Here is a 72,089-nt window from a genome sequence, read left to right on the forward strand (position 1 = left end):
AATAATCACGTTTATGTTCACTGTCCCTCTCTCAGCATCTGTTTCTCTTCATTCTGTCTTCATGAATAAAAATAATTGCCTTTTGCACAAATTCTGCATGTAGAGAGACATGATGTCTGGTGATTTTAATAGAGTGAGCTCTAATACATCTTTTGGGCAAAAGGAGCCCTCCTATAAGATTTATTGGATCATTCATCTGACACCCAACTGCTGCATGAAGACAGAATGAGGAGAAAAAGATACTGAGAGAGGGATAGTGAATATAAACTTGATTATTTCAGAAACAGTACAGAACTTTTAATTGATTAAATTAAAATTTTCATTTTCGTGATAGTTCCTCTTTAGGAAAACCCTGCCATCTCCAGCACTTTTTTGCTAAGGTTTAGCTTCAGGAGCAGCTCATCGTTCTTCCCATGCTTACATCTGCCCCGTTACCCAACTTCTTCCATAAGCCATGTGTCTACCAACCTTTCCTGAAGGACAGGCTTCTGCCGTTACACACATAATATATGGGAAACGCTATTGGTTCCTCCAAACTCTGCAGTGATGGCGTATGGCCATGTCTCCTGTAGGAATTCCTCCTAAAACAAAAATATATTAAAATCAAGGAAACCATTATCATTTTCTATTATGGAGCTTTAGCTCTCTACAACATCCAACTAAAGGAAGGAATTACTGCAGACCAATAAGCTGCATTCATTACAGCTTATCTTCTTCTGTCTCTCCCACTCCTTTATCTAAACATTTACACACTTATGCTGCTGCTATTCCACACTCCTCTGTTGAGGGAACTGCTCTCATGGACATAAAGCAGAATAAGCACCCAGCTGCACCCTGCATGCAATGGATTTAGATTTAGAAATGTCAAATGAATAGCCTTCCAGCAGTGGTGAATGACCCAACAGAACTCTGAGAGCTAAAATTCTACATAATGTAGCAAGGGGCTAAGCATCCTTCGTTAAAGGGGGTCTATAGCGAAAATGAAAATGTAATATTAGCTTCATCATACTGAAATAAGAAACTTTCTAAATACAATCAATAAAAAATGTTGTACTGTTTCTTAAATAATCAAGTTTATGTTCGATATTCCTCTCTCAGCATCTTTTTCACTTCATTCTATCTTCATGCAGCAGTTGGGTGTCAGATATTCATTGACAGTTAGATCCAATATATATTATAGAGAGGCTCCTTTTGCCTAGAAGATGTATTTGAGCTCACTCTATTTAAATCACCAGACATCATGTCTCTCTACATGCAGAATTCGTGCAAAAGGCAGTTATTTTGTTGGATTTTGTTTGTACTGGAATCAGTTATTTAAATGCGCTCTAATAGATCTGCTAGGAAAGGAAGCCCCCCCCTATAAGATATATTGGATCTAACTGTCAATGAATATCTGACACCCAACTGCTGCATGAAGAGAGAATGAAGAGAAACAGATGCTGAGGGATAGTGAACATAAACCAGATTATTTCAGAAACGATGCAGAATATTTAATTTATAGTATTTAGAACGTTTCTTATTTCAGTATGATGAAGCATATATTACATTTTCCCGATAGTTCCCCTTTAAGCACATTTGCCTTAACAGTACATTTACTATATCAATTGTAAAAAAGCAGCATCATTTTTCATGTTGGCAATGTTTCTGTTTAGGGGCCCTTAAGAGTCCACAGTTTTGGAGCTATACACTGACTCTAGGAATAACTCATGGTAATGACAGATAGAGGTTAACAGAGAGAGAGAACAGATGCCACATCTTTAAAGTAATTAAAGATGCAATAAGATCATCTATAACTGATATGATCCATCTTTCTCCCAACAGATACAGATGAGCCGTCCCTGGAATATGTAGAAGCACCAAGGCTGAGGGTGAGGAGGAGGTTAACGCAGTATGGCCGCCCTCGAGGGGAAGATCGCGAGTGCCGTCTGAAGATGCTGTTGCTTACAGTTGGAGACCTCGGCCTTGGCTATGAGTCAGAGGAGACAGTTCGCTTTAAGTACTGCAGTGGCGGCTGCCCAAGATCTCGTACCAACCACGACCTGACGCTCTCACGTCTGCTGCAGAAGAGCGATATCCCATCCCTGCTGGAGGAAAAGATCTTTGGGGGCCCGTGTTGCCGCCCCACTCACTACGAAGATGTGGTCTTCTTGGACGATAAACACCAGTGGCACACGGTGGAGCAGCTCTCAGCAGCCGCCTGCGCTTGTGTTGGCTGAGTGAAGCCCCAAAACCAAGCCTAGTTATGAACGCTGCATATTTAATAAATGCCACCCATGCTAGTATAGCATCTGCCCTGTGACTGGGGAAGGTGAAAGGCACTTAGTGTTAGGTAAAAGCTGATTTTTGGAGATGGTTGAGAAAGTCCAGCAACAATGCACTCTACGTTTCTGGGAGATAGGGGGCATGATTAGATAAGTGATGGGAAAGTGAAGGCGTGTTCTGCAAATCTCAGATAAAAGGGACAAATAGAGCAATGCATGGTGGGAGGATAAATAAGACATCCACAGCAAGTCTCTGGAAGGGATCAGATTCGGGAAAATTAGTCGCCAGGCGACAAATTTCTTCTTCTTCGCGATGACTAATCTCCCCGATCTGCCTTCCGTTGGCTAAAATGAAAATCGTATGGGGGCAGGCACTCGGAGTGCTTCATTTTCTGAAGTCGCCCGTAATTGCCTCACGAGGAAACTTCGGAAAACAAAGTGCTCAGAGTGCCTGCCCCCATGCGATTTTCATTTTAGACGGCGGAAGGCAGGGGAAGGCAGATTGGGGAGATTAGTCGCCGCAAAGAAGAGGAGATTTGTCGTCTGGCGAAGAATCTCTCCTGAATCTGCCCATGTGGCCAGAACCTAAAGGTGTTTTTAACTGAAAGTCTCTGGAAGTGCAGGGGTTACTAAAGCAAAGCCCTGCAGAGGAGGGGTTAATGAATGAATGCTTTGTGAGAGTCTTAAAATAGTGCTCTCTTCCCGATATCTGGGACAGGTTAATTAAAGGGGAACTATCGTGAAAGTGAAAATTTTATATAAGCTTCCTCATACTGAAATAAGAAACTTTCTAAATACAATAATATCTAAAAACAATTCTGGACCATTTCTGAAATAATCAAGTTTATCTTCACTATTCATCTATCAGCATCTGTTTCTCTTCATTCTGTCTTTATTCAGGCGTTGGGCATCAGATATTCATTGACAGTTAAATCCAATATATCTTATAGGGGGGCTCATTTTGCCTAGAAGATGTATTAGAGCTCACTCCATTAAAATCACCAGACATCATGTCTCTCTACATGCAGAATTTGTGCAAAAGGCGAAGGAATAGTGAAGATAAACTTGATTATTTCAAAAACAATGCAGAATATTTAATTCAGTAGGAGTACGCTTATATTAAATTTTCATTTTTGTGATGGTTCCCCTTTAAGTTATGCAAGGCCCTGGGGTGAATTAATGCTCAGCTCTGGGAAGGAAATGATCAGGTTATAAAATGCAGGGCATGAGGAAGGATGGGGTTAAGGAACGCAGCGCTCAGGGAAGGGAAAAAAGGGGTTAAGTAAGGCAAGGGTTAACCAGCAGACAAGGCATGTTTTTCAGATGTTCCCCCCATCACTCAACAGCATTTCCTCTCCTGCTTTTACTATTGCTTTTCTATTCCAGAAAAAAAAACATGGAAAAAAATTATTTATAAACTGATAACTTATTTTATTTATTCGGACGCAAATAAACTGAAGCAAGTATTAACCCTATGTTATCTGGAGTCGCTTCATCAGGAAGAAAAAATATATTGAGTCAAGTTACTGGGTATTTTACACGTGCAGGATACTGTATTGCTATTACACATATATAAGATAAGACATTTTACTATTAGGGTTCAGGGTTGCTGTGATAACTGGTCATTCATCTGTTCATTTAGAGGAAACAATAACCAGGGTGGTCCTCCCCCACCTCTAAGTTCTGGATCATGCCAGAGGAACATGGAGGTTAAACTTCATTTAATAATTATAGGACAGCAATGCTGGTTTTTACTTGCTCTTTAAAAAGTATTCACTGTAGCACTAGGGGGTAGTGCTTATGCAGTATGCCTCCCTATCAAAAAAAGAAATTTAAATATAAGAACTATAGCTTTTCAAACTGGGCCCCTCAGCTCATAACAAGGTTACAGATATATAGAAACATTGGGGTGTCACCCTGCTATAGTTCCAGGGGTACCCAGGGTACAAATAAACACTCACCCTAAATCTCCCCCTAACTGGCCTTCAGACTGGGCCCCTTAGCTCATAACAAGGTTACATATATATATAGAAACATTGGGGTAACAGTCACCCTGCTATAGTTCCAGGGGTACCCAGGGTACAAATAAGCACTCACCCCAAATCTCCCCATAACTGGCCTTCAGACTGGGCCCCCTTAGCTCATAACAAGGTTACAGATATATAGAAACATTGGGGTGTCACCCTGCTATAGTTCCAGGGGTACCCAGGGTACAAATAAGCACTCACCCCAAATCTCCCCGTAACTGGCCTTCAGACTGGGCCCCTTAGCTCATAACAAGGTTACAGATATATAGAAACATTGGGGTAACAGTCACCCTGCTATAGTTCCAGGGGTACCCAGGGTACAAATAAGCACTCACCCCAAATCTCCCCGTAACTGGCCTTCAGACTGGGCCCCTTAGCTCATAACAAGGTTACAGATATATAGAAACATTGGGGTAACAGTCACCCTGCTATAGTTCCAGGGGTACCCAGGGCAGAAATAAGCACTCACCTCAAATCTCCCCCTAACTGTCCTTCAGACTGGGCCCCCTTAGCTCATAACAAGGTTACAGATATATAGAAACATTGGGGTGTCACCCTGCTATAGTTCCAGGGGTACCCAGGACACAAATAAGCACTCACCCCAAATCTCCCCCTAACTGACCTTCAGACTGGGCCCCCTTAGCTCATAACAAGGTTACAGATATATAGAAACATTGGGGTGTCACCCTGCTATAGTTCCAGGGGTACCCAGGGCACAAATAAACACTTACCCCAAATCTTCCCCCAACTTTTATGCCGTTACACCCCCTAAGAGTTTGCTACTTCAGAGAAATACATCTCTACAGAATAGGACACACTGGGGGTCTATTTATCATGCTGTGTAAAAAGTAGAGTGAAGAAATACTGGTGTTGCTGTTTATAACAACCGATCTGTTCTTTGCTGTTAAAATCGAATTGCTGATTGGTTGCTGTGGGCAACATCATCGGTAATGCTTCACACTACTTTTTACATAACATGATAAATAGGCCTCATTATGTGGATACTAGTGATGTGTGAAACGTATGGGTTCGGGCCGGCTGCCGCATTTCAGTTTTCAGGTTGCGGATGGGTTCTGGTTGAGTGGTTCCTTCCACTCTCCCCGCCCACGACCGAACACTTCCTGTACATGACTGCCCCACCCCTTTTGTGACATCACTGCGGGGCAGGGACGGGTTTTTAAATGGACGAGCCAAGCCGGGAGGGGTGCGGGTTGGGTGATGGTCCAAAAAATCTGGAGTCTGCACATCACTAGTGGACATCAACATTCTCTTATGAGGTGATGGCAGTTGTAGTCCTCAGTCAAAAAGCATTGCCTCCCATTGGGCACATTGATAATCGCATGAAAACTGCCCTATGCTGGGGTTTCAGGTGATTTACATCAATAGGAGTCTAAGACAGGCAGGCTGTGGCATTCACGCAACTCTTAACATTTTGAATAAGGGGAAAGAAAAACACTGCATCACCTCTCCTGGGGCTATTGACCTAAAGAGCAGATTTACCCAGAGAATATTATACTTGAAAATGACAAACACGCAAGACTTGGGCGCGATTGGCAAGTTTTTATGGGTAAAAAACTAGCAATTGCGTGAAAAACCAGACATTATTTGAAATAAATTAACTTGTTTATTGCTGTAAATTGGCCGGAATCAAAACAGCTGGGCCCGATCAATAGGCACATGTTGATATAAAAAAAAAAAAAAAACGAAAACAAACAGCACTGTAGTGAGAGAATATTACAAAGAGATGTTGTATAGATACAACTCCATGGCCTGTATCATTGGTATTTCTTAAAGGAGAACTAAAGCCTAAAAATGAATACATGGTTATAAATGGCATATTTTATATAGTGAACTTATTGCACGAGGCTAAAGTTTGAGCTTGTCAATAGCAGCAATGATCCAGGACTTCAAACTTGTCACAGGGGGTCACCATCTTGGAAAGTGTCTGTGACACTCACATGCTCAGTGGGCTCTGATTGGCTGTTGAGAAGCTAAGCTTAGGGCTCGTCACTAATTATCCAGCAGAAAATGAGCTTCCCTGGCTGTAATATAAGCTGATGTTACAGGTTTGCTGATTATTCAATTCTGATGCTAATTGCACTGGTTTCTGTGCTGCCATGTAGTAATTATCTGTATTAATTACTAATCAGCCTTATATTGTGACATTTCTATTCTATTTGTACTGTATATTGTGAGTGGCTCCCTAAGCTCAGTAAGTGACAGCAGCACAGAGCATGTGCAGTGAATCAGCAGAAAAGAAGATGGGGAGCTACTGGGGCATCTTTGGAGACCCAGATCTTTACTGCTAAAGACTGAGGTTGCCTTGGGCTGGTACAGAAGCACAAAACATAATGTACAGCACTTCTAGCTACTTCTTTAGTTCTCCTTTAAGTGCCACTATGCTGAAAATATACTTTGAATCAAAATTGAAAGGCATCTTATATCCATCAGTTGTGAATAAGAATTGTCCTTGGCTGGGGCCCAATGATGTTCTGGCAGGCCAGTCTGACCCTGGAAGCATTTTGCCTCTGGATTTCAGCAACTCTGGTGCAAAACAAAAGAAGCACAGAGGATGGTGCATTTCAACGTTCCTTAAGTGATACTTCGCTATATTCTCAGCCGGCTTCCAAACAGCCTCAAGTCTTAATCCCAGACAGGAATACCCCCACCGCAATTTTCTTAGTCTTAATAGACTTGTTGATTCTGTTTCACTCCAATCCCTTGTGTTAAGTCTGGCAGTGGGACAGCAAAGTGTGGTGTGTGGCACCGGGACGGCATCAGCTTGCAGGTAGATTCCGGCAGATGATAGAGATGCGACGCTCTCGCTGAATGTGTACCCCATTGAAGAAGGACTCCTCGTCCCGCAGGATTTCGTGGGTAAAGTTATAGCGAATATTTCCACTAATAAACGAGAGAGATTATAGGGTGTGAGAGCAGAGAAGGATTTCCAAGTAGATCCTACCTAAACGCAAGCATTGTCGTCTGTGGGTCTATCTAGCACTGAAACACGGTGCTCCCATTTGAAGGAAAGTGACTGAACGATGAGACAGCTTCCTTCCAGGTGTAATGTCCATTGCATTATAGAGCTCTCTATAGCCCGAGTACCTTACAGGCCCAACAATCTCAACTACAAGCATTATGGGCCAAGGAGCTGCTTTTCTGTGCCCAATAATTGGAAATTTATCTTGAATGTATTCGTATAGAATTACATTAAATATATATATATATATATATATATATATATATATATATATATACTGACCAGATATGGGATGACTTTGACGTAGTTGATCAGCTTAAATATATTGCAATATATGGACAAACAATCCCTGTTTTGTTTAAAGGGTAAGGCATTTTTCAGTAGCAGTATGGACAAAATGTCTCTGTCTTAAATATATTGATAATGGGTTGAGTGCAGAGGAATCTTGTATTTGTCTATATGTATTTTGTGGTCACAGCCTCATTGCACCCCCGCCTAATGATTTTAAAAACTAGTGGTGAGCACAACTTTCCCTTGTTTGTTATAGTTATACAGGAGCAGTGACCAGCTCCATGTTGTAGCTCCCACCCCCTCCAACTATAGTCAGGTGATCCCACTGGTGTCTAATAAAAGGGCAGCCAAGTTTGGGAGTTTTACTTTGAAAGCAGCTAGTAAGTTGCAGGTAAAACATATTCGTCCCTTTTATAAAATGTATAATTAAACCATAGAATTCTTAATGAATCAGATGAAAATTGAGCATAGGACTGGCCAGATATGGGATGACTTTGACGTAGTTGTTCAGCTTAAATATATTGCAATATATGGACAAACAATCCCTGTTTTGTTTAAAGGGTAAGGCATTTTTCAGTAGCAGTATGCACAAAATGTCGCTGTCTTAAATATATTGATAATGGGTTGAGTGCAGAGGAATCTTGTATTTGTCTATATATATATATATATATATATATATATATATATATATATATATATATATATATATATATATATATATATATATATATATATATATATATATATCTCTATATCTCTATATCTATTTTTTTTTTTTTTTACAGGTAAGGGATCTGTTATCTAGAAACCCGTTATCCAGAAAGCTCTGAATAACAAAAGCTGTCTCCCATAGACTCCATTTTATCCAAATAATCCACATTTTTAAAAATGATTTCCTTTTTCTGTGTAATAATAAAACAGTAGCTTGTACTTGATCCCAACTAAGATATAATTAATCCTTATTGGAAGTAAAACCAGCCTATTTGGTTTATTTAATGTTCACAAGATTTTCTAGTAGACTTAAGGTATGAAGATTCAAATTACAGAAAGATCCATTATCCAAAAAAACCCAGGTCCCAAGCATTCTGGATAACAGGTCCCATACCTGTATTGCTTTCCCTTTCTTTTCTAAATAGACAGCCCTGCATATAGACGTAGTGCTGCTGTATATACATTCCATCCCTTTTTTGCCAGTATAGTTGTTATTACATCAACAGCCTTCTATTATCCAACCCCAATGACCTGAATGTCTTGCATTATTAAGAAAACCCTTGATAATAATTATTCCTTACATAAACTACTGCCTCACACACTAACCGATCATGATATTAGTCTACAAATAACGAAGGCTATATATAACATGCATAGGTAGAACTGCTTGTGCTAATCTATTTCTGGACATGATTATAAAAAAAGATATGTGCCCTTTTTTTTCTAAAATGGTTCATTTAAAGGAGTCCTTATCATCCTAGTATTTGTCTGTATGCAATATGTGGTCACAGCCTCATTGCACCCCCAGTTAATGGTTTTAAAAATGACGTAGTTGTTCAGCTTAAATACATTGCAATATATGGACAAACAATCCCTGTTCTGTTTAAAGAGAAAGGCATTTTTTGTTAGCTTAAGGCACAAAATGTCTTAAAGGGGTGGTTCACCTTCAAACAACTAGTTGTTTTCCGATAGAATAGATCACCAGAAATAACGACTTTCTCCAATGTCTTTCTATTTTCTGTGTGTGACTGTTTTTCTAATATTGAAGTGTCATTTTTAAAGGGGATGTATTGTCTAAAATTAAAATCCCCCTTTGGTGAACGGATATAAGCCTTTTTCTAATTGCAATCCATTATTTTTATCAGCCGGTTTTCATTCAGTTTAAAGTTGAGCGCAATCCGTTCCCCCACATACCTGCTCTTTCAGCTGCGAGCAAAACCTTCACGGCCCGTGGCCATCTCTGCTGTTCAAAGAGCAGGTACCGTATATACTCGAGTATAAGCCGAGTTTTTCAGCCCCCAAAATATGCTGAAAAAGTCTACCTCGGCTTATACTCGGGTCAGCGGGAAGTAGCTGAGATTGCAGTCACTTTTAATCATTCCTATACCAACAGTTCACTTGGGGAGAGACTGCAATATCCCACAATGCCCTCTGTTGGTTATATGAAAGAATAACAGTGCGTCCTCTGTTGGTTATATAGTGAATAAAGTACCCCCTCTTGTAAAATATAAGGATATTATAAGTTACCGAGGAGTTTCATGACCATATAAAAACACGAGGCCGAAGGCCGAGTGTTTTTATACAGGTCATGGAACTCCGAGGTAACTTCTAATATCCTCATATTTTACAACAGGGGGTACTTTATTTATTATAATACACAGATTTTAGTGAGTCATGTGACAGAAATGACATCACTACTCACCGTTTATAACTGATGACATCACTACTCACCGTTTATAAGGATATAATTTACAAGATATTCATGGCTTTTGTGTATTATATACAGTATATACGGTATGTGGGGGAACGGATTGTGCTCAACTTTAAACTGAAGCGCAATTAATAAAAATAATGGATTGCAATTAGAAAAAGGATTATATCCGTTCACCAAAGGCAAAGGGGGATTTTAATTTTAGACAATATATACCCTTTAACCTTCTAAAGCAGCTCTGGGAGGGAGGGGTCGTCGACCCTGTAAACTGTTCTAAATGGATACATTCAGTTGATACATTTCTTATCTTTGTCCCTGCTGAGCACAATCCCTGAGTTTCATTGAGGCAGCTGTTAGAATTGATACAATAGTTGCTAATACTCCAGAGATGCTACTGAGAAATGTATCAACTCAATGTTGCAGAACTGTAACAGCTCAGAATCAGCACCTGAATTACTGAGCTGCCAGACTCAAACGCCAGAGACAGGGACATTCAACTTAAAACTTAGATTTTGGAAAAACAGTAAAAACGAAATAATGGAAAGTAATGGTAAAGTGTTTGGAAGGTGAACAACCCCTTTAAATATATTGATAATGGGTTAAGTACAGAGGACCTCTTGTATTTGTCCTTATCATCCTACACAGGAATCCTAAAGGCTTGGATAACGCCTGTGAAAGCTGGATGACGTAGCTGGAAGTTCTGTGATGTTCCTCACATCATGGCTAAAACTAAAACTGGAGAGATTTAACATTCCACACAATGTACAAGAGAGGGAGATGACATTCATTAGAAGGAATGTGTGTATGGTACGTACTCCTTCCAAGTATGTAAAAAATACATTGGATGGACATTGCACACTAAAGTTCCCATACACATGCAGATATGAGCTGCCAACAGATTAAGTTGGCAGCTAATTGGGCAGTGTATGGGGGCCTCCAACGGGCTCCCCCGATCAATATCTGGCAGAAAGTCGGGCAGATGTCAATCAGGTGGGTTTAAAAATCCCGTCAGATCAAGGTCCGCTTTGGTTTAATGATGCGGTCCTCAATCCGACCTACAGTTATGATCCGATCGTTGTGCCCTAGGGCCTACGATCAGATCAGCCCAATACTGCCCAACTCAGGGTGCACATTTTGGGAAAAATCTGCTTGTTTGAGGACGTCGCCAAACGAGCGGATCTCCCCATGTAATGCCACCTTAAGAAATATAAATTTTTAGGTCAAATATACTCCAACTTGTGTTTTCACATAATTTGGTTGTATTTAATAGTGTTTCATTAATATTTCACTTGTTTTTTTTTTCCCTTTCTCTCCATAATCTTTCAATTGTTTAAAAGGTCAATTCTGGGAGGTTTAATGAAGTGCATAACACTGAAAAAAGGAAACATATTAACCTATTTCAAAATATCTTATGCTATTCTGTGACAGGCCCCCACTGTAAACTGTATTTCTTGTTGTTAAATATGCCGCTCTCCCTTTAAAGTGGGCCTGTCATCTACGCAGAAAAAGTGGTATAATTAAAGTCCTTTGCAAATTAAACATGAAACACGAATTATTTTTTTCATGAAAGCATTCATACCTGTTATAAAGGTATTTAAATATCTGAGCTGTCAATCAAATATCATCTAGCACGCCTCTATGCCTGAGGCATAGAGGCGGGGAATTTGATTACTTTCACTTTCCATTCAGCACTTCCTACATATAATTGTGTAGGGCACGGAGCATAGGCTTTAGGTCCCCCATTATGGTGCACACATAAGATTTTGGGGGTAATACACAATTTGTCTTAATAACAGTGTCCACAAAATGGCTGTTGCCTGCTTGCTGTGGTTGTGTAATTCCAAGACTGAAGGAAACAAACTTGAAATAATAAATACAGTGTGAGTAAAGTTTTATTTTGCTCAACTAACATGATAGAAAAGAATTTGGAATTATTTAGTAGGGTGACAGGTCCCCTTTAATGTGGTATAAAGGGACCCACAACCTAACAAAGAAAGTCAACAAACATGAACAAGACACAAGTGTTTCTTCCTTTTTCTTTCTTCACTATTACTTTAAACACATTTCTGCTGCAGTTTTACACAGGTTATTTAATAAGATTTAAAAGCCACACAGAGATGCCCAGAGAGCCACAGAATTGAATTTAAATGCAAGCGGGGCATAGTTTAATGACTGGCAACATGATAAACAGAAAGCACTTGCACCACTCTTTAACCGTTTGAGGGTAAACAGAAAGCACTTGCACCATCTTTAACCCTTTAAGTTTAACCCTTTGAGTCAGGATTGCAAGTTACCTGGCAATTATTAAACCAGTAGGTGGAAACATAAAATCTACACCACAACAGTCTACAATCTGTGCCATGTAAAGCATAAAAAGAAAAAAAGAAAAATAAATGGTAAAACGGAGCAGTATTGTTTATTAATGAAATAAAAAGGCCACTGATGCCTCTGCATACCATAACGTGTACCCTCGAATACTGTCATATAAAAAGCAATGATGTTGCATAGAATGCCTTTGACAGAACACGGTCTGCATACTTGGTTTTCAAGTGACCCTTAAGCATGAGTAGAGACTGTAGAAAATGTATAAATTAACACTATACAAAGGATAAGGAAGAAAGGATACGTTTTGTTTGAAAAGGAAATCACTACTAGCGAACTACATTTTGGACAGCCATACTGTAAGAGCCTATGGGCATTGAACATCTACAGCAAAGTAGTTTGGGCAACTTTATGTTGCAAAATACAGTTTTATAAAGCTGCTCCCAGCTGGTGTAGTGACATTACAATGCCCTTAAAGTGATAAATAGACTCAAAATTGGTATTATGAACAGAAGAATCAATGCAAAGGAAGGTTCCTTTGTCTCCTCCGCCCTAAGGGCTGGCTCTGCTGCTCACAGCCAGCTATTTTTTCAGGCTGAGAGAAGCAGATCCACTCCCAGCACCATCCCCATTTATTATAATAAGAACCACTTATGTGCAGTCACAAACAGCGAAGAGAAAGACAGCCCAAATACATGAAAGCAGACATTTCAGACTAAAACCTCCGCTATGCTGCGTGTGATGATGCAAGTGGAATTGCTTAAAATTTATTTAAATGGGGCACATAATGAACCTGCTTCTCTCAGCCAGAAAAAAAATTCTACAGAATAAATATAGCATTCTACCTTGCACTATTGCAGCTAATCTATTGGCAATAAAATGCCTCCGTAGCTTTCCTTCTTCTTTAAGGAGAATAGCAGTAGCTTACTAGAAACAGTTCAACGCTAGAATAAAGAAAAAAATTCTGATAAGGGCTGAATACGTTTTTCTGAAGGTAGACAACAGCCTACTTCTTATTATTTATAGAGTTAATTATTATTATTTTGTCAACCCACCTCTTTCCCACTGCTCCATGTCTTCTGCTCACTACTTACCTGAGCACATAGAGACACCTCCTGGGAAGCAGTAGGTCTGCTCTTTCTTCTGAATTATTCACAGATACCAAGCGCATGATGCTGCTCGACAGCAGGCAAATCCCAGCAATGGTGCTGCCACAAAACTAAGAGAGAAGCAGGTAAAGTCAAAGTCTGTACAATAAATGTAGTGCTAAGATAATGCTAAAGAGCACATAGTAAACCAACATATGCAAAGCCAGAATTTTATAAAGGAGAAAATATATATATAGTTGAGCACTACACACTTTCTGCTCCTTAGCGAATTCCTGTTTTGCATCTTTTACTACAGAAGAAGTGTCAGATCCAGGCCCTGATGTCCAGAGAATAACACTATTGGTTTAGTTGAAATCACTGTATTTTCAGAGCAGCTAAAAAATGCAGCTGTATCCCTTTACTGAGTGCTGAAAATTGTGGCATTCCGATTAGAAATAACAGCCAGCAACCCAAATTTTGTGCTCTGTAACACATACAAAATGGAGGTATGCAAGGCTATAGGAGAAAAATACAAAGGCTACCCGAAACACACAAAGCACACACATTTATTATTTCTAGGGATGCACCGAATACACTATTTGGGATTCGGGCGAATCCCGGAATACTTCATGAAAGATTCGACCGAATACCAAACCGAATCCGAATTTGCTTATACAAAAATTGCAAAATTGTTTTTTTAATTCCTTTTAATGACAAAAGTCACGTGATTTCCCTTGACGACCCTAATTTGCAAATGCAATTTAGGATTTGTATTCAGTTTGGCTAGGCACAAGGATTTGGTCGAATCCTACTGAAAAAAGCCAAATTAATTATTGGATCTGTAACATTATGTAGAACCAATTGCAACCAAATGCAGAATAGAAAATTAAAGGAGAGTCGACCTAAAATATATCTACCGGTATATATGAATTTACTGCTACTAAATTGCTATTGTCTTGGCTGGAGAAGAGCAGAATATTGTTAAACTGTTTAAAATGTCAGAGCCCGGAGTAGAGAAAACAATATACACTGCTTTCAGCTGATTACATTTACAGAAAAAAACTTTAAAATCAACGATTATGCTTAATGTCAATTGTAAGTTGCTCAGAATTTTATTTCATAAGGAAAATTTTTATTTTTGGCTTAACATTCACTTGTAAGGAGTGGTTCGCCTTGAAGTTAACTTTTAGTAGGTTATAGAATGGCTAATTCTAAGCAACTTTTCAATTGGCCTTCATTTTTTATTTGTTATAGTTTTTGCATTATTTGCTTCTCTTTAATGCTTTCCAGCTTTCAAATGGGGGTCGCTGACCCCACCTAAAAAAAATAAATGCTCTGTAAGGCTAAAAATGTATCGTTATTGCTAATTTTTATTCCTCATCTTTCTATTCAGGCCTCTCCTATTCATATTCCCGTCTGTTATCCAAAGCAATACATGGTTGCTAGGGTAATTTGGACCCTAGCAACCAGATGGGTGAAATTGCAAACAGGAGAGCTGCTGAATAAAAATCTAAATAACTCAAAAACCACAAATAATAAAAAAAGAAAACCAGGTGCAAATGGATATCACTCTGTACATTAAATAAAGGTGAAAAGCCAATTTAAAGGATCTGCTCAGTGCACACTTACCTTTACACTATCAACATGTGCTTTGATATATCCTTCTTTCTTGAGATCCAAGACGTGAACGAGTGACAGCTGCTCCTCTCCAGGGGGAAACGCTTTTTCTCTCACCCTCTGCAGCACAGCGGAGTTTTCGGGGGACCAGCTTAATCGTTCCGTCTCACGGAACCCATGGATAGCCTAAAGGCAAAGACACAGAAAAGCCAGGTGAATGCTCATATACAGAGAGATGGGATAAGCTAAAGTTCAAAGTTAAAGGGGCCATTCACCTTTAAGTTAACTTTTAGCATGTTATAGAATGGCTTATTCTCAGCAACTTTTCAATTCGTCTTCATTATTTTTTTTTTTATTGTGTTTTAAATATTTGCCTTCTCCAGGCTCATTCCAACTTTTCAATTCGTCTTCATTATTTTTTTTTTTATTGTGTTTTAAATATTTGCCTTCTCCAGGCTCATTCCAGATTTTAAAAGGGCAGGGCCGAATTTACATAGTGGGCGCCCCTAGGCCGACTGCCGTTCGTCGTCCTTGTCCCCTCCCCTTTATTCGTGCAAATTTACATCATCTGACCTGGAGCAATGGGGATCATGGGAAATTTAAAAAAAATTATTGTATCTCCAGCGCATCCCCAGTGTTTTTGAACCAATGTGGGTGTGGTTGGGCAGCATGCAGCCCCCCTAAAATCCTAAGTGGCCGGTAAAAGGGGGTCACTGACCCCCATCTTTGTAAAGATACAAATGTATTGTTATTGCTACTTTAAAGGAAAACTATACGCCCAAAATGAACACTTAAGCAACAGATAGTTCATATCATATTAAGAATTTTACCAAACTAGAATATATATTTAAGTAAATATTGCTCTTTTACATCTCTTGCCTTGAACCACCATTTTGTGATGGTCTGTGTGCTGCCTCAGAGATCACCTGACCAGAAATACTTCAACTCTAACTGTAACAGGAAGAGATCACCTGACCAGAAATACTGCAGCTCTAACTGTAACAGGAAGAGATCACCTGACCAGAAATACTGCAGCTCTAACTGTAACAGGAAGAGATCACCTGACCAGAAATACTGCAGCTCTAACTGTAACAGGAAGAGATCACCTGACCAGAAATACTGCAACTCTAACTGTAACAGGAAGAAGTGTGGAAGCAAAAGACAGAACTCTGTCTGTTAATTGGCTCATGTGACCTAACGTGTATGGTTTGTTGGTATGCTTGCGAGTACAGTGAATCCTACGATCCCAGGGGGCGGCCCTTATTTTTTAAAATGGCAATTTTCTATTTATGATTACCCAATGGCACATACTACTAGAAAAGTATATTATTATGAAAATGGTTTATTTACATGAAGCAGGATTTTACATATGAGCTGTTTTATGCAATATCTTTTTATAGAGACCTACATTGTTTGGGGGGTATAGTTTTCCTTTAACTCATCGTTCTATTCAGGCCTCTCCTATTCCAGTCTCTTATTCCAATCAATGCATGGTTGCTAGGGGAATTTGGACCCAAGCAACCATGATTGCGAGCTAGAAAATAGATAAATAACTCAAAAACTAGAAATAATACAAAATGAAAATTAATTGCAACTTGTCTCAGAATATCACTCTCTACGTTATACTAAAAGTGAACTCTAGTGTGAACAACTCCTTTAAAGGAGGCCCGTCATCCTAAAAAAAAATTCCAAAACCGGTTTTATCCCATTGATTGAGCAAAACAAACTATTTACACCATATGAAATTATATGAATTTACTCTACACTATACTCATTTGTCATCTACAATTAGAGCGTATAGAAGGTACCATTTTCAGAGGGGGGGGGGGTAGAATAGATTTTCAGCATGTGTGGAGACTGGGGGGATAACAAAGTTTGGGACACCCTGAGGGAAATGACAGATGCCAGGCCTTGTTTACAATTTGTAATGTTCAGTCAAAGCCTAGGCCTAAATGTCACCTGACTTAAAGTTGAATGGCTGAAGTAAAAATGGTGTGACACTGGAGGCTGTATGTTTGTAGCTTGTAGAAGCCCACACTGGTGCTGGGAGTTGTGGCCCTGCAGAACATGGATGGACTAGGGTCACATGGGGCCCTAATTCATGTGTAGTTGGTAAAAACAGACGAATTCAAGTTTTGATGTCCCAGAAAATCGCTGTGGGTCTTTGTTAGGCCCCAAACTACTGTCTCTAGTATCTACTCCAGCTCTAACCTCATCCCAGTGACCATTCTCGTAGCGTTTTCTCTTCAGCACCGGCTCCAACTCCCCAAACAGAACAGACTCCTCCGCCTGTGACACAAAGTCATTCAGCACAGTAAGGCCGGGGGACAGCTGGCTGAGCAACGACGGACAGGAAGCGGAAATCAAGGTCTCCGGGGGCAATGACCCGAAACAACGATGATAACCCCATTGCAAGACCCTCGGCGGGAATAAGCCCCAGCAAAGCCGCCTATACCTAGGCCGGGCCAGGAGCCACATGTTTCCAAGGCAACCGGGAACAGCGCTCGCAGCCGCCATCTTGTGTCCTTGCGGTGCATGACGGGAAGCGGTATTAGAGGGCGGTGTTGTGATTGGCTGAGCCTTTTACTTCTGACTATACACGTAATAAAGGAGCATGAGGAAATTGCTCTACTGTACCTTCCCTACAAGTGTTCTATAAACTTGTCTCTCATTTCCGCACTGACATTACTGGGTTTCGACTCTGTACCAGAAAATGACCTTGTGCTTTGTGCAAGTTAAAGGGGAGGTTCACATTTTACGTTATGTTATAGAATGGCCTGTTCCAAGCAACTTTTCAATTCGTCTTCATTATTTATTTTTATAGTTTTTTTAATTACTTGTCTTTTACTTCTGACTCTTTTCAGCTTCCAAATGAGGGGGTCACTGACCCCATCTAAAAACAAATGCTCTGTAAGGCTACAAATGTATTGTTATTGCTGCTTTGTATTACTCATCTTTCTATTCAGTCCCTCTCCTATTCATATTCCAGTCTCTTATTCAAATCAGTGCATGGTTACTAGCGTTACTTGGACCCTAGCCACCAGACTGCCAAAATTGCAAACTGGAGAGCTGCTGAATAAAAAGCTAAATAACCAACGCAATATCACTCTCTACATCATACTAAAGGAATTCCCTGCTGTTATGTGAAACAAATACAGAAGGTATAGGATCAGGGTCGGACTGGGACCCCCTTGTGGGCCTCGACAGCCCAAATTAGAACCTTCAATCCATCCTGACCTCCCCTCCTACCCGGCATGAACAATTAGAGCCCTTACTCACGGGTGTTTGAAGCTGCACTCCCCTGCGTTCCAGTTTCATGCGTTCAACCGCAGGGGAGCGCAGGAGTAGAGGCGCTGAATCCTTTTCAATTTGGCTGTACTCACACAGACACAAGTGCTGAACGCAGGTAAAATGCAACATGCTGCGTCCCAACCTGCGTTCGGCACTGACAGGCGTCTGTGTGAGTTCAGCCAAATTGAAAAGGATTCAGCGCGTCTACTCCTGCGTTCCCCTGCGGCTGAACGCATGAAACCGAAACGCAGGGGAACGCAGGTAAAAATGCTCGTCTGTAAGAGCCCTTACAGAGCATTTGTTTTTTAGATGGGGTCAGTGAAAGAGTCAGAAGAGAAAGGGAAATAATTCAAAAACTATCAAAAATAAATGATGAAGACCAACAGAAAAGTTGCTTAGAATTTTCCATTCTATAACATACTAAAAGTTAACTTAAAGGTGAACCACCCCTTTAATTGTCCATAGGTATATTTAAAAATATATTCATAAATTGGTAATAAATACTCATTCATATATATATAGATATATATAGATATACATATATAGATATACATATATAGATATAGATAGATAGATAGATAGATAGATAGATAGATAGATAGATAGATAGATAGACAGATATACAAAATAATCTGCAAGATTTAAAGCAGATTATGCAGTTGCCCTAAATGAGTGGCAAAAAAACTCCCAGAAATAACGCTGAAACTAACTGCTATGCTTGCGTAATTAATGCCACGTATCTTGATAAACATGCGTGCGCCGTTAATTTTGTCGCAGGAATATTTGCAGCAATAATGGGCAATGGGTTGTAGACAAATTTTACAAAATTTATTAAACAGACCCCATAGACTCGCTGGAACCATCCTTAGGGCTCTTACTCATGAGCGTTTTTACCTGCGCTCCCCTGTGTTCCGTTTTTTGGCGTTCAGCTGCAGGGGAGTGCAGGAATAGACGCATTTCGTTTTTTCAAATGGGGCTGTACTCTCACAGGCGCATGTAGGCGCCGAACGCAGGAAAAATGCAGCATGTTGCGTCTCAACCTGCGTTCGGCGCCTACATGCGCCTGTGTGAGTATAGCCCCATTTGAAAAAATGAAATGCGTCTATTCCTGCGCTCCCCTGCGGCTGAACGCCGAAAAACAGAACGCAGGGGAGCGCAGGTAAAAACGCTCATGAGTAAGAGCCCTAAGAAAGTAGGCAAAGGAATCATCTTGTCGTGTTTTTGGTAGGGAAAGGGTTACTATGTCTCACCTGAGGCTAGGAAAGCAATTAATTAGTTTATATAGATTCCCAAAGGAAAAAGAGTTGCTTTCATTTAATTAAGGGCTTGGGATGTGAGGCTGGCTGCTTTTGGTGTCAGTGGTTTAGTGCATTTATATTAATAATAGACTGTTTGGAAGTGATTTCCATTGCTGCTGAATTAACAGAAAAGTAATTGGTAAGACACCAACAATTATCAGTTATGGAAACTATTATCCCATATATGTGGTACCTGGGGGTTTTCTAGATAAGGGGCCTTTCAGGAATTTGGAGTACTATGTTTAAACATTTAAATTCCAACTGGCACTACTGTTTTCAGAGCTTTCTGTATAATTGGTTCCAAAACTATATTTTTATTATGAGTTATTTTGCCAAGTTACACAGGTACTTTGCACCATGTACTGGTAGATCAGATGGGCGCGAGACATTTTTAATGCAAGTTACACAAATCATATGTTCTGGGGTAGGGCTTTTGTTATTTAGAAAGTAGAAGTGCAAAAAGGAACAGATACTGTGAAAAATACAATGGCTTTAGTTTTTATGCAGGAAGATAAATGGGATAAAATGCCTTTTGTGGCTTTCTACAGGAATTCTGAATTGTTGTATAAAATAACCTTTTAATGTATTGGTTGGTGCTGGATTAAAAAAAAAAGAAAACAAGTTTACATTATGATGTTACAAGTCCTTTAATGTTTTGTAACTGTTTAAATTTAATCGCTACTGATGCATTGCTGTATTAATCCCGTGCTTTTTTGTTCTTTCAATGCTGGCGCTGACTCTTGAAACAATGTAGTAAAATGCAGCTAATTAACAGAGCCATGAAGACCTGGGTCTCAGCTGGAGGAGAGCTGTTTTCTGCTACATTGTTTTAATGTTATATTCTGCAGGGCAGACATGGCGAGACAAATATAATTGCTTTATATTGCAATTAGTTTTACAAATAACTTTAAAACTGTTTGCACTTAAAGGGCATGTAAAGGCAAAAAAATAAAATCCAATTTTTACTTTCTTTAATGAAAATCTCCAATATACATAATTAAAAAATGTGTACAGTTTTTATAAGCAACCTGACTGTATGCAGTGAAATTCTCCCTTCATTTACTGCTGTGGATAGGACACATTAGATTACATGACCACACAGGAGCCAGTGCAGTCTGCATATTCTGGTTAATAATCAGTCTTGCTGTATCGGCTTCTGGCAGATATTTGACTTGTGCTGCTTTGATAATTTATGATGACCCTTAAGCAGCCCAGACCACACTGAGCATCTGCAGAGTCTTGGTCTTGCAAAGATGTTTTAACAAAGTTAAAAAGATGGTGACCCCCCTGTGGCCAACTTTGAAAGCATAAATAATTTTTGATTAGGCTTTAGGTGCAGTAAGTTTGTTTACAGCACTTCTAGCCTTATTCTATTTTAACTTTACTTCCCCTTTAATGCATTCAGAAATCAGGACTACACTGCCCCAGTGTGCTAAATGTAATAAGGTATTGTAGCTGGGAGTCTTAACTATAGGTCAGATCCTAATTTATGTCCCTATAATGAAGTGGCCCTTATGAATGTAATAATAGAAAATAGCCAATTTAAGCATCACAGTGAGATTCATGACTGAGTTGGATCCCCTGATAAAATGGTTAAGAAATACTTTGACAAAGCATGGGGGGATTCAGTTTGTACAGTATTTTTAAATCTTTTTTTGAATGGGACCCACATCAGGAATTTACCCTTGGGACCCCGATAGCTGTTTTAGAAAACGCAATATGCAAAATTTACTGTATTAAAAGCATCATGGGGTGGATCGGATGCTTTTATTCAAATAAGGCACTTTGGGTCGAGATTGTTTTGGTCACACAGTCCATGATAAAACTGGAATGGATCATGACGGCCTTGCTATAGTGCTACAACGGAAATTAAATGGTAATATTTGTTCATTTTTGTCCATCTAGGGGTGGTAAAAAAAAGTCATGCACCGATCTTCTGGGTATAATGACCGACATGTTCGGGAACTTGTGGCTGAGAATTCCGAATATAAGAAGTTCCATGAGCAGATAAAAAGGGAAGTGAAAAATATTCTGTCCCGGCATGAAGGATTACAGATACGGGGAGGTTTTGAGGTAACGTTGGTCATTTCAAGTAATAAAATAATATTCATGGAAAGTATTGTCCGTGCGTAATGATTCTTTTTGATCATGCTGGGTACCTAAACCAGGAGTTAACCATTATTGAGGGAAAACACTGAAAAATAAACTGTCCCTCTTTTTATCTTTGTTTTTGCCGAAGCTGCTCCATACTATACCGTTCATGCAGGTTGGCAATGAAAGGCATCAGCCTGTGTGGAGCTACATCAGGGGTGTCCAAAAGATAGATCGGGATCTACCAGTAGACCTTTAGTTGGTGATCAGTAGATCTCAAGACACTGTCAAAAAACTGCTTGTCTAAATCACCCTCCTGTTTTATTATTTTCAGATATTTATTTTAAGGTTACATAAGAAAGTTTTGTAAATACAGTAATATAAATTCTCTTATAAATCCATATAATTAAGTCATATTTTCCATGCAACTTTGATATTATGGATGTAGATCATAATGGGACAACGTCACTAAAAGTAGACCTTGCATTGGTAAAGTATGAGCACTCCTGAGCTACATGGAGGGGATATCAAAGTGTAAACGTGAAAATATGCATTTTAGTGGTAATATCTATTTAGTGTAGCTCCGCACAGGCTGACACCATGCCTTTCAATGGAGCTATAGAAAGGAGTGCATGTGAGTGGTTCTGCTTTCCTCCGCTTGCATGCAAATTGCAGGCAGAGGAAAGTGAAAGCATCTGCTTGGCCTTGATTGGAGATATAATAATGTATAATATAGTTTAATGCTTTACCAGTAGGCTCTTCCAGCAGACACGAGGGCATACATTACAATTAGAAGAATGGAGGTTCCAACTTAATATTCGGAAATGGATTTTTACAGTGAGGGTGGTTTAATTTGTGGAATGCCCCTGAATTGGTTGTACTGACTGATAACATTCGATAGCTTCAAGATGGGGTTGGATAGCTTTTTAGAGAAAATACAGGGTTATGGAAGATAGCTTATAGTACGAGTTGACCCAGGGACTGGTCCAATTGTCATCTTGGTGCCAGGAAGGAATTTCCCCCCCTCTGAGGCAAATTGGAGAGGTTTCAGATGGGTTTTTTTGTCTTCCTCTGGATCAACTAGCAGGCAGGTTATATATAGATTTACAGTTAAACTTGAGGTCTGTTTTTTTTTTCCAACCTAACTTACTATGTTACCATGTAAATACTGCTTTCAGGTGATATCACATTTACAAAAAACTTTAAAAACAAATATGCTTAATTTTTTTCCTCTTGATGCAAATTGGAGAGGCTTCAAATGGGTTTTTTGCCTTCCTCTGGATCAACTAGCAGTTAGGCAGGTTATATATAGACTTAAAAGGTTGAATGGGATGGATATATGCCCTTTTTATCCTAACTTACTATAATAGGGCCTAACAACCCCTGATAACAACCCCCAATGCATTTTTGAACCTGGAGTCCTGCTTCTACATTCTTCAGTCCATGCAAGTGGAGTTGTCTATTGTAAGGAGCTACTGTTCTTCTGTTCCAAATATGGTTCCTGTTTGAAGGCCTTTATCCTCAGTCATTGGGTAACACTTTGGACATCACAAAGCACTCCAATGACATATTAGGTGGCATTGTAATTGTGAGACTTTTGCTTGAATACATTTTGTTTGCTCTATGAAAATGGAACACTTTCTAATGAGGCTCCTAGAGTGGAACCATAGCTGAAGAGTCTCGTATGGCCCCCTGGCCAATCTGCTAGTCCTCACTGGGTAAGAAGGTGGCATGGGACGAAGAATTAAATAAATGTTATTTTTAATGGGGAATGGAGCATAGTGGTGCCGGGTATTCCAAAAACCTTCACAGTATGGGATGTAATTTCAAGCCACCTGCAAGCCAGAAAGCTCCAAATGCTGGCCATTCCCACAAGTGAATCTTCCACTTTTTTAATTGCCTAGTTAATAAGACCGACATTTAACTGTGTTGTGTTATTGGATTGTTATTCCTCAGGATTCCCTAGGGGCTAGCAAGCGCACTGGGATTGGTCGTGGAAAGTCTTCCCGTGTTGTGGATAGCGGAGTCACCAGCACACTTAAGAAGCAATGGAGCAGCCTGAAACAGCTTGTGGAATCTCTGGAGGTTCAAGGTGAGAGACAAGAAAGAAAGATGATTGCTGCTGATTAGTACTATATAGTTGAGAGCCAATTTTTACTAGGCATAGCAGTGTCATCATATGGTCTTTTCCAAGGACTATTCTTCCGCATAACATAGAAAAAAGAGTGGGAGGGAAACCTAAAACAGTTGTTTTATAAATGTGGGTCAGGTAGTTCAGTATTGATCATATAGCTTACCATAAATGGTCCGCTCATGTCTAGGAGGCTAATTGTTTCCTATTCTCTCTGCCTAACTGAAATTCAGTCTGGGCCACCCCCATCTGCAGATCTTCAGGCTGGGCCCCCATCAACTTCTAGTAATACGGGACCCTAAATTTGAGAACCAACAGTCATAAGAGTGGTTAAAATGTTGTTGTTAGGTGTTGCCAGAGGCACTGGTAAGCCAAGTTTGACTAACTGGGATGTTTCTACTGGGTCTCCTCAGCAGCGCAGGCGGATGCCTGTCATGTGATTAGCGTGACGGACCATGAAAAAGAGCTGACAAAGCTCAGAAAGGAAATGGGAGAACTTCAGGAAGAGCTAATGAAGAGCCGAGAGCTAATTGGCCAACAGCAGCAGCTGTTACAGGTATGGAGAGAGTGGTATATGGGAGTCCTGCAGACAGAATTTCTGTATAAAAGTCTAGTGAATGGGGGGGGGGAATATAGAGCCACATCTAAACAAATGCAAGTGTAGATGTTAACTGTTCATTGTGAAGGTCATATACATTAAATGGAACCTCTTTTTTGAAAGCCTTTATAAACGCCAGGCAAACTTGCACATGAGCAGTAACCCACATCAACCAATCAGTAACTAGCTTTTTTCCCGGACAGTTGCAGCTTATAAAATGAAAGCAAATATCTGGTTGGTTGCCATGGATTTTTGCTCGGTTGCAAATTTGCCCAACATTTATAAGTAAGGCCTGCTTTGTCAAAGTACACGGGAAGAGGTCTGTCACCACTTCCTATGGAAAAGCATGGGATGTTGACTATAGCAGTTACAGTGCAAAGAAGGTGAGCGTGTCCTATTGATTTCATATAGCATAGGGTGATTCTCAACAGGCTGCAGCTCATGTGTACAATGCCTACCGTTCCAAGTATAAAGAGAGTACCCAGAGAGCACAAAACGTCTTATGGTATCATCATGTTGTTTATTTCAGAAATGTCCAGAAATAGACTTTTTTCGGCCCAATATCACCAATATGACTAAGGCTATTAGGCTGAAACATGTACTGCTGGACATTTCTGAAATAAATCGCATGATGATACTGTAAGATGTGCTGTGCTCTTTTCTTTATACCTGGTATGGCAGTTAAGACAGACCTTGTTCTTAAAGGGGAACTATTGCGAAAATGAAAATGTAATATACACTTCATCATACTGAAAAGCTTTCTAAATACGGTCAATTAAAAACTGTACCGTTTCTGAAATAATCAAATTTATCTTCCCTACTCCTCTCTCTGCATCTGTTTCTCTTAATTCTCTCTTCATGCAGCAGTTGGGTGTCAGTTATTCACTGACAGTTAGATTCAATACATCTTATAGGCCGGGGCTCCTTTCCTAGCAGATGTATTGGAGTTCACTCAAATAACTGATTCCAGTAAAAACATAATCTAACAAAATAACTGTCTTTTGCACAAATTCTGCATGTAGAGAGACATGATGTCTGGTGATTTTAATAGTGTGAGCTCTTAATATATCTTCTAAGCCCCCCTATAAGATATATTGGATCTAATTGTCAATGAATATCTGACACCCAACTTCTGCATGAAGAGAGAATGAAGAGAAACAGGTGCTGAGAGAGGAATAGGGAAGATACATTTGATTTCAGAAACAGTACAGTTTTTAATTGACTGTATTTAGAACGTTTTTCAGTATGATTAAGCGTATATTACATTTTCATTTTCGAAATAGTTCCCCTTTAAATACAGGAGAAAGCATTTCTTGAATGGTCACAATTCCTACTGCTGTGACCCATGGGTCATGGCATAAATATATACTATTCTAGTTATTAAAATGTTCATAGGGCTAGATAACTTTCAGCCATTCAAAGAATTCGTAGAACACACGAGATACAGAAGAAAAGCAGTGAAGTATTAAAGTTCACTGTTCTCACTTATTTTGGAACCGATAGGAGCAGATGTTGCCCCTGCCTGGGGAGATGGAAGGCTCCCCTCTATGGGATGCCTATTTCTTGGAGGAGCAGCTGAGCTTACAGCAGGACAGGGTGGCATTCGAGGAGCAGAAACGCGCATTTCAAGATGAAAGAGATAAATTCACAGAGGCTGCAATCCGACTTGGGAGGGAGGTAATGACTAGGGGCATCCGTGTTACTGCCTGCTCCTATGTAATGCATATGTTGGGCACAGTGTATACTTGTACAATAAAGATACATGTCACTTTCCATGTAGCAAATCCGTAACTGACCACTAATCTTTGTTGTGCAGCGCCTCCAGTTTAAAGCAGATCAAGCGCTTTTTATGAAGCAGCAGTTCCTGAGTATGACCCCTGGTATAGGAACTCCTCCCTGGAAAAAGACTCCTCCTTGGTCTGCACTCAGTGAGTCTGTTTATGGTTTCCTTGTCAGCCTTTTAACTCATTTAGGGATGTACCAAAACACTATTTAGTTTGGCCAAATAACCAAATGAATCAGAGGCTTAATTTGCTCATGAAAATTTGAGAATTAAAAAAAAAAAAATTTCAAAAAACTGCTGCAATCAACTGTCCAAAGCTTTACATTCCCATGACTTTTGGAGTAACAACAGGAGGCAATTAAGCATTTCAGAAATGCCTTAAATGACCCATTGAACATCCATGCATGTATCTAATATTTTATTTACAGCATTTCTTTAAAATCCCCCTATTTTCAGCTAATGACACTCCTCGTGGCTCATCTCAGAAGCCCAGACTCAACTTGGCTCCTCATATGCATAGTCCAAGCAACTGGCAAAGCAAAAGGATTGTTCCTGATCCAATGACACCAAGTACAGCAGAATTGTACAGAGTCCTGAGATTAGCACCTCCCAACAGGTATGTCCAACTATTATAATCATTAATTAGTTCATACATACTGCTATGCACTAGTGATCCTAGAGTTCTCAGTAATCTGCATTTCTGTGGCTACTTTCTATCATCCTTTCTATTAGTTATGAATGGTGCAGCTCCTCTGGGGAGGGATCCCAGTAATATCTGTGTATTTATACAACTCCTTTCTATTACAGTTATACACAGTGCAGCTCCTCTGGGGAGGGATCCAGTAATATCTGTGTATTTATACAACTCCTTTCTATTACAGTTATACACAGTGCAGCTCCTCTGGGGAGGGATCCAGTAATATCTGTGTATTTATACAACTCCTTTCTATTACAGTTATACACAGTGCAGCTCCTCTGGGGAGGGATCCAGTAATATCTGTGTATTTATACAACTCCTTTCTATTACAGTTATACACAGTGCAGCTCCTCTGGGGAGGGATCCAGTAATATCTGTGTATTTATACAGCTCCTTTCTATTACAGTTATACACAGTGCAGCTCCTCTGGGGAGGGATCCAGTAATATCTGTGTATTTATACAGCTCCTTTCTATTAGTTATACACAGTGCAGCTCCTCTGGGGAGGGATCCAGTAATATCTGTGTATTTATACAGCTCCTTTCTATTACAGTTATACACAGTGCAGCTCCTCTGGGGAGGGATCCAGTAATATCTGTGTATTTATACAACTCCTTTCTATTACAGTTATACACAGTGCAGCTCCTCTGGGGAGGGATCCAGTAATATCTGTGTATTTATACAACTCCTTTCTATTACAGTTATACACAGTGCAGCTCCTCTGGGGAGGGATCCAGTAATATCTGTGTATTTATACATCTCCTTTCTATTAGTTATACACAGTGCAGCTCCTCTGGGGAGGGATCCAGTAATATCTGTGTATTTATACAACTCCTTTCTATTAGTTATACACAGTGCAGCTCCTCTGGGGAGGGATCCAGTAATATCTGTGTATTTATACGGCTCCTTTCTATTACAGTTATACACAGTGCAGCTCCTCTGGGGAGGGATCCAGTAATATCTGTGTATTTATACAACTCCTTTCTATTACAGTTATACACAGTGCAGCTCCTCTGGGGAGGGATCCAGTAATATCTGTGTATTTATACAACTCCTTTCTATTACAGTTATACACAGTGCAGCTCCTCTGGGGAGGGATCCAGTAATATCTGTGTATTTATACGGCTCCTTTCTATTACAGTTATACACAGTGCAGCTCCTCTGGGGAGGGATCCAGTAATATCTGTGTATTTATACAACTCCTTTCTATTACAGTTATACACAGTGCAGCTCCTCTGGGGAGGGATCCAGTAATATCTGTGTATTTATACAGCTCCTTTCTATTAGTTATACACAGTGCAGCTCCTCTGGGGAGGGATCCAGTAATATCTGTGTATTTATACAGCTCCTTTCTATTACAGTTATACACAGTGCAGCTCCTCTGGGGAGGGATCCAGTAATATCTGTGTATTTATACATCTCCTTTCTATTAGTTATACACAGTGCAGCTCCTCTGGGGAGGGATCCAGTAATATCTGTGTATTTATACAACTCCTTTCTATTAGTTATACACAGTGCAGCTCCTCTGGGGAGGGATCCAGTAATATCTGTGTATTTATACAACTCCTTTCTATTAGTTATACACAGTGCAGCTCCTCAGGGGAGGGATCCAGTAATATCTGTGTATTTATACAACTCCTTTCTATTACAGTTATACACAGTGCAGCTCCTCTGGGGAGGGATCCAGTAATATCTGTGTATTTATACAACTCCTTTCTATTACAGTTATACACAGTGCAGCACCTCTGGGGAGGGATCCAGTAATATCTGTGTATTTATACAGTTCCTTTCTATTAGTTATACACAGTGCAGCTCCTCTGGGGAGGGATCCAGTAATATCTGTGTATTTATACAACTCCTTTCTATTACAGTTATACACAGTGCAGCTCCTCTGGGGAGGGATCCAGTAATATCTGTGTATTTATACAACTCCTTTCTATTACAGTTATACACAGTGCAGCTCCTCTGGGGAGGGATCCAGTAATATCTGTATATTTATACAACTCCTTTCTATTACAGTTATACACAGTGCAGCTCCTCTGGGGAGGGATCCAGTAATATCTGTGTATTTATACAACTCCTTTCTATTACAGTTATACACAGTGCAGCTCCTCTGGGGAGGGATCCAGTAATATCTGTGTATTTATACAACTCCTTTCTATTACAGTTATACACAGTGCAGCTCCTCTGGGGAGGGATCCCATTATTATCTGTGTATTTATACAACTCCTTTCTATTACAGTTATACACAGTGCAGCTCCTCTGGGGAGGGATCCAGTAATATCTGTGTATTTATACAACTTCTTTCTATTACAGTTATACACAGTGCAGCTCCCCTGGGGAGGGATCCAGTAATATCTGTGTATTTATACAACTTCTTTCTATTACAGTTATACACAGTGCAGCTCCTCTGGGGAGGAAACCAAGCAATATCTGTTTATTTATAAGGCTGCTTTCTGTTAGTTATATACAATGCAGCCCCTCTGGGGCAGTAATATCTGAACATTTATAATGCTTTTCTTTTAGTTATACATGGTGCAGCTCCTTTCTAATAACTAAAGAGTGCAATCAGATTATATAATTTTCTCCTGTCTTAATCCCCCCCCCCCCCCAAGGCCTCCATAATTTGCAAATTCTAGAAGGTATAACTCATGCATTATATATCAATATGCGCTTTATGTGCGTTTTTTTTTTTTTTTTTACCTATAATTACGTCAGGTCTGCACTCGCCTCTCAAAGCAAGAAATGCCAAAAAGAGGACTCTGATTCAGAAGAGAGCAAGAGGTGGAATGATAGCTGCTCCCCCTGTAGTGAATGTAAGTGCAAATGATTCATCTACCTGAATGAGAACTACAGCCCCTATTAATAACACCCATCTACTACTCCTGCAGGAGCAACAGTAGGATACCTCCTATGAATACAGTGGATTCTTTAGGCATTGATGTCTGCCATTCTTATAGCTAAAATACCTATTCTTTATACATAACACTTTCTATAAATGTGCCGCCATTCTTGATTTGTAGATTTGTTTTTGAAATACCTTTTAAAATTACAATACTGATTCATAAAATTAATTTATACAACAATTACACCCTATACCCCTAATCATCCATAATAACTTCTCATGCAACTGCCTCTTCCATTCCTCTTTCTAGCGCCTGATCCAGAAGTTTCTATTCACAACGCCTTGCCCGTCAAACTGAGTATGACCCCATACCTGCACCCTAGACCCACCCCGCACTCACTGCCCCATAACCGATGTGGCCCAAAGACTCCTTGTACTGCAGAACTGTACAGAAAGCTGAGGCTGAGCTCAAATGACAGGTATGTCGTACTCTGATTGGGAAGATGTGTACTTCTAGGGATCAGAGCCAACAATGTAAAGCATATACAAGCAAAATTTCATTTTAGTTTGTCAATTTTAACTTCTGGAACCCCATTTTATTTAGTTGTGTACCTTTAGAGGATATGTATGTCTAAACTGGACCCAAAAGCCCCTTATATAATGTGTTGCATAGAACAATGACAGAACTTTATTTCTCAGTTGACCTTTAGCTGTAGAAAGTGCAAGTGAATGACTGTAACCTTGACTGTAACCTTTACCCATTACAGTGCAATGTCTGGGCAGATGAAACGGGACAGAAAAAAGTGGACGCCTAACCTGCTGAACTCTTGCAAGCAATATAGAAAGTATGAGGAAAGCAGCTTAGCATGTTGGCCAGAGAATACTAGTAAGATTGAGGGCACCCCACCATGTTCTCGAGGGAGACCCAGAGCCAGTTATGAGACAGATTCCTCACATTCAGGAGAGAGCAGAAATTCTTTTTTGGGAAACAGAGCGTCTCCAGTCAGTGAGAAGAACCCATGCCCTAGAAACTCCTCTGATAGTTTTGAGAGAGACTCTCTTTATAAAGTATCTTGTCTTTACGATTCTGAGACTCCACTATCTGAACGTTGTAACCAAGAACCTACGAGGGATTCCTTTTGCAGTAGTGATGGTGTTGGAGATACTCATCCATGTTTACCAGACAAAGACTGGTTTTGTGAAGAAGTCAAGCGTCTGCCTACATCCAAAAGGCTTTCTGAGGTCTTTCATATGCGGGACAACAGTCAGAACCCATGCAGAGAATCAGTGGGTCGTGCTGATGATTTACTCCTTTCCCAAAAGTTCGAGGACACTTGCACAGAAAAACACAACAAGAGCTGGTCAAAATCAGTCCATGGTGTTAAAGACAGGAACCAGTCAAGGAGGTCTCATCATGGAGACCACTGCATGAATCTTTCTAGAGAAGGTAGTCTTCACATTGACAGTTGCAGGAGGCAGTCACACGAAGGAATTAACTTATATGGCAGCTTGCGAAACCGATCAAGTGTGAACCTTTACCCGGGTGAGGACCGCAGAAGCCATTCCCTGCATAGGTCATCCTCAAAGCGTAGAGACTCCTTGTACACCTCTCGCCCAAAATGTTCTCCTCTGCACCACCTCCGCTCTTGTCCCTCAGAAGGGGGCGGTGAGGGTTGGAACTCTTCTACAGCTTCTCACATCTGTGCCGATCTACTAAACCAATTCCTTGACTGCTGCTCATGAGCACAGCTACTTGAAAATATGTTGGTGTTGGGTTCCCGAAAATGTTTTTTTAAGTGCTTTGTCCAATGTTTTATGAACTTAAATTGTGTCTAGACCCTTAAAGATGTTTTCCTGTGTTTCAGGTCAATAAATAGATAATTGTTCACTTGCTCGTTAAAACTTACTCTACACCAAACCCCATCAGAATTGTCATTGAATGGTTGAATGTAATGCACTTTTGGGTTTAAGAAATTGCTGCACTGTTGTCTTTCATTTTCTGGCACTTATCGGACTTGCATTTTACTTATTGGTATCCTGGATTTGTTCTGACATCACTTTAAATGTTTGAATTTTAATTTTGAATGTTTGGTGTCTCCTAATGCACTTTAGGGGAACACTCATGCAGTGGAGCTCTGCTGGAGCTTGGGGCTCGGTCTATTCCTTCACAAAGATGGTGCCCTAGTTCTCACAGTCCGAGGAATAAGCTTGAAACTTAAACAATGGATTTGGGTCCTGATTTCTCACAAAACTTTTGATTTCAGCTACAAAATTGAGCAGAAATTGATAGTTTGTGATGTCATTTTTTTTTTAAAGCGCTAACACAGGCTGGTATACTTCCCCCATTTGCCTCAACAGTGGGCAAGAAGGTCTACGTTTAGGATTGTTTTTATTTTTAATAAGATTAAATATGATTAAACTATTTTATGTAATTTTCAAATATGAATATTAAACAGATAATGTGTCTAACTTCGATTCAGTTATGTTTTTAGGTTGCCGAGGTAAAGAAACTTATGCTCCAAGTGACTCTTCTTCAGAGCAAACACATTTCTTTTCCTTATGAGGTTTTCTCTTTCCCTGTATTGACAATTATTTTTTTTTTTACCTGGTACATTAAAAGAGGTGCAGTTTTAACATACATGAAAGCAGACTGAATTTAAAGACTGCCCTTTACCACCCTATTATAGATTTAGAAGACAAATTATCTGTGTGGCTTTTTTTAAGATGAAAAAGGGTTGCCCACAGGGCCAGAATTAGGGGTATGCAGAAAAGGCCAGTGCATATGGGGGGGGGGGGGCGCGTAATTCCAAAATTTTGACTGCATTGTTCACTAATGCTGACAGTCCAACCCGGCTAAGTTCTAAGAGAGTGCAACCTGCAGCTAAGCAACTTTGGGGGACTGGGATGGTGAATGGGGGGGTGGGCAAAGTCATGTGGTGCATCCTTGGGTCCCATTACCCTTGGTTTGGCTCTGGTAGCCTAAGGATGGAAGATGATATTAGTTGGGAAAAGTTGTAATGAGATTTTAAATTTCCAAACATATGGCAACACCCTCTCATAGGTATGAACATTCAGGGCTGACATTGGGAATCTTGCCTTTTCTCTTATGCTCCACCCTAATGGTTAGTGGTAAAATGGTAAAATTTTTTGTCCTTCCAAAATGTGCCAAATGGATGGTCAAATGCCAAAAATGCTTTCTTTTTCTGATCCATAATCCAACTATGACACCGCCTGGGGTATTGATGTTCTTTTCTACAGATGGAAACTATTGCAAGTTTGAGTCTTTTCTTTCTTCTCTCTCAATTCATAAATGTGCAATAACTTGGTAGCAAAGCCCCCCCCATGACTGAGCATCAACTATGACCTAATTGGAGACTCGTATGACTGCCACACATAACAGAGCAAGCAAAGCTTATTAGCAGCTACTTTTTGCTTGACATGATGCCTGCAGGTGTGCACTGGGTTTATTACAAACACAGCAGTGGGTAGAGTATAAGTCTTAGAAGGTTGTGGATTTGGTTCTAACATGAGTAGGCTTCCACGTCTGTTGGATTGTCAAGAAAACTACAAATCTAGTCCAGGTGTTAAAAGGTATAATTGTGCATGGGCCATGAAATATCAGCCATTAGTTGCTTTCATTTTTTCCAATTCATAATCCAGCTACGACACCTTCTTAGTCAATGAACTCCAAAAGGTGCTTGTAATGGGCGATCTGCTACAGTTGCAGGGTTTTCCATGGAAAAAAGTTTATTCACCCTCAACTTTAACCTGAACTGGATTCTATTTCCTTGTGGCATATTCCATGGCTGTGGTGTAGAAAACCATTACAAGAAGTTTGTTCCAACCTTTCTCATGCTCCTCTACCAGGCAAACTAACCCTCTTCTTATTGTTCTTGAACTTATTTGCAAGGGTTGCTAAAAAGCAGCCCATTCAGTATGGGGGTCACCCTACCTTGTTAGGGTTCCCTTGACCCCTATTCATCCTGGAAGTGAAGTTCCACGCATCCATCTTCCATGTCCTCTGTATTTCTGCGCATGCGCAGTTTGCGACAGAGGACGCGGAAGATGGATGCATGGAAGAATATGCACCGAGGGGTAAGTATGGGGCATTTTTCCAGGGAGTAGTTAGCCTGGAGGGAGGGGGTCTACGTGGGGGGGTATGGGGTTTTTTTGCCCACAGGTTGAATTCTCCTTTGTCATTCCATTCCACAGGACAAAGAGGAGGCTTGAGGGACATTTCCACTCACCTTTACGCCTGGTTGCTGCTGTTGTAAAATAAGCACACTGCTCTTCTTATGTGCCACAAAAACTAGGCTGACTCCAGAAAACTTATTTTTGTAAAGTAAACGTTCTGACCAATCCAATATGGGCAAATGTCTCCAAACTACAACACTTTGCTAAATTAGCATTCTTTGTAAAATTCTGCAACTTGCCTCAAAGCTTGCACTTTACAGCAGCTTCTCTACCAATTACCATTGGCTGCTAAGCATTCATCCTAAATATGGATACCAAGGCCCACCTGAGCAGCTTCATGACCAATAAGCATAGCCAATCGGCTTTAGAGACCCTAAAATGAGAATAGTGCATACTAATTGTTATGACTGTTACTTCAGCTACTGCGTTTTAGCCCAGAAAACAAAGCTGACCCTGGAAAACTGAACATTTAATTTTTAAATGAGATGTAGAAAAGCCAGATTAGGTAAATAAGTCTTTCTACCCCAAACTGCAAAGCTTTTTCTAAAATTATTGATTTTTTTTAAAGTCTGCATTTAGCAGCACCGCATCTACTACATAAACATCCTCAATATAAAGGCCAAGGATGTTGAGAATAGTTTGACACTGATACACCTGCCAGAATGCGTAATGGTAAATAAGCCTACAAGTATGTTAGGAGTAAGCTGCTGGGGAAATTGCTTTTGCTGCCTTTCTCAAGGGGAAATCCGCCATACAAGTAACGTATTATTATGTATGTATTATGCAGACAGTCATTTTGCTTCTATTTTGTTTACAGGTTAATTAAGCAATCTCTTGTTTTGAAGCTGTTTCAATTACTCCCACTGTAATACCACAAACGTTAAAGATGAATATTCACTTTAATACCTTCCTGATACAATTCTAGATACAGGATTCTGGTTTGACATATTCTCTACCACCAGGAGGCAGCAGTGGGATCTAGTCCTTCTCAGATTGGCACGTCGTATGTAGGCCCAAAAAGAACAATAATCGCACTTATTTGACCTTGCTCCGAATTTAAACTGTTTTCAAAGTCACAATCCTTTGGGCGATTTCCTGAAATTAAAAGGGACAGACTACTGCAAATTTAACCCCCCCTGGCTCCAGGACTAGATGTGATACATTGCATAGGGCATTGCCCTTCCATACAAGTATTGATGAAAACAGACTATAGGCTGGTTCCCTTTCTGCTAGGGCTCAGATGGGGGTGTCTGGTTCTCCTTCTTTCTGACCAGTTCTGGTTCATCCTCACCATCTTGAGGGGGGTGCACCAATACCTTGTCCAAAATCCCAAATTCCTGGGCTTCCGTAGGGCTCATGTATCGATCCCTCTCCATTACTGACTCTGTGAAGAAGAACAGAAAGTTATCTGCTAGAAAATGGACTGAAAAGATTCCCATGGGTGCAACTATCTTCCCTGTGCACCAGCATCCCCTGCAAAAATACTGCATCCCTCATGCCTGGCACCTCCCTTGGATTTTAGAGGTTAAAGGAAAACACTTACCAATAACAGAGAGCGGCTGACGGGTGTGTTTTGCATAAATTTCATTAATCTGCTTCTTTAGCTTCAGGATTTCTTCTGCTTGGATAGCAATGTCTGTGGCCTGACCCTATAAAATACAATATTGGGGTTATCACCTTGATCATCAGACAAGTCTGCACTAATTCAATGTTCTCCTGCAGGTGATCTCCTGGGATGTTTGTATGACCCCTCTATGTTCTTTATATACCTGGTGTCACACCGGGCCAGACATCTTTGTTCTTACCCTGGCTCCCCCAGAGGGCTGGTGGATCATGATCCTGGAGTTTGGTAGAGAGTGTCTCATCCCGCTGGATCCAGCAGCCAGAAGTAAGGACCCCATGCTCGCTGCTTGTCCCACACACCATGTACAAATGGGATTCAGAATGTACTGCATTGTGTCATAAATAGCTAAGCCGGCTGTAACAGAGCCCCCTGTCAATGGAGAAAAGTACATAAAATCAGGGATAAATACACGTGGTTCATAGGGTGGGAGAAATGTGTTTAGCCAATCAGCAACAACTGGATTCTGTGTAGTGATTGACAAGGCCTTAGGCCCCCGGCACACAAAGCATTTGCTCCATTGGTCTATTTTCACAATGTAGAAACCCATGTCACTGTTCAGGGCGTAGGATCCCTGCAGGAGTATGCAATAAACCTGTATTCCTTTTAAACGGAGTGCCGTCCAATTCTTTGCGTTGACATCTCACTGTTCAGTCTTCCTGTCACCGAAGAGAATGCCATCTATCGTGAGATGTGACAGAGGGCTCCCTTTTTTTTTTAATCAGTTAATAGTGCTGCTCCGCCAGCATTCTGCACTGAAATCCGTTTCTCAAAAGAGCAAACAGATGTTTTTATATTTAATTTTGAAATCTGAAATGGGGCTAGACATATTGTCTGTTTCCCAGCTGCCACCAGTCATGTGACTTGTGCTCTGATAAACTTTAGTCACTCTTTACTGCTGTACTGCAAGTAGGAGTGATATCACCCCTCCCCCCCAGCAGCCTAACAACAGAACAATGGGAAGGTAACCAGATAGCAGCTCCCTAACACAAGATAACAGCTCCCTGGTAGACCTAAGAACAACACTCAATAGTAAAATCCAGGTCCCACTGAGACACATTCAGTTACATTGAGTAGGAGAAACAACAGCCTGCCAGAAAGCAGTTCCATCCTAAAGTGCTGGCTCTTTCTGAAAGCACATGACCAGGCAAAATGACCTGAGATGCACCTACACACCAATATTTCAAGTAAAAAATACACTTGCTGGTTCAGGAATTAAATTTTTTATGGTACAGTGAATTATTTGCAGTGTAAACAGTGTCAATTAAAAATAAAAACAAAATAATAAAAATCACGTCAGAATCCGTTTAAATGGCAGTCAGCGTGAGCAGTTACAGGCATTTACTCTGCCAGAAGGGAGAAGTGAAAGATGTTGGGGCATGATTGTGAAGATGTGATCTATTAACAAGAGGAATAGGGCAAACATAAGGAAAAGAAGCGACTTCCGTGGAAATGAAACTGACAGTTGGTAGCTGAGCTTGTGTTACCATACACTGTATCAGTTAGGGACTGGGACACTGGCAGCAGTGACAATACCAGTATTATTGTACAAGGCTAATGTAATTTCTCCTTATCTTTTTATTTGGTTACAATAAAAAGAAGCAGGGTCAGGCAGAGAAGAGAGACACTGCAGTAAGAATAGCAGGCATGTGTAAGAATTACCTCTATACTAGAATGCTAGAAAATATAACCAGTAGGACTTGTGCAGCATTAAAGCAACAGTAACGTAAAACGATTTAAATTGTTTTAAAGTAAATAAGCTGCTGCGTAGCAATGGGGGCAGTCATTCAAAGGAGAAAAGGCTTAGGTTACACAGCAGATAAGCTCTGTAGAACATAATGGCGTTATCTGTTATTATTTAACCTGTGCCATATAGACTTTATTTAATTTCCACCATTGCTACACAGCAACTTGTTTATATGAACTATAGTAGTGTTTCTGAAGCAAACTGATCAGTTTTACCAGAGCAGGGCAACAGTACATATTATTATTATCATTACTTTAAAATGCTTTCATTTTTTAAGGTTACTGTTCCTTTAACTACAGAACTGCAGGCTAAGACAAGCATATCTGCTCATTGATTCGAATTCGGCTTCAGCTCCTCTGTGTGTGATCGCACACAGGCTGACCAGATTCAAATCAATGGAGCAGGAGCACTGAGCCAATCTGCTTCTCTCAGCCTGCAAAGATTTGGCTAACAACAGCCGCTAACAACAGCCTGTGTGCCCGTAGCCTAAGGCTAGGGCCAGACAGGGCTGAAATCAGCCTTCTGAAATCCACAGAGCTTTTTTATAAAACACAACATAAAAAAAACCATGTCTGTCCTTGTCCTTATAGTTCAATGGGGTTTAATATACCTGGGCTATTGATGTACATGTGTATAGGTTTCTTGTTACTCTCTGACTGCAGGAACAGGAGCTGTGCAACCACCACGCTGGAAAGGGAGTCGTCAATCTGAAAAGGAATATTCCAGAAGCCGGTGAAATAATCAGGGAGTGAAGTAACAGTAGAGTGCAGGAAAGGTCAGGCCACAAGGTAAGGGCAAGATATAAAACCGGGAAACTGAGACAACACAAACAAGACAACCACAATCAGGGACCAATACATGGAACTCACAGGCCCCATTACGCAGATGATTCGCTCTCGAAGTAGCCTGGAGTATATATCATATGCTCTCTCACCGCGGCCCTGGAAAATAGGAGACACTTTTATTAGGAAAACCACTTTCATTTATTATATTGCAAGATAAAGTTTGTACCTTTAATTCAACTTTACAACTGTTATACACTTCAAAAGGATGATATATGCCAACTACATATTCTACATATAAAAATAACAAGAATCTCAGCCATAAAGCAGGGCATGACTGCTCCTTACAATGGGGATCAGATAGGATCTGTGCAGCCACTGGGACAGAATGCTCTGTTATACAGATAGCTAGAATCTCAGCTGCCATAAAGCAGGACAGGACTGCTGCTTACAATGGGGATCAGATAGGATCTGTGCAGCCACTGGGACAGAATGTTCTGTTATACAGATAGCTAGAATCTCAGCTGCCATAAAGCAGGACAGGACTGCTGCTTACAATGGGATCAGATAGGATCTGTGCAGCCACTGGGACAGAATGTTTTGTTATACAGATAGCTAGAATCTCAGCTGCCATAAAGCAGGGCAGGACTGCTGCTTACAATGGGGATCAGATAGGATCTGTGCAGCCACTGGGACAGAATGCTCTGTTATACAGATAGCTAGAATCTCAGCTGCCATAAAGCAGGACAGGACTGCTGCTTACAATGGGGATCAGATAGGATCTGTGCAGCCACTGGGACAGAATGTTCTGTTATACAGATAGCTAGAATCTCAGCTGCCATAAAGCAGGACAGGACTGCTGCTTACAATGGGGATCAGATAGGATCTGTGCAGCCACTGGGACAGAATGCTCTGTTATACAGATAGCTAGAATCTCAGCTGCCATAAAGCAGGGCAGGACTGCTGCTTACAAAGGGTTTTTGAAAGGATTACACATCACTGTGATGCTTTGTATCAGAAGGGATGATCCACTCATATACAAAACACACTTACCGTTTGCTCCACAACAATAGGGATGAGAGGAGAAAGTATTGGAGGGCTACAATGTACATTCCTGAGCTGTGTCAGTGCACGGATTCCTTTCAGCAACGGTCTCTGCGTTGGACAAAAATACTGTCACTGCTCATGGTACAAATCAGTCTCATTGTGCAATGTTATACTAAATTACTAACTGGCCACTCAGTCCGACTATACCGAGGAACTGACTTTTACTACATCGCTTCAAGAGTCGGAAACCAGGAAACAGAATGGGACAGCAATAGCAATTACATTAACACATAACCTTTAAAACTATTGAACAAAAAAGTAACATATATTGGAAATGTCACTAGAATTACATTTTCTTTCAGTATGCAAAAAAAAGTTTTTCGTTAAAGTATTTCCTTTAAAATAAAACTTAATCAATGACTCCAGAGTAAAATGACTGCAGTTTGTGACATGACACATATAATGAGATGTGAGGTAGATACAGAATGAAATTACACCCATTAAAGGGCTTGTTCACCTTTAAAGGAGAACTAAACCCTAGAAGTGAAAAGGGCTGAAAATGCCATATTTTATGTACTGAACTTATTGCACGAGGCTAAAGTTTGAGCTTGTCAATAGCAGCAATGATCCAGGACTTCAAACTTGTCACAGGGGGTCACCATCTTGGAAAATGTCTGTGACACTCACATGCTCAGTGGGCTCTGATTGGCTGTTGAGAAGCTAAGCTTAGGGCTCGTCACTAATTATCCAGCAGAAAATGAGCTTCCCTGGCTGTAATATAAGCTGATGCTACAGGTTTGCTGATTAATAAATTCTGATGCTAATTGCACTGGTTTCTGTGCTGCCATGTAGTAATTATCTCTATTAATTACTAATCAGCCTTATATTGTGACATTTCTATTCGATATGTACTAGTGATGTGCGGGTCAGGGTTTCCCTGACCCGCACCCGACCCTAACCCGCCCTGCTAATACCCGCGCCCACCCGCTTCCAGGGGTCCTTTTATAGATCCGCGCCGCCCCGCCGACATCACAATAATATCACAAAAGGGACGGGGCCAGCAGACGCGACACTATAAAACCGGAACCGGGAAGTCGGATGCTGGCATTTGAAGGTGGCGGGCGGGGAGTGTGTACTGTATATTGTGAGTGGGTCCCTAAGCTCAGTAAGTGACAGCAGCACAGAGCATGTGCAGTGAATCAGCAGAAAAGAAGATGGGGAGCTACTGGGGCATCTTTGGAGACACAGATCTTTACTGCTAAAGGGTTGTGGTTGCCTTGGGCTGGTACAGAAGCACAAAACATCATGTACACCATTTCTAGCTACTTCTTTAGTTAAGCTTTAGTTCTCCTTTAAACTGGTTTTGCAATTGTTTTTATCTATTTATTATTTGTGGTTTTTGAGTTATTTCGCTTTTTATCCAGCAGCTTGCGGTTTCAGCAGTCTGGTTGCTAGAGTCCAAATGACCCTAGCAACCATGCATTGGTTTGAATAAGAGACTGGAATACTAATAGAAGAGGCCTGAATAGAAAGAGGAGTAATAAAAAGTAGCAAAAGCATTAAATGTGGAGACTTGTTGAGCATTAGTTGTTTTAGATGGGGTCAGTGACCCCCTCATTTGAAAGCTGAATCAGAAGAAGGCGGCAAATAATTGAAAAAATAGATAATGAAGTCAAGGTAAATAACTGAAAAATATAAAAAAAAAAAGAAAAAATGAAGGGCAATGGAAAAGTTGCTGAGAATGAGTCAGTTCTATAACATAGTAAAGGGTAACTTGAAGGTGAACCAGCCCTTTCAAAAGACAAACTGCCCTGACTGACAAGGAACTGACAGTTGGGGGAGGGAATTAAAGTAAAACTAAAGGGAAAATGTCACAGGTTGCCGATCTGAGGATATCAATTCTTATTATAGCAACAGCGCTGTGTCCTGAGCCTGACACACACACATAAACACATATCCCCATCTCAGTGACCCTCAACATCCCCCCGCTCACTCACTGTGCCCCTCACGAATAACTCCATGCTGCTCAGTATCGCTGTCCCGGAAGTGGCGTCAGGAAGTACCGCAGGGCGCCGCCATGACAGTCGCTAGCCGTGTGCCGTCACGTGACCTAGCGCCATGACAACGAGACCTGCTCTAAACTTGTAATGGCTTGTGATGCTATTTCATATGGTATTATATTATATTTATTGGCAATTTTTATTGTAAAGATGGGACAGCAACTGCCATGTCTGGAGTGGTTGGCTGCCAGTGTTACTCCTGATATAATTATAGGGCAATTTATTATATATTAATACTATAATAAATGTAATGGACGGCAGGGAATATACCAGATTAGAGCATCATCTTCAGATAAAGCTACACCATTTTCCATCCTGCCATTTTGAATTTTAGGGTAGAAAAGCAGATAGACAATAAAAATTAGTCCAAATGCAATTTTACCTGGAATAGGGTTGTGACCTTTTCTGGAAAAAAATACCGGCCTTCCTATATATTTAGCTTTTTTTCCCTATTAATAACATTGGGATCAACCATCATTTTTACCGGCCAGGCCAGTAAAATACCGGCCAGGTGGCAACCCTAACCAGGAATAAAAAGTTAAAGTATGTTTTAGTATTACAGCAGTCATATGAGAAAGCATACCTCCCAACTGTCCCTTTTTCGGAGGGACAGTCCCTCTTTTGACAGCTCAACCCGCAGTCCCTCATTTGTACTGGAAAGTCCCTCTTTTCTCTGCACTGAACAGCCAGAAAAAGAAACAAAGTTTCTCACTTAATTGGCTTTTAGCAGAGAGCCCAGAACAGCTAACAGGTGCAAATCAGATACTTTGTAACAATTTTGAGACACAAAAACAGTTTAGATAAGGAGAAATATTTTCAAACTCTCATAACCTGCCAAATTTTGTAAAACAAACATGGTAATTAGGGGGTGTGGCCACAGAAAGGGATGTGGTTCTAAAAATTTGCTGCGCTACGTGCAGAAAAAATTTTTTTGTCCCTCTTTTTACTTCCAAAATGTTGGGAGGTATGAGAAAGTTTGGGAACCCCTCTTAATTCTTTGGAGATTTGTTTATCATTGGCTGAGCTTTCAAATTAGCAACTTCCTTTTAATATATAACATGCCTTATGGAAACAGTAGTATTTCAGCAGTGACCAAGTTTATTGGATTAACAGAAAATATACAATATGCATCATAACAAAATTAGACAGGTGCATAAATTAGGGCACCCCAACAGAGATATTACATCAATACTTAGTTGAGCTCCTTTTGCAAATGTAACAGCCTCTAGACGCCTCCTATAGCCTTTGATGAGTGTCTGGATGGCAGTATTTTTGTCCATACAAAATCTCTCCAGTTCAGTTAAATTTGATGGCTGCCGAGCATTCAAATCATCCCATAGATTTTCCATGATATTCGAGTCAAGGGACTGTGACATTCCAGAATATTGTACAGGTTGGATAAATGTCTTTGTAGATTTCCAAGTGTGTTTAGGGTCATTGTCTTGTTGGAATATCCAACCCCTGCAGCGTAACTTCAACTTTGTGACTGATGCTTGAACATTATCCTGAAGAATTTGTTGATACTGGATTTAATTCATCCGACCCTCGACTTTAACAAGGGCCCCCGTAGTCCCTGAACTAGCCACACAGCCCCACAGCATGATGGGACCTCCACCAAATGTGACAGTAGGTAGTAGGCGTTTTTCTTGGAATGCGGGGTTCTTCTTCCGCCATGCAAAGCGCTTTTTTGTTATGACCAAATAACTAAATTTTCGTCTCATCAGTTCAAAGCACTTTGTTCCAAAATGACTGTGACTTGTCCAAAATGAGCTTTTACATACAACAAGCGTTTCTGTTTGTGGCGTGAGTGCGGAAAATGCTTCTTTCTCATCACCCTGCCATACAGATGTTCTTTGTGCAAATTGCACTGATGTACAGATACACCATCTGCAGCAAGATGTTCTTGCAGGTCTTTGGAGGTGATTTTTGGGTTGTCTGTAACCATTCTCACAATCCTCCGCTATTTTTTTTTTGGCCTGCCAGACCTGGGTTTTACAGCAACTGCATACCTCCCAACTGTCCCTTTTTCGGAGGGACAGTCCCTCTTTTGACAGCTCAACCTGCTGTCCCTTATTTGTACTGGAAAATCCCTATTTTCTCTGCACTGAACAGCCAGAAAAAGAAACAAAGTTTCTAACTTAATTGGCTTTTAGCAGAGAGCACAGAACAGCTAACAGGTGCAAATAAGATACTTTGTAACAATTTTGAGACACAAAAAACAGTTTAGATAAAGAGAAATATTTTCAAACTTTCATAACCTGCCAAATTTTGTAAAATGAACATGGTAATTAGGTGGTGTGGCTTCAGAAAGGGCGTGGTCAAACATGTCGCTGTACTATGGGCGAAAAAAAAAATTTGTCCCTCTTTTTACTTCCAAAATGTTGGGAGGTATGCAACTGTGCCTGTGGCCTTCTATTTCCTGATTACATTCCTTACAGTTTAAACCTCTGAGATAGCTTTTTGTAGCCTTCCCCTAAACGTTTTGGAAGAAGGATGAAAGCATAGGTTTTTAGACATTTCTATAAGACCCTTTTTACATCCAACATCATGTTAGGTCCCCTAAGGCTTGAGCCACACAGGGCCGAAATCAGCCTGCTGGCTGCAGGCCGATTTCAACCCCTACCGCAGGCAGTAGCCTACTTTTTTTTTTTCCGAACCCTTCTGTTGGTCCATTGCAAACACATTTGCCGGATTTTTTCATGAAATGCAAAGCCGCGCCAAAATCTGCCAAGTGTGTTCATGCTGGGGCCAAAACAGTGGTTCCAGATACAAAAAGAAGAGGGAGGCTACTGTCCACGGTACATAGGTCACAGATATATTAAATATCATCGATTGGTAGATCTGAGAAATTAATCAGATGATGGAGTGAAGGGGAGTGGGGAAGTTCCTCTTTAAATCTTGCTGTTCTGATCATTCAGGCTGTCGGCCCAAACAGATGGAACAATAGAATGGTGTCCATGCTGTTATTGGCCCAACTTATGGTATCCATTTATTCATTGGATACTCTAAGAATCGGTCACCATCATCCATGATAATTCTTTCTCACTTACATTCTAATACCCATGAGGTATAGACACAGCAATAGGTTCCATATGAATGCCCACAATGCACTTGAGTACACATGTTCTTAAGGTTGCATTGGTACTAGTCGTGTTTTACCTGCAATGGTGATGTATCATGTATGATTGCATGTAGTCCATTTAACATGTCTTTTAAAATCCATTGTCTGAATTGTACATCGCACTCGGCTTCTTTTTGACAGGATTTCTCAAACTGTGAATCCAGGGATCCAGCGTGAGACCTACATGCAAACCTGGTGTGGCTCGAGCAGACTTCATACATATTGGTAACTGCTGCTACATCTAGATTCTGAAAGTGCCGAAACATTGCTTTCCAATTGTAAAACCCTGAAATACACATGCAGATTGTAGGCCGTGCATAGTCAAAGACCTGTGTGTACACCTCTGGCGCCACTTTCGCAATTGTCAAGAATGCAATAAAAATCCATGGAAAATCTTGTGCCTAAATACCTCAAATCAAAATGTCCTCTAGTAACATAGGCTAAACCCTTTGGATTTCTATACATATTTTGAAGGACATTATCACATTAACTAGAGTGAATTTGGAGTTAAGCAAACATTAGCATTTAAAGGGGGACTGTCACTCAGACAAAAAATACTATATAATAAAATTCCTTGGCAAATTAAACATGAAACCCCAAATTACATAACTGTTATAAATGCATTTAAAAATCCCAACTGTAATTCATATTTTGCCTTCACAGCAATCCCTTTCACTTTCAGTTCTGCACTTCCCTAATACCCCTGCATTCCTCACATGCCCCTCCCTCCTCACTTCCTATAATGTGTAACCTGTGCAAAGCTAAAGGCATCTGGTGCCCTATTGTGGCCAATACACAAGATTTTGGGATGCTGTAAAGCTTAAAAGGAGAAAAATGGTGCATAGAGCCCACATCAAAATTAAGGGCACCACACCTTGTGTTAGGGTTGGGTAGGTTTTGGCAAGTGGGTGACTGGGCGGAGGGCAGTTCGAGGGGTAGGACTGGCGATGTCGGGTTGGGCCCAATGATGTTGGGGACGGGTCCGATGACGTGGCGATTGCCGATCGATGATCACTGCACCATTCACTGTACGGATTTTCTAATTTGGAAATCCGGACAGGCAGTTTTCACCTGGACAGCCCTCCTGAAAACCGGGATGTCAACCCTACCTTTTGTGTTCGAAAGTTCAATAATGCAGTAAAACTAGGGATAATTTCACTAGTTTACCCCAGGATGAGGGTGCATGTCAACAACAGAAACATGCAAATATGTAGTGAGATTTCCCGAATTAAAAGTACAAAGTACAAAGTCATTTATTTAGGACAACAAAAAGTGGCCTTATGCGTTTCATGCCTATTGGGGCACTATAAGGCTCTATGAGTAAGTGCCCCAATAGGCACAAAATGCTTTAGGCCACTTTTTTATTATCCTAAATAAATGACTTTGTACATTTAATTTACTTTTCTTTGGAATTATTAGGAAATCTTACTACATATTTGCATTTTATGATGTAAAGCTTGTCTTAACAAGTGTCCACAAAATGGCACCTTCCTGCTTGCTTTTAATCATGGATTCCAATTTATAAGTAAATACTACCTTACTTTATAGGGGAACTCCACCCAAGTAATAAAAAAAAAGAATACAACATTAAAGGAACAGTAACACCAAAAAATGAAAGCGTTTTAAAGTAATTAGCATACACTATACTGTTAGCACGCACTGGTAAAAGCTGTGTGTTTGCTTGAGAAATACTACTATAGTTTATATAAACAAACTGCTGTGTAGCCATGGGGGCAGCCATTCAAGCACAGGATACACAGTAGATAGCAGATAAGTACTACTATAGTTTATATAAACAAGCTGCTGTGTAGCCATGGGGGCAGCCATTCAAGCACAGGATACACAGTAGATAACAGATAAGTACTACTATAGTTTATATAAACAAGCTGCTGTGTAGCCATGGGCTACATCACATGCATGCGGATAATAGGGAGCCGGGAACTACGCATGTGACAAAACATGGCCGTCCCCACCTGGAGCTCTCTCCCAGTGCAGATGTCATAGTGCTCACTACAAGTATTTTATTTTCCTTTGGTGGGAGAAACATTTTCCCCTCAATTATCCTTTAAAGGTGGGGTTCACCCATATACTAACTTTTAGAAAGTGAGGATACACAGTAGATAACTGATAAGTACTACTATAGTTGATATAAACAAGCTGCTGTGTAGCCATGGGGACAGTCATTCAAGCACAGGATACACAGTAGATAACATAAGTACTACTATAGTTTATATAAACAAGCTGCTGTGTAGCCATGGGGGCAGCCATTCAAGCACAGGATACACAGTAGATAACAGATAAGTACTACTATAGTTTATATAAACAAGCTGCTGTGTAGCCATGGGGGCAGCCATTCAAGCACAGGATACACAGTAGATAACAGATAAGTACTACTATAGTTTATATAAACAAGCTGTTGTGTAGCCATGGGGCAGCCATTCAAGCACAGGATACACAGTAGATAACAGATAAGTACTACTATAGTTTATATAAACAAACTGCTGTGTAGCCATGGGGGCAGCCATTCAAGCACAGGATACACAGTAGATAACAGATAAGTACTACTATAGTTTACATAAACAAGCTGCTGTGTAGACATGGGGGCAGTCATTCAAGCACAGGATACACAGTAGATAACAGATAAGTACTACTATAGTTTATATAAACAAGCTGCTGTGTAGCCATGGGGCAGCCATTCAAGCACAGGATACACAGTAGATAACAGATAAGTACTACTATAGTTTATATAAACAAGCTGCTGTGTAGCCATGGGGGCAGCCATTCAAGCACAGGATACACAGTAGATAACAGATAAGTACTACTATAGCTTACATAAACAAGCTGCTGTGTAGACATGGGGGCAGCCATTTAAGCACAGGATACACAGTAGATAACAGATAAGTATTACTATAGTTTATATAAACAAGCTGCTGTGTAGCCATGGGGGCAGCCATTCAAGCACAGGATACACAGTAGATAACAGATAAGTACTACTATAGCTTACATAAACAAGCTGCTGTGTAGCCATGGGGGCAGCCATTTAAGCACAGGATACACAGTAGATAACAGATAAGTATTACTATAGTTTATATAAACAAGCTGCTGTGTAGCCATGGGCTACATCACATGCATGCGGATAATAGGGAGCCGGGAACTACGCATGTGACAAAACATGGCTGTCCTCACCTGGAGCTCTCTCCCAGTGCAGATGTAATAGTGCTCACTACAAGTATTTTTTTTCCTTTGGTGCGAGAAACAGTTTCCCCTCAATTATCCTTTAAAGGTGTGGTTCATCCATATACTAACTTTTAGAAAGCGATAGAATGGTCGATTTTAAGCAACTTTTGAATTGGTCTTCATTATTTATTTGTTATAGTTTTTTTTAATTATTTGCCTTCGTCTTCTGACTCTTTCTGGCTTTCAAATGGGGGTCACTGACTCCATCTAAAGAACAAATGATCTGTAAGGCTATGCATTTATTGTTATTACTACTTTGTATTACTCATCTTTTTATTCAAGTCCTCTCCTATTCATATTCCAGTCTCTTATATAAATCAATGCAAACCACACATACCATAGATACCATTATCAGTCAAACAGAGCTAAGGGGGAATGAAGCCCTTTTAGGACGGAATGGGGTTAGGCAGGGCCGGAACTAGGGGTAGGCAGAGTAGGCACATGCCTAGGGCGCAAAGCTGGGGGGGGGGCGCCAGGCACGTACCAGCTCTGTCGCTTACCCCATGTCCGGTCCTGTCTCTCCCCGACTGCGGCTGTAATTTTTTGCACAAATGTGTTTCTACGCATGCGCGTTCGAGCGCTGTTTCGCGCATGCGCACTTGAGAGCAGTTTCGTGCATGCGCAATCAAGAGCACACTCAGCCGGCACCGTGGCTGGCCAGGTTGCCTAGGCCGCCTGGCCGGGATGGGGTAGGGGTTTTAAGGGGACCAGAGCTAATGTAAAAAATCACAGACATGTTTTTAAGACATTGGCAACACAGGAGCCTTTTTTCTACTGAAAAAGCAGTTGTAGCCTAGGGGATAGGGGGTTCTTTAACAATTTGTTTGATAGCCCCAAAGCAGAAACAAGGTGCCACAAAAAAAATATCCATAGACTCTAATTTTGAGAGTGTTGCTCCATTAAATAATGGTATCAGTATGGTTGTAACAGATACAGAAAAGGCAAATGTGCTAAATCAGTTCTTTTCTTCAGTGTATACAATAGAGGAGTCTGGGTTCCCAGGCTCACTTAATAACTGCACTAATGGCTCAGCTCAATCTAGTCAGTGGCTGACTCAGGATATGATTCTTAAAGCTTTAATAAAAATTAATATAAACAAGGCTCCAGGGCCTGATGGCATACACCCCCGGGTTCTAAGAGAGCTTAGTTCAGTTTTAGACCAGCCCCTATTTCTGATTTTCTCAGATTCACTTTCATCTGGTATGGTGCCTATGGATTGGAAAAAAGATGATGTTATTCCAATATTTAAAAAGGGATTACAATCTCAGCCTGGCAATTATAGGCCAGTAACTTTGACATTTGTGGTGGGCAAATTATTTGAAGGCTTGTTAAGGGATCACATTCAAAATTTTGTCCAAGTGAATGACATTATGAGCAGCAATCAGCATGGCTTTATGAAGGATAGGTCATGTCAGACAAATTTGATTGCTTTTTATGATGAGGTAAGTAAGATACTGGACAGTGGGGGGGGGCAGTAGATTTGATCTATTTGGATTTTGCCAAAGCGTTTGATACTGTGCCCCACAAACGACTGCTTTCTAAACTAAGGTCTGTTGGGCTTAATGAAGTCGTTTACACATGGATAGGAAACTGGCTACAGGATCGGGTACAGAGGGTGGTTGTTAATGGGACATTCTCTACTTGGAGTAAGGTTCTTAGTGGGGGTTCCTCAGGGCTCAGTATTGGGTCCACTTTTATTTAACTTGCTCATTAATGACTTAGGGGAGGGTGTTGTAAGTAATGTATCAGTGTTTGCAGATGACACAAAACTATCAGCCCAATTAATTCCATCCAGAATGTGGCACTTGCAACAGGATCTTGACAAACTGGCAATCTGGGCAGCTAAGTGGCAGATGAGATTCAGTGTTGATAAATGTAAAGTCATGCACCTGGGATGTAAGAATATCCAAGCCACTTATACACTTAATGGGACTGCACTAGGCAAATCCATTATGGAAATGGACCTTGGAGTCCTTGTAGATGATAAACTTGGCTGTATTAAAAAGGGCATAGAGTCACGGGAGGAGGGGGTCATTCCACTGTATAGAGCACTGGTAAGGCCCAATCTAGAATATCACAAAAAGGATTCGTGATTCCCCAGCCTCTCCAGTCAAATAGCATGGTGTCCGGGAAAGAGTTCGGCACCTCTCCAATATACATAGAGATGAAAAATTCACCAGACACTCAACAGCAAGTGAAGCGGGGAGGACCCCTGCGTATTTATTCAAGTCTTGTGATGTAACGTTTTGGGGGCGGGCCCGTTCGTCAGACATTTCCCAGCTGTCCCTGGTCATGTGACTTGTGGCTACACTTTAGGAGAGAAATGCTTTCTGGCAGGCTGCTGTTTCTCCTACTCAATGTAACTGAACGTGTCTCAGTGGGACCTGGATTTTACTATTGAGTGTTGTTCTTAGATCTACCAGGCAGCTGTTATCTTGTGTTAGAGAGCTGTTATCTGGTTACCTTCCCATTGTTCTTTTGTTTGGCTGCTGGGGGGGAAAAGGGAGGGGGTGATATCACCCAAACTTGCAGTACAGCAGTGATTGAAGTTTATCAGAGCATAAGTCACATGACATATTGTCAATTTCCCAGCTGCCCCTGGTCATGTGACTTGTGCCTGCACTTTAGGAGAGAACTGCTTTCTGGCAGGCTGCTGTTTTTCCTTCTCAATGTAACTGAATGTGTCTCAGTGGGACATGGGTTTTTACTATTGAGTGTTGTTCTTAGATCTACCAGGCAGCTGTTATCTTGTGTTAGGGAGCTGTTATCTGGTTACCTTCCCATTGTTCTTTTGTTTGGCTGCTGGGGGGGAAAAGGGAGGGGTGATATCACCCAAACTTGCAGTACAGCAGTGATTGAAGTTTATCAGAGCATAAGTCACATGACTTGGGGCAGATGGGAAATTGACAATATGTCTAGCCCCATGTCAGATTTCAAAATTGAATATAAAAAAATCTGTTTGCTCTTTTGAGAAATGGATTTCAGTGCAGAATTCTGCTGGAGCAGCACTATTAACTGATTCATTTTGAAAAATTTTTTTTTCCCATGACAGTATCCCTTTAAGATGAAACCTCCTTTTTTCTATTGGAAAGAGATATTCACATATCCTTTGTAAAGACAGGCTATAACAAGGTGAATCTGTATGGATATGATCCAAGGAACTGTGTAAGCTTTGGTTTGTCTCAGTGATGTAACAATTCTGAGCAGGGGCCCCCTGCAAAAAATACTTGGAGGGCCCCTGCTTCGTCCTCTCCCTGCTAAGAGAAGAAAGAGGCGGGGGAGGGGGGCTTTTATAAGACTAGAGTAAGCAGACCCTGAGATCTGGGCCCCTCTGTCCCCCAGGTCCCCGTGCAACTGCGGGGTCTGCTTCCTATATAGTTACACCACTGGTTTATCTTATGTAATTAGGGACAGTATTGTTCAAGCCAATATTTGCAATGGGTTTTTACAGATTACTACCCCAGTGGGGCTGTTGCCTTTCAGCTTTTGAGCTGCTTACCTTAATGTTAATGGGCCTTACACCAAATTTGATTTAGGGCCTCAAAAAATTGTCAAGTTGACTTATTCTACCGGTATATATTGAGATTATTTCACTGGGCCCCGTAGACTTCTGGGCCCACAGCCTGGTTTGCTTCCACTGTAGTTACGCCCCTGCCTCTCAATACACTTTGTATTGACGTCAGTCAGTGTTGGTTTATTTTCGTTGTTTTTAAGGAGGATCCTTGCGTGCAAATTCAGCATGTTCCCTTAAATGCAGTTAAAAGGGTTTATAAAGGAGAGAATTTTACAGGTGGCACAGAGCGGAAAATGTCTCAGGTGAGAACTATGAATAGTCAGCTTGTTTCCTCTCGCTGTCAGACATGGGAAACTGCTGTGAAAAGGAAAGTGCGAGGCGAGCAAATGGAAAGTTTAAAGGGGAAGTGTAGTATTTTTTACAGTCTCCCTCATTATAAATAATACATGATGCCTGATTTAAATTTGAGCTAAAAATCATCTCTATAGATCTTCTCTATACAAATGAGCAGTGGGCGTGTGTTAATCGCCATTTCCCAGGTAGCCAATGACAGCTTTGTTTGCCTTGACACTGGCAAATATATATTGCAGTTCCCTGTCAGGGCATATAGGAACATATTTGTTAAGTGTGACACTAAAGTTCTCAAAAGTTTTATATTGCTTTTATTTCTTTGCTCCGGCCTTTTGGGCAGCAAGAACATTTTTATATTCGGCCACCGAAGCCTTATGGCACCTTAAAGGTCATGATTTTTATGATGTAGTTTTTATTTCAAATGACACTGTTTACACTGCAAATAATTCACTCTACCATATAAAATTTCATTCCTGAACCAGCAAGTGTATTTTTTTTAGTTGTAATATTGGTGTGTAGGTGCATCTCAGGTCATTTTGCCTGGTCATGTGATTTCAGAAAGAGCCAGCACTTTAGGATGGAACTGCTTTCTGGCAGGCTGTTGTTTCTCCTACTCAATGTAACTGAATGTGTCTCATTGGGACCTGGATTTTACTATTGAGTGTTGTTCTTAGATCTACCAGGCAGCTGTTATCTTGTGTTAGGGAGCTGCTATCTGGTTACTTTAACATTGTTCTGTTGTTAGGCTTCTGGGGGGGGTTATATCAGTCCAACTTGCAGTACAGCAGTAAAGAGTGACTGAAGTTTATCAGAGCACAAGTCACATGACTGGGGGCAGCTGGGAAACTGACAACCTGTCTAGCCCCATGTCAGATTTCAAAATTAAGTATTAAAAAATCTGTTTGCTCTTTCAGTGCAGAATTCTACTGGAGCAGCACTATTAACTGATGCGTTTTGGGGAAAAAAAAATCCCCATGACAGAATCCCTTTAAAGCACTTCTTTTTATGCACTTGTTTTTATGGCACTTATTTATTATGGCACTTATTTTTATCTATGTTTTTTATAAGTGTGTCCGACATAGAATCTTTTTCACTGGCTTTGGTTTTGCACATTTATCAAAGAGTGAAGTTCCGCCACTAGAGTGAAATTCCGCAGCTCTCAATTCTTTTCTATGGGATGTTGAAAGGCGTATTTATCAATGGGTGAAAGTTCACCCTTTGATAAATACGCCTATAAAAATACTATAGAAATTAATGGAGAGTGGCGGAATTTCATTCTAGTGGCGGAACTTCACTATTAACTTCACTCTTTGATAGATATACCCCATAGAGTCCTTTTGGGCTGTGCCTCCAGGCCGTGGATTTGGTGCCCTGGGGGAAACTTCTGAGGAACTCGAGATATAAAGGGACTCTCCATAGCCGTGAGGCGAAGGAGAGTGTGAAGACCCTTGCCCCCTGCCTGTGCCTATTGTGCTGGGGGTGGGGTCGGGCACGAAGGGGCTCAACCTAGCTTTGGCGAAGGTGAGTCCTCAGACTTTGGACACCTTTAGTGCCTTTTGGTCTGGGGCTCTAGAGTATTTTGGAGCTCATGCCTTCGTGTAGGACTCATTGGTGGCACTCGCACTTTGCACTTTGGGTGCAATGGAAACACAACCTCGGACTTTCAATAAAAAAACTAAAGTTCTGTATAGTTCACCAGAGGGAATTTTCATTTTTAAACAGTTGTATATAAGACCAGCTTCAGCCTGAGTTTCAATCATGTACTTGCTGCTGGCTTATGTTTTAAACCTGCCCTTTACTGCTCCATTCCTATCCTAATTACCCTGAATGTATCTCTGTATCCCGTTGCAGAAAGCCGACGTAAAAGTGGATGATACAGAGCCAAAAAAGACCCATGGAGAAAATTGCTGTAAAGTCAAATATTTTCTATATTATCATAAGACAGAAATTGGTGGCTGGTGTATTACAAGGCATGTAATACCAGACTGATTGAGACAAGACAAGCTGTTATCTTGTGATTAGTTTAATCCCCTAAAAGTAGTTTGGGCTATTAAGCCTTCTGCATTCTAATTGCAAAACCACTTCCACGTGGCAAGTCGCCCGCACATGGAGCGAATGACCGAAATCCCTGGCCGACCCTACTTATCATAAATGAGATGTGACATCCTCTCTGATGTTATGCCAGCTTAACTGGTTCTGGGTCAGTCTTTTAGTCTGTATTTAGAACTGTGTATAGCCACCCTAAGTGAGTCACACTTTGTGGCGTCTTCTGTGTTAGTGAGGGTTTAACAGGGGCCAAATATTGTGATTGTGCCCCACAGCTCTGCCGAACACCAGCATTCATGTTTTCTTGTGGGAGTGCAGGACTTGGATGCAATTTGTGTTTTACCTTTTTCAGGGGACCAGATAGAATGGTCTGAAATCCAGGAAAATGTAAAATGAGGGAAATGTATTATGCATAATATATAGGTGGGACCACAAAGCAACAATGTAAAATGAGGGAAAACTTAAAATCAGGGGATGTAAAATTGAGTTTTCACTGTAGTTGGTTTTATCTCCACTTTACTGTTTTTAGTCCTGCATTTGTTCAGCCCTAGCTATATATCATGCTATAGTTCCAGGGGTACCCAGGGCACAAAAAATAACTCATACAAAATCTCCCCCTAACTGGCCTTCAGGCTGGGCCACCTTAGCTCATAACAAGGTTACAGATATATAGAAACATTGGGGTAACAGTCACCCTGCTATAGTTCCAGGGGTACCCAGGGTACAAATATGCACTCACCCCAAATCTCCCCCTAACTGGCCTTCAGACTGGGCCCCTTAGCTCATAACAAGGTTACAGATATATAGAAACATTGGGGTAACAGTCACCCTGCTATAGTTCCAGGGGTACCCAGGGTACAAATATGCACTCACCCCAAATCTCCCCCTAACTGGCCTTCAGACTGGGCCCCTTAGCTCATAACAAGGTTACAGATATATAGAAACATTGGGGTAACAGTCACCCTGCTATAGTTCCAGGGGTACCCAGGGTACAAATATGCACTCACCCCAAATCTCTCCCTAACTGACCTTCAGGCTGGGCCCCCTTAGCTCATAACAAGGTTACAGATATATAGAAACATTGGGGTAACAGTCACCCTGCTATAGTTCCAGGGGTACCCAGGGTACAAATAAGCACTCACCCCAAATCTCCCCCTAACTGTCCTTCAGACTGGGCCCCTTAGCTCATAACAAGGTTACAGATATATAGAAACATTGGGGTAACAGTCACCCTGCTATAGTTCCAGGGGTACCCAAGGTACAAATAAGCACTCACCCCAAATCTCCCCCTAACTGACCTTCAGACTGGGCCCCCTTAGCTCATAACAGGGTTACAGATATATAGAAACATTGGGGTAACAGTCACCCTGCTATAGTTCCAGGGGTACCCAGGGTACAAATAAACACTCACCCCAAATCTCCCCCTAACTGACCTTCAGACTGGGCCCCCTTAGCTCATAACAGGGTTACAGATATATAGAAACATTGGGGTAACAGTTACCCTGCTATAGTTCCAGGGGTACCCAGGGTACAAATAAACACTCACCCCAAATCTCCCCCTAACTGACCTTCAGGCTGGGCCCCCTTAGCTCATAACAAGGTTACAGATATATAGAAACATTGGGGTGTCACCCTGCTATAGTTCCAGGGGTACCCAGGGTACAAATAAGAACTCACCCCAAATCTCCCCCTAACTGACCTTCAGACTGGGCCCCCTTAGCTCATAACAGGGTTACAGATATATAGAAACATTGGGGTAACAGTCACCCTGCTATAGTTCCAGGGGTACCCAGGGTACAAATAAACACTCACCCCAAATCTCCCCCTAACTGGCCTTCAGACTGGGCCCCTGTAAATAAAACAAAGCTAATGTAACATAGAAACTTGGGTGTAATTTCACCCTAACTGACGAGGCTGTGCCAGGCAGGGAGCCAAGGAAGCATGATACATACAACCCAACTCCCTTAGCAAGTAAATGACAGAGGTAGGTAGGTATTCATGCAGTAGGTGAGTGTATATTAATAGTCATCACAATCAGCAGTTTCATTAAAAAAAACTCCATTGGCAGCCTGACAGCCTAGGCCTGTAACACACATTGTCGGTGATACAATTTACTCAGTATCTTATCTCCTTCCTGCACCCCACCCAGTCATTTAGTACACACTGTGTGGTTTCTATGTTAAATACAGTGTTTTCCATTGATACACAGCCTCTCTGCACCCTCCTTCCCTTGTAGTGTATCTGCTGCACCTTTTCCTATCACCTTCTCATTGCCACATAGTTCTGGTTTTGTTAAAGCCTGAGTCATTCACCCCTCCCAAAATATCAAAGGGCAGAACAATGCAATGCTATTTGTCTCCCACACGTTACTGCACTCTATTATACGTATATTCTTTACTTGCAACTGCAAACACTCTGTCACACTCAAGATGGGTGAATATTATTGGTGGCAGTGATGTGGGTTTACCTGAGAAATGGCTCTAATTGGCTCTGGGTGTCTGGTCCTGGCTTAGTCTGGAGCTTAACAAGACGCTTGGCTTCAGGAACCCCAACATTTGAGCATTGTTTCTGGATATCCTTATCTCTAATGCAGGGGTCCCCAACCTTCTTTAACCGTGAGCAACATTCAGATGTAAAAAGAGTCGAGGAGTAGCGATGAGCGAATCTGTGAATTTGTGAAACTACGAAAACATTTGTGAAATGGCGAAGTTTCACGAAACGAATTAAAGTCAATGGGCGTTTTCACACGCGACAAATATTTACGCGCGCAACATTTTTTCTTATGGTGACTTTTTTTCTCCCAATGCATTAGTCATTTTTTCGCGGCAAATTGTCATGGGAAAAATCATTTTTTTCAAAATGAATCAGTTAATAGTGCTGCTCCAGCAGAATTCTGCACTGAAATCCATTTCTCAAAAGAGCCAACAGATTTTTTTATATTCAATTTTGAAATCTGACATGGGGCTAGACATATTTTCAATTTCCCAGCTGCCCCCAGTCATGTGACTTGTGCTCTGATAAACTTCAATCACTCTTTACTGCTGTACTGCAAGTTGGAGTGATATCACCCCCTCCCTTTCCCCCCCAGCAGCCAAACAAAAGAACAATGGAAAGGTAACCAGATAACAGCTCCCTAACACAAGATAACAGCTGCCTGGTAGATCTAAGAACAACACTCAATAGTAAAAACCCATGTCCCACTAAGACACATTCAGTTACATTGAGAAGGAAAAACAGCAGCCTGCCAGGAAGCAGTTCTCTCCTAAAGTGCAGGCACAAGTCACATGACCAGGGGCAGCTGGGAAACTGACAAAATGTCTAGCCCCATGTCAGATTTCAAAATTGAATATAAAAAAATCTGTTTGCTCTTTTGAGAAATGGATTTCAGTGCAGAATTCTGCTGGAGCAGCACTATTAACTGATTCATTTTGAATTTTTTTTTTTTCCCATAACAGTATCCCTTTAACGAAAAATTTTGCACATGGCGAATTTCACCACTAATCCATGGCTGCTGATTAAATTTCACTCCACTATTGAGGAGCCACACAAGCATGAAAAATGTTCCTGGGTGGTGCCCCGTTTAAATGCAGCCATTGGATGGTTTATACGCAGTTTATTTAGAGATGTTCTACATCACTGCCGTTCTGTACAGTCTGCAGCATGCACCTAAATGAATTACAAATGTGGATTTCATGCATCTAGTTTTAAATAGTCACTAGGTTACTGTACCACATTCTCCCAAGTCACACTTATTCTTTTATTTCTACTGCAGGTGGACTCTGTTCATACTGGAACCGATGCTTTCCTTTCTGTCTGGTTTGTTTGTGTGTTTTGGTAATTATCTGGCTGGCTCACCCAAATAGACTTTTATTGTGAAACCAACTCTAATTCAAGCTGTTGTGAAATAGTCTATACCAGTGATCCCCAACCAGTAGCTCGTGAGCAACATGTTGCTCTCCAACCCCTTGGATGTTGCTCCCAGTGGCCTCAAAGCAGGAGCTTATTTTTGAATTCCAGGCTTGGAGGCAAGTTTTAGTTGTATAAAAACAGGTGTACTGCCAAACAGAGCCTCAATGTAGATTGACAATCCACATAGGGGCTATCAAATGGCCAATCACAGCACTTATTTGGCACCCCAGGAACATTTCATTCTAGTGTTGCTCCACAACTCCTTTTACTTCTGAATGTTGCTCACGAGTTCTAAAGGTTGGGGATCCATGGTCTATACTATCTAACTGTACAGAATACGAGCAAGTGTAGGAGCTGTTCCTGCTGAATTGTGCTTAGTACAGGTAAATATATATGCTGCCATAGTGTTATGGGATCTCTCTGTACAGACTATGAGCAAACTTAGGGGCTGTTCCTGCTGAATTGTGCTTAGTACAGGGGATACCTATGCTGCCATAGTTTTATGGGATCTCTCTGTACAGACTATGAGCAAACTTAGGGGACTGTTCCTGCTGAATTGTGCTTAGTACAGGGAATACCTATACTGCCATAGTTTTATGGGATCTCTCTGTACAGACTATGAGCAAACTTTAGGGACTGTTCCTGCTGAATTGTGCTTAGTACAGAGGAATACCTATGCTGCCATAGTTTTATGGGATCTCTCTGTACAGACTATGAGCAAACTTAGGGACTGTTCCTGCTGAATTGTGCTTAGTACAGAGGAATACCTATGCTGCCATAGTTTTATGGGATCTCTCTGTACAGACTATGAGCAAACTTAGGGACTGTTCCTGCTGAATTGTGCTTAGTACAGAGGAATAACTATGCTGCCATAGTTTTATGGGATCTCTCTGTACAGACTATGAGCAAACTTAGGGGACTGTTCCTGCTGAATTGTGCTTAGTACAGGGAATACCTATGCTGTCATAGTTTTATGGGATCTCTCTGTACAGACTATGAGCAAACTTAGGGGACTGTTCCTGCTGAATTGTGCTTAGTACAGGGAATACCTATGCTGCCATAGTTTTATGGGATCTCTCTGTACAGACTATGAGCAAACTTAGGGGACTGTTCCTGCTGAATTGTGCTTAGTACAGAGTAATACCTGCCATAGTTTTAGGGCAAAGCCAGATGTGGCATTTTTACATTGCGTTTTTAAAAAAGCTCAGTCGTGTGTAAATAGGCATAAACTGCACTACTACTGAAACGAATGGAAAACGCACTATGGCAATTCTCACAGGGCACTTGCAAGCTGAAATCTGCCATGGGACTCCAGTATTGGCGTTTTTTAGCAGAAAGCCAAAACGTCAAGAAACTACCAAATCAATAAACTATATGGGATCTGCAAGTTTGAAACCACACTTTACTTAAATATGCAGCATATTTTAAATATGGCGTCCAAATTCTCGCAAGATAAATGACGCCTATACGCTTTCAAGGCCGGTGACGTAATTCTGTTGCGTATGGACGGTCATTCCTGCTCCATTTTGCATGTAAATAGTTTTTCTATTTCTAAATAGTTTTACTATTTTCTATTTCCAGCCAGCGGAATTATGTGGAATGAGAACAATGAGAAGTGCATGTTTGGAAAAGAAACCTACATGCTGAAAAACGCAAGTGTATTACGGAGCTTTTTTAAAAACGCAACGTAAAAACGCCATGTCTGTCCTTGCCCTTATGGTGTGTTTTTGTGCAGGTTATGAGCAAGTGTTCCTAGGGCAAGTATCCCTATATTATTACATTTCTGGCTATTTAGTAGTGCTCAGTTACATAAGACCACACACCATGACCTAAATATCAGGCCTCCTGCTACTTGATTGTAACAGAATAATGAAGAGACCAGATAGTGGCTGTGCGAGTTGATACAGAAGGCTACAAGCAGCCAGGCAGGGCTGAATAGGGCAATACTGCAACTGAACACTTATATAGAGCACAAGGAAAGCAGAGCAAGAGGCCCATAATGATATAGTGACTAAAGTACCTCTTCTTGTAAAATATAATATACAGGTCATGGAAATCTGAGGTGACTTCTAATAGCCCCATATTTTACAACTGGGGAGCATTATTTATTATAATACACAAGTTTCAGTGAGTCATGTGACAGAAAGGACATCACTAAGCTCCGATTATAACCGATGACATCAATAAGCACCGTTTATATAGTGGCTAATGTATCCCCTACTGTAATTCATAAAGATATTATAAGTCACCGAGGAGTTATGTGACCATATAAAAGCATGAGGCCGCAGGCCGAGTGCTTTTATACAGTTCACATAACTCCTCTGTGACTTCTGATATCTTTATAAATTTCTACTAGGGGGTACATTATGCATTATAATCTACATTTTGTGGAGGGGTTGGCAATGAAATTTTGGTCGCCAGAGTCAAATTTTGGTTGCCCGCGTCCATTTTGGGCACGCCGGCGTCCGTTTCGGACGCGCGGCGTCAAATTCTGATGCACTGCGTCAAAATTCGGCCCCTGTTATAAACGGCACATTCTGACGTCAAAACGCGCCTTTTATAAGGATATAATTTACAGTCCGGTCCCATAGGGAAATGACCAGACTGCAGATTATATAGTGAATAAAGTACCCCCTTTTGTAAAATATAAGGATATTATAAGTTACCGAGGAGTTTCATGACCATATAAAAACACGAGGCCGAAGGCCGAGTGTTTTTATACAGGTCATGGAACTCCGAGGTAACTTCTAATATCCTCATATTTTGCAACTGGGGGTACTTTATTTATTATAATACACAAGTTTCGGTGAGTCATGTGACAGAAATGACATCAGAACTCACCGTTTATAACTGATGACATCAGAACTCACCGTTTATAAGGATATAATTTACAGGATATTCATGGCTTTTGTGTATTATAAGGATATAATACACAAAAGCCATGAATATCTTGTAAATTATATCCTTATAAACGGTAAATTCTGATGTCATCAGTTATAAACGGTGAGTTCTGATATCATTTCTGTCACATGACTGAACTTGTGTATTATAATAAATAAAGTACCCCCTGTTGCAAAATATGAGGATATTAGAAGTCACCTCGGAGTTCCATGACCTGTATAAAAACACTCGGCCTTCAACCTCGTACTTTTATATGGTCGTGAAACTCCTCGGTAACTTATAATATCCTTATATTTTACAAGAGGGGGTACTTTATTCACTATATAATTCACAGGATATTCATGGTTCTTGTGTATTATATATTATTCCGTAAGCAGAAAGTCACAACAATGAGAAGTAATACAGCCTGTTTGCATTCCTTAGACAGAATAGACAATAATGTTACATAAAGGGAGCTGTAATGTCAGATATGTGATAATGTCAGATGTTGTGCTGCAGCCAGACAGTCTATTTACCTGCGCGCTGGAGAACGAGTCAGACGGGCAGATTTGTGTCGGCAAAACTGTATCTTGTTCCCTTTGTTGTGACTATTTGTGGTTTGCTGAGATGACAGTGGATGTTATATATATAATAATATTCTGTTTATGTTCAGCTGTTTATTTTGAAACTGTATATGCTTATTATATAGGGAGGGTAGTGTTGTACAGCTGTCGGCTGGTTACTTGTATAAGGTGGAATGTGTATTACATATTATTGGTAGTGTATACAACCAGGACTTTCCTCATTCTATACACTTTCCAAATGGAATTTACAGAGCAGCTGCTCCCCTCCATAACTGCTTTACTTAAGAGAATAAAAGAAACATTTGCTCCTCTGTAGCCTCATTATGCAGAAAAGCGGACTATACAGTATAGCAGAGTTGGACAAGTGGGTGCAGTGCCCACCGGGGCTGCCACCCCAGGGACCCCCTGCAGCACCCAAGGGGCCCCCGCTGTATCCCCACACCCCCCTACGGGCACCAATGCCACCTGCCCTCCCCGAGCGTGCGTAAATTAAACTACCTCAAGTGCGTCAGGGGAGGGAGATCAGTGGCCCTGGGGTAAAGACCTGCAACGAGTCGGGTACCTGCGGGTTACCCGCATAAAAAGTGGGCACCCTGCGGAACAAGAGGATTTTCAGGTGCGGGTATACCCATGGGTCTGCGGGTCGCAGGTCTGCGGGTCTCATCTAAATTTCTTATCTTATGTAATATTGTCTAAATTTTACTCCTCTTAAAGTTTTACAAAAGTTGTTTCTGTCCCCGCCCACTTTTGATGACATCACTTCCTGTTTGATGGTGGTCGGCGGGTTGCGAGTCGGGTTGAGGATAAGGCAGTTGCGGCTCAGGGTCGGGTAGTGGATCAAAGAGGGTAAAAATGCGGGTAGCGGTTCGGGTTGCGGGCGGTGGGTTGCGGCTTCGGGTCTGGTCCGGGTCTTAGAAATTGGTTCCGCACAGGACTCTAGCCTGGGGGAGCACCGGCGGGGTTCAGGTCCCACTGGGTTTTTTTCCTGGTGTCCCACCGGCCCAGTCAGACCCTGCAGTACAGCTGTGGCTGTGCTTGTTTGTAACTGCTTTGCCTGGCAGTGTACAGGCAGCTGAAGTTGTATTAGACAGTATGTTTTGGTGAGGTTCTGGCATATAATGCACATTGAATAAAAAGCCGCAGACAGGCCTGGACTGGCAATCTGTGGGTTCTGGCAAATGCTATAACTAGATGTTACTGGGCCCCTCAGCAAATTAATTTTTGGGCCCCCCAACATATCAAAATGATGTCCTGTTTTACCAATTAATGCTGAAATTGCTCATTAATTTGGGACTATATCTCCCCCCCCGCAGCTGGAGTTACACCCCTGATAGACAATCACAATTTATGGGACTGGTAGGGGCTGTTTGGGCCTCTATGTACCTGAAATTCCAGGACCTATCTTGATTCTTAGTCCAGACCTGGCTGCAGAACAAAGAAAGCTTCAGCTTTGACCCGTTGGGTAGAACTACACGAGCGATCATACCTGCGATAGCATCCATTCCGACGCGCTGAGATGAATCTCAGGTGTTAAGTCGAATGCGCCGAATCTAAGGTGAGTAATAGGACTGTCGGATCGCAGGTGTCACGTCGAATGCGCCGAATCTAAGGTAAGTAATAGGACTGTCGGATCGCAGGTGTCACGTCGAATGCGCCGAATCTAAGGTAAGTAATAGGACTGTCGGATCGCAGGTGTCACGTCGAATGCGTCGAATCTAAGGTAAGTAATAGAACTGTCGGATCGCAGGTGTCACGTCGAATGCGTCGAATCTAAGGTAAGTAGAACTTTCGGATGAAGACTCAACATGCAACGTTCGCAGCTGAAAATCCTATTACCTTAGATTCGGCGCATGCAACGTGATGCCTGCGATTCATCTCAGCGCATCGGAACAGATGCTATCGCAGGTAAAAGCGCTCGTGTAGTTCTACCCTTTTCCTTTTCTTTCTCCTGTAACTAAATTGTACAGGCCCCTATCAGAACCGCTCTGTAAGTCACAGGAAGCCCAAATGTGTTCCAGGTGGAGACGGGCCGGTCACATAATAATATGAAACTTTCCCCATGGTTTATCTGTCAGTTGAAACCAAATTAAGGCTATTTATACACCTGTGCAGATATGATTCCAGCACCGGCCCTCCTGTGTCCACACGTCTGTTTTCACTGGCAGGCAGTAACTGCTACAGACAAGGGCAGGGTGGAGGCCGTTGTGTATGTGAGTAATAAGTATACACATAATGCCTCCACCTGTTCTATATATACCTGAATGTGTATATAGGCTTTAGGAGTTATGTGACATCATTCTCAAGGCACCTATTCCCTTTCCACCCATGTATCATTCTGGCTGGATCAGTTTCTCTATATCTGTCATTGTAGAATTTCTCTCTAAAGTTTTATATGGGTGAAGGGTTACAGCAGAGCAGGAGTTATTTAATCGCTTGCCAGGTAATAGTCCTGGAATTAACCTGCATGGGCCCCATCATGGCAGCCATGGGGGAGAGCGGATACAGTTATAGGGGGCCCTGTCATTTACAGAGCCTTAAATCTGTGTACTTTTTATTCCTAAATTACACTGTTTACACTGCAAATAATTCACTCTACCATATAAAATTTAATTCCTGAACCAACAAGTATATTTTTTAGTTGTAATATTGGTGTGTAGGGGCATCTCAGGTCATTTTGTCTGGTCATGTGCTTTCAGAAAGAGCCAGCACTTTAGGATGGAACTGCTTTCTGGCAGGCTGTTGTTTCTCCTACTCAATGTAATTGGATTTTTACTACTGAGTGCTGTTCTTATATCTACCAGAAAGTTGTTATCTGGTTACCTTCCCATTGTTCTGCTGATGGGCTGCTGGGGAGAGGAAAGGGAAGGGGTAAAATCACTCAAATTTGCAGTACAGCAGTAAAGAGTGACTGAAGTTTATCAGAGCACAAGTCACATGGCTGGGGGCACCTGGAAAACTGACAATATGTCTAGCCCCATGTCAGAAAATTAAATATTATATAAATTGAAAGAGCAGCACTATTAACTGATGCATTTTGAAAAAAACATGTTATCCCATGACAGTATCCCTTTAATATACAGTAACTGGTTACCTTGTATGGGACCACAGTGGAAAAGTGGGTTCTATGGGGGATCCTAATATTTTTGATACTGATATAAAGTATTACTGATTACAGTCTCCGTGTTGCCCAGCTGTACCTACTATCCCCTCAATCCTGTTTGCCTACAATTGCTTCTCTGCAGACTTACTTTCCTATATGGACCACCCCAAAGAGAGTTCTGCCAGTTAGGGCAATGCCACTGGTTTGATTTTGGGGTTTTTAGCAAGAAAAAAACCCTCATATCAATCAGATGGGCAAAATAGCCCCCATTGTAGAGTCCTGCAGCGGGTCGGGTACCCGCGGGTTACCCGCAAAAACCTGCGTTAAGAAGTTTTAGGTGTGGGTATACCCGCGGTTCTGCGGTTTTGCGGGTTGCGGGTCGGGCCGCGGGTCTTCTCAATATCGATATTCACTCCTTTCTTCTGGTCACGTCTACTTCCGATGACGTCACTTCCGGTTTACAATGACAGCACTTCCTGTTTTACTCCTTTTTTTCTGATCACGTCTACTTCCGATGATGTCACTTCTGGTTTACAATGACAGCACGTCCTGATTCTTGATGGTCAGCGGGTCACGGATAAGGTACTTGCGGGTAGGGTCGGGTAGCGTGTCCAAGCGGGTAAGAATGCGGGTTGCGGGTCCGGATTGCGGGTTGCGGGTCCGGGTTGCGCAGGGGCGTAACTATAGAGGAAGCAGACCCTGCGGTTGCAGGGGGGCCCAGGAGTGTAGGGGGCCCAGTGAGACCCTAATTAATTAGTAAAATAGGCCAACTTATAAATATTTTGGGGCCCTAAATTGAATTTGCTATGGGGCCCAGTAACAACTAGTTACGCCGTTGCGGATTGCAGGTTGCGGGTACGGGATCGGGTCCCAAAAAAGGACTCTACCCCATTGCTCCCTCCTAGGGGTGTAACTACAGAGGAAGCAGACCCTGTGGCTGCAGGGGGGCAGGAGGTATAAGGAACTCCACGATGCCCTAATTAATAAGCCATTTCAATATATATTGGTGAAACAGGACAACCCCTGGATATTTGGGGGGGAATGGCTAAAATTAATTGCTGTGGGACCTAATAACATCTATTAATGGCACTGCTCCCTCTCAAGCAAAACACATTTCTATCCTGATAGCACCTAAATTGCCTTGTGTGCTACCGCCCATCGCACAGTTCTCTAGAGCCGTCAGGGTGGAGACAGTCTTACTGACAGGAGATTAGAGGCCGATTACACAGCTCTTAACTTAATGCAGGTAATATATAAATCCAGCTTAACACGCTCCATGCCAAGCAGTACTCCACCCTCATCCTGTAATTGCCCTCTGTTTATTACTTCCTGATTACAAGGCTTCTCACCTGTATCCCTATAATCCCCCTCCCACACCTTCAACACTACTGCCTTTGGCACAAAACAGCATTTCAAGTGAGTTTGGGAAAAGACACACATCTGTAAAGGTCAACCTCTTGATCACTTAATTATTACCTACCATATATCTTATCCTGGGGAATAGAACAAACTAAGTTTTAAAGTAGAACTAAAGCCTAACTAAAGTAGTAGCTAGAAATGTTGTACATGATGTTTTGTGCTTCTGTACCAGCCCAAGGCAACCACAGCCCTTTAGCAGTAAAGATCTGTGTCTCCAAAGATGCCCCAGTAGCTCCCCATCTTCTTTTCTGCTGATTCACTGCACATGCTCTGTGCTGCTGTCACTTACTGAGCTTAGGGACCCACTCACAATATACAGTACAAACCTGTAGCATCAGCATATATTACAGGGGAAGCTCATTTTCTGCTGGATAATTAGTGACGAGCCCTAAGCTTAGCTTCTCAACAGCCAATCAGAGCCCACTGAGCATGTGAGTGTCACAGACACTTTCCAAGATGGTGACCCCCTGTGACAAGTTTGAAGTCCTGGATCATTGCTGCTATTGACAAGCTGAAACTTTAGCCTCGTGCAATAAGTTCACTACGTATATAAAATATGCCATTTTGAGCCACATTAATTTTTAGGGTTTAGTTCTCCTTTAAAGAGTAACATACAATACAAAAAAATCATGAATTTGTCAGATAATATTTTAATTGACCTATTGTACCTAATGCTGCTTCATTAAAGGCTGTTCTTCAAGGCTGCTCGATTAAAGGCCTGGCCCCCATTAACTGCCTTGTACTCATCCCCACCCTGTCCCAAATCAGCGTGCCGCAATCCCTTATATATTAGTGACCGATCTGCACCCCTTTAAAGGAACAGTTCATTGTACAAATAAAAACTGGGTAAATAGATAGGCTGTGCAAAATAAAAAATGTATCTAATATAGTTAGTTAGGCAAAAATGTAATGTATAAAGGCTGGAGTGACTGGATGTGTAACATAATAGCCAGAACACTACTTCCTGCTTTTCAGCTCTCTAACTCTGAGTTAGTCAGTGACTATAAGGGGGGGCCACATGGGACATAACTGTTCAGTGAGTTTGCAATTGATCTTCAGCATCAAACTCAGTTATGTCTCATGCCCCCCCCTCAAGTCACTGATTGGTTACTGGCTGGTAACCAATCAGTGGAAAGCAAGAGAGCTGAAAAGCAGGAAGTAGTGTTCTGGCTATTATGTTACACATCCAGTCACTCCAGCCTTTATACATTACATTTTTGGCTAACTAACTATATATTAGAAGCATTTTTTATTTTGCACAGCCTATCTATTTACCCAGTTTTGATTTTTACACTGAACAATTCCTGCATGGCTGATTAGCAATTCATTTAGATGCATGGCTTAGGCATTAGTTCAGTCTGCAGCATGCATCTAAATGAATTGCTAATTAGCCATGCTGGTGAGGTGGCAACCCTAAAACCAGGGCCTACTGGGATTTTTCCCAGTATCCATGTGGACCAGTCCAGCACTGCTAATGCCCTTACCTACCACAAACCATTAACCGTGGTTCACCTTTAGGTTTCGTTTTAGTATGTTATGGAGTGACTGATTCCAAGCAACTTTTCAATAGGTCTTCATTATTTATTTTTGTAGTCGTTTTTAATTATTTGCAGCTTTCAAATGGGGGTCACTGACCCCATCTAAAAACAAATGCTCTGTAAGGCTACAAATGTATAGTTATTGCTACTTTTTATTCCTCATCTCTCTATTCAGGCCTCTCCTATTCATATTCCAGTCTCTTATTCAAATCAGTGCATGGTTGCTAGGGGAATTTGAAGCCTACCAACCAGATTGCTGAAATCGATTTTGCTGTATAAAAAGCTAAATAATTGAAAAACCACAAATAATAAAAAATGAAAACCAATTGCTAATTGTCTCAGAATATCCCTCTCTACATCATACTATAAGTTAACTCAAAAGGGAACAGCCCCTTTAAAGGCTCAAACTGCTATGAGTCTGGATCTGATTACCCTATAGGTCCCACGTAACCAGTATAATCTGTCATTATCTGCACTATAGTGATCATAAATCTTTATAGATGAATGTCCTTACATCACACATACCTTCAGTCAGCAGGCATACACACTGCAAGATATTCATTCTTCCTTTGAATAATTTATTACAAATTAGCTTTATTATAGATTACAAAAAGTTTGATTGGCAGATTAGATACTGATAATGTAGTGCAGCAGGTGGAGCCAGATGCCCAAAGTGTGCCTCGATGATGTCATGTAATGATGTCATATGCAGCAGAGATAACAGACAAACAGGAAGAAAGGGGCAGTGTCATGTTTAAAGTCTACAGGGATAGTAGGATTCCAGACAAAACAAGATATTCAGTGCAGCTGTAGCTTAGGTCCTTTCTACTGCTCATCCCGAGGGGTGGGGTTGCCAGATTCCCAGCTTTGGATGAGAAGGCTGCGTTGTCTACGAAGTCGAGGACTTTCTTTGACCTGTGGGGACAGATGTCTATTTAATACTTATTTCTCAACTCTACATACACAGCCTACTTCTTCTGAACAATGTATTATATACACAGTACACAATATAAGAAGAGGCAGCAGCAGTGTGGGTTCCAGTATGTGCCAATTACCTCCTCAGATGCTACACCATTCATGGACTCCTCTCGGTTTGGGGGCCAGTTAACTTCCAGTTTTCTCCAGCTTGTCCGTTCTATGGAGAATAAAGACACATTGCTGAATAAGAATAAAACAATGAGCAACTTATCTCATACCTTAATACATACCCCTTTATAACTCAGCCTGCAACCTTGTGCCTTTATATGGTCACAGAACAACCCCTCAGTGACTTCTAATATCCTTATCATTTACAGTAGGGGGTACATTATCCCTTATAATACATGAGTGATACTCAGAGTTCCCTGTATAACTCAGCCTGCAGCCTTGTGCCTTTATATGGTCACAGAACAACCCCTCAGTGACTTCTAATATCCTTATCATTTACAGTAGGAGGTACATTATCCCTTATAATACATGAGTGATACTCAGAGTTCCCTGTATAACTCAGCCTGCAGCCTTGTGCCTTTATATGGTCACAGAACAACCCCTCAGTGACTTCTAATATCCTTATCATTTACAGTAGGAGGTACATTATCCCTTATAATACATGAGTGATACTCACAGTTCCCTTTATAACTCAGCCTGCAGCCTTGTGCCTTTATATGGTCACAGAACAACCCCTCAGTGACTTCTAATATCCTTATCATTTACAGTAGGGGGTACATTATCCCTTATAATACATGAGTGATACTCAGAGTTCCCTGTATAACTCAGCCTGCAGCCTTGTGCCTTTATATGGTCACAGAACAACCCCTCAGTGACTTCTAATATCCTTATCATTTACAGTAAGGGGTACATTATCCCTTATAATACATGAGTGATACTCAGAGTTCCCTGTATAACTCAGCCTTGTGCCTTTATATGGTCACAGAACAACCCCTCAGTGACTTCTCATATCCTTATCATTTACAGTAGGGGGTACATTATCCCTTATAATACTTGAGTGATACTCAGAGTTCCCTGTATAACTCAGCCTGCAGCCTTGTGCCTTTATATGGTCACAGAACAACCCCTCAGTGACTTCTCATATCCTTATCATTTACAGTAGGGGGTACATTATCCCTTATAATACATGAGTGATACTGTATAAATCAGCCTGCAGCCTTGTGCCTTTATATGGTCACAGAACCCCTCAGTGACTTCTAATATCCTTATCATTTACAGTAGGGGGTACATTATCCCTTATAATACATGAGTGATACTCAGAGTTCTCTGTATAACTCAGCCTGCAGCCTTGTGTCTTTATATGGTCACAGAACAACCCCTCAGTGACTTCTAATATCCTTATCATTTACAGTAGGGGGTACATTATCCCTTATAATACATGAGTGATACTCAGAGTTCTCTGTATAACTCAGCCTGCAGCCTTGTGTCTTTATATGGTCACAGAACAACCCCTCAGTGACTTCTAATATCCTTATCATTTACAGTAGGGGGTACATTATCACTTATAAGACATGAGTGATACTCAGAGTTCCCTGTATAACTCAGCCTGCAGCCTTGTGCCTTTAGGAGCATAGGGAGGGCAGAGTATGGCAAAAATGCAACAATTCTGCCAATTTTCAGAATGAATTGTTCACTACCACAATTTCTAGTTTCATAGTTACTAATGGTATGACATTTTCTATTCAAGGACGGCAATTTCAAGGCTTCTCTACCAGCATGTACCATTGGCTGCAACAATGGACCAGTTGTGCCATACTGTATAATAAAAGTCCTTTTCAAATTAAACATGAAATCCAATTTCTATTTTTTATTAAAGCGTTCATAGCTGAAAAATCTCGGCTGTCAATCAAATATTGTCTGCCCCTCCTCTATGCCTTAGGCATAGAGGAGGGGCAGACAATTACTTTCACTTTCCATTCAGCACTTCCTACATGTCACTGCTCTCCCCACATTCCCCCTGTTCTCTTCATTGTTTAAATTTTGTAGCCAGGACATGGGGATGGACATCAGGTCCCCCATTCTGGTGCACAAACAAGATTCTGAGATGATACAAGACTTGTCTTAATAACAGTGTCCACAAAATGGCTCCTGCCTGCTTGTTATAATTATGAATTCCCAGACTGAAGGAAACAAGATTCAAATATTTTATATAGTTTACGTAAAGTTTATTTTGCTTGACTAATGTGATAAAATAGGATTTTGAATATTTTTTTTTAGGTGACGGGTCCCCTTTAATAAAGTAAGCAGTCATCACAGCCAGATTTTCATGGGTTGCCGGCCAGCCGTTGGACAACACTGGTATCTTATAAGTAACATTTCAATAGACCAGGCTGAGCCATTACTGCCGCTTTAGTCAAATAATAAAATGAATATATAATGAATTATTATAATGAAATAACCCTCCTCATTGCTGGTGCTTATATCTCCCTTCTCCCATTTGCCGAATTTCCTGCGTAGGTGTTGCAAAATATTTTCTCGAGAAATAGTTGGCATCAAAACACGGGGAATTTTGAAATCACATGTGAATAAGACTGCGGGAAGATTAATGTCGTCATTTGATGCTTTGTTAATTGAGATTTTAAGTTTTGATTGATGTTTCTCCGTAACGTTGGATCTTGTATACTGTTTTAAACACAATACAATTTCCATTTGCCTGGCATGGTCCCAGGTCATGTCTGGTGATAAGGAATACTAATGGAAACGCCCTATAATGACCTTGCAGATATATGAACAACGTACCTTGTGTAACAAGTGATATGTTTCTTAATTAGCAAACCCACTCATCAAGGTCAGCCCGAGCAAAGATTCCCAAAATAATATCCTCGTCTCCTGCATCAATTTGATTAGCCTTGTACAGCCACTGCCTGGCACTGAGCACTATTGCTTTACTCTCCTAGTTCTTACTTCTAATTCTGCTTAAACAGCTCTTATATTTGACTCCTAATTCTATAACATTTCTCCAATGACTTTTTTTGAATCCTATCTAATAATGGTATTTGATATTGTAATTATGCAGCTCTATGGTACACTATATACCCAGAAGGAATTGTGTCCCTATGCACACTAATGTTATTTCATTATCACATACTCAGAGCTACTGCTTTTATTGTCGCTATTAAACAGCTCCTCTCCCATTTTATTACCCCATACAAAGCCACTGTTATTATTATTATCATCATCATGTACAATGCCCGTTCCTTTAAGCATCACACAATATACTTCTGCTATTTTATCACACACACTGGTTTAATGTGCCATGAACTATTGTATCACACCTGAGATATCACTATTTTGACTAATAAGCCTTTTTTTAAGATAGTGGGCCAACTTCTCCATGAGGGCTATGGCACACAGGGCCTATTGTTATCATTGTTGACTCCCATTCACTTCATTAGGCAAAATGGAACAATCCAGCCAATTTTCAGAATGCCATTGTTCACTACCACAATTTCTAGTTTCATAGTTACAAATGGTATCACATTTTATATTCAAGGGAGGCAAATTCAAGGCTTCTCTAACAGCATGGGCCAGTTGTGCCAAACTTATTTGATGAGCACTCTTTTCTCCCTACCTTAGTCTATGCGCTTAAAGCATCATAGAGTTCTCTATGAGAGCAGCCACACTATTTCCTTCTTCAGTAAAATCTATTGGCTTATAACTGGACACATAGGTATCATATATGGTATGATCTTTAATGCATGACAAACAGCAGTGATGATAACGGTGAACTGTGCCTAGTGCCTGCTTAGTGGAGATGGGTGTACTAGTAATTCATGTGAATTAGATGGTGCGTTTTATTATAGGAAGCAATATTTCTGTTTTGAACAAGATAATTAAACAAACAATAGATCTGGTAACCTTATTAAATAAGAGCAGCATGGAAGCAGTAAAAAACGTTACCGCTGTACATCGTTAATTTTTTAATTGTAACATAAACTTAGATACAAAGAACATACAACAAGACTTCACTGTCAGTTCAATTTCTGACAAAGGTATTAACTAATCTAAGCTGCCCTGGGTTTAAGGGACAGGTTTGCTTTAGGGATAGAATTCCTGCATTTGCCACAATATTTAATGGTGACCTAAAGGCAAGCCTCTCTCTCTTGGGACAGCCTAGTTGGAGTTAAGTGGAGTCTATGTAGTATTTTGAAATGGATCAGTCTATATCTGGTTGAGACTAGATAGTCGTAGGCCCTGTCAGTTGCTTCTTC

General features: G+C 41.0%; 5 protein-coding genes across 7 annotated transcripts in view; 2 read left to right on the forward strand and 3 right to left on the reverse strand.

Moving 5' to 3' along the window:
- Nucleotides 1–367: 367 nt before the first annotated feature.
- alkbh7.L (alkB homolog 7 L homeolog) lies at nucleotides 368–17,544 on the reverse strand. Of its 2 annotated transcripts, none has more exons than XM_041587303.1 (4): nucleotides 17,220–17,544; nucleotides 15,021–15,194; nucleotides 13,398–13,522; nucleotides 368–581 (listed from the first exon to the last, which is right to left on the reverse strand). In XM_041587303.1, the coding sequence occupies exons 1-4, from the start codon at nucleotides 17,523–17,525 to the stop codon at nucleotides 461–463; spliced, it is 726 nt and encodes a 241-aa protein (XP_041443237.1). In that variant the 5' UTR covers nucleotides 17,526–17,544; the 3' UTR covers nucleotides 368–460. The 2 variants fall into 2 exon arrangements, with proteins under 2 accessions (XP_041443237.1, XP_018109190.1); XM_018253701.2 differs by lacking the exon at nucleotides 368–581 and adding an exon at nucleotides 6,558–7,189.
- On the forward strand, nucleotides 1,674–2,516 carry pspn.L (persephin L homeolog). Its single transcript, XM_018251511.2, has one exon. The coding sequence runs from the start codon at nucleotides 1,932–1,934 to the stop codon at nucleotides 2,214–2,216; it is 285 nt and encodes a 94-aa protein (XP_018107000.2). The 5' UTR covers nucleotides 1,674–1,931; the 3' UTR covers nucleotides 2,217–2,516.
- Nucleotides 17,545–19,588: 2,044 nt separating the features above from the next.
- Nucleotides 19,589–32,210, forward strand: LOC108711716. Of its 2 annotated transcripts, none has more exons than XM_018253703.2 (10): nucleotides 19,589–19,736; nucleotides 21,503–21,670; nucleotides 23,645–23,780; nucleotides 24,233–24,375; nucleotides 25,921–26,094; nucleotides 26,234–26,345; nucleotides 26,657–26,816; nucleotides 29,615–29,712; nucleotides 30,052–30,220; nucleotides 30,509–32,210. In XM_018253703.2, exons 2-10 carry the CDS (start codon nucleotides 21,521–21,523, stop codon nucleotides 31,482–31,484), a joined length of 2,118 nt encoding a protein of 705 aa, XP_018109192.1. In that variant the 5' UTR covers nucleotides 19,589–19,736; nucleotides 21,503–21,520; the 3' UTR covers nucleotides 31,485–32,210. The 2 variants fall into 2 exon arrangements, with proteins under 2 accessions (XP_018109192.1, XP_018109193.1); XM_018253704.2 differs by having other exon boundaries at nucleotides 24,236–24,375.
- Nucleotides 32,211–34,815: 2,605 nt separating this feature from the next.
- Nucleotides 34,816–41,169, reverse strand: clpp.L (caseinolytic mitochondrial matrix peptidase proteolytic subunit L homeolog). Its single transcript, NM_001095347.1, is given in 7 exon segments — nucleotides 34,816–35,319; nucleotides 35,479–35,584; nucleotides 35,741–35,928; nucleotides 37,914–38,010; nucleotides 38,173–38,244; nucleotides 39,139–39,240; nucleotides 41,130–41,169. Coding segments are annotated over 7 exon segments (744 nt in total). The 5' UTR covers nucleotides 41,154–41,169; the 3' UTR covers nucleotides 34,816–35,164.
- A 26,296-nt stretch (nucleotides 41,170–67,465) lies between these two features.
- The window catches only part of misp3.L (MISP family member 3 L homeolog), a 16,723-nt gene continuing 12,099 nt past the window's right edge, over nucleotides 67,466–72,089 (reverse strand). Inside the window, exons 6-7 of the mRNA XM_041587304.1 lie at nucleotides 67,947–68,026; nucleotides 67,466–67,806 (exon numbers count right to left, since the gene is read on the reverse strand). Coding sequence (XP_041443238.1) covers nucleotides 67,717–67,806; nucleotides 67,947–68,026 — 170 coding nt within the window. The 3' untranslated portion in view covers nucleotides 67,466–67,716. The remainder of the gene's footprint in view (nucleotides 67,807–67,946; nucleotides 68,027–72,089) is intronic.

This window comes from Xenopus laevis, chromosome 3L (assembly GCF_017654675.1).
Source record: "Xenopus laevis strain J_2021 chromosome 3L, Xenopus_laevis_v10.1, whole genome shotgun sequence".
Lineage (NCBI taxonomy): Eukaryota > Metazoa > Chordata > Amphibia > Anura > Pipidae > Xenopus > Xenopus laevis.

Bases quoted from the DNA above. Each gene is read 5' to 3' on its own strand.
- pspn.L (XM_018251511.2), top strand. From the start codon at position 1,932: ATGCTGTTGCTTACAGTTGGAGACCTCGGCCTTGGCTATGAGTCAGAG.
- alkbh7.L (XM_018253701.2), bottom strand. From the start codon at position 17,525: ATGGCGGCTGCGAGCGCTGTTCCCGGTTGCCTTGGAAACATGTGGCTC. The intron at 15,195-17,219 runs GTTAGAGCTGGA...CTTTGCCTTTAG, and splicing joins AGAATGGTCACTGGGATGAG to GCTATCCATGGGTTCCGTGA. The intron at 7,190-13,397 runs GTAAGTAGTGAG...CTCGTTTATTAG, and splicing joins AGGTGTCTCTATGTGCTCAG to TGGAAATATTCGCTATAACT.
- LOC108711716 (XM_018253703.2), top strand. From the start codon at position 21,521: ATGCACCGATCTTCTGGGTATAATGACCGACATGTTCGGGAACTTGTG. The intron at 21,671-23,644 runs GTAACGTTGGTC...GTTATTCCTCAG, and splicing joins AGATACGGGGAGGTTTTGAG to GATTCCCTAGGGGCTAGCAA. The intron at 24,376-25,920 runs GTATGGAGAGAG...TGGAACCGATAG, and splicing joins AACAGCAGCAGCTGTTACAG to GAGCAGATGTTGCCCCTGCC.